General features: G+C 40.8%; 1 long non-coding RNA gene across 1 annotated transcript; it reads left to right on the forward strand.

Annotated features, from left to right (window-relative positions):
- The first annotated feature begins 6505 nt into the window (after window positions 1-6505).
- On the forward strand, window positions 6506-19770 carry LOC108896118 (uncharacterized). The gene is made up of 3 exons (XR_001963069.2): window positions 6506-6682; window positions 7019-7084; window positions 19391-19770. It is a non-coding gene; the product is annotated as an uncharacterized LOC108896118 (long non-coding RNA).
- Window positions 19771-72089: the final 52319 nt, after the last annotated feature.

The following is a 72089-nucleotide window of genomic DNA, read 5'->3' on the forward strand; positions in this document are numbered from 1 at the left end:
TCTGTGTGATTAAAACCCCCAGAATAGCCAACAGCGCTAAAGTGGAACGACCTGATCAAGCTGCACCGAATCTGTTATCTGTGCCTCTTACCTGCTCAATGCAAAACACAACGTGACAGCAACTTAACAGATACAAATAACAGGAAAAGAGGAAGCAAACAGGGCACTATAGAGATGGTAAAATCCCCTTGGAAGAGCCTGAATATCCTTCACTGTGGTAGCCTGCAGCCAGGTAAACAACTCACTGGGTCGACACAGTCAGCTGCTCTGGGCGCCAAGAGTTCAATACGCTTTGGTGTAGTTTATTTCTGCTTGGTTTCCTTGATGAACAACACTTTAAAAGGTTTTACATGACGCCATTCTCTCCCTGACATTTCTTATCTGCGTCTTTTCATATAAATTGTAACCACAATTCATTTACAAATTCTCAGAAGTCGAGAGGCCCAGTAGGCTGGATTGTGTCCACAGTTTGCCCAGGCAGGAATGCATGATGCCAGCAGGCACAACACATTGCTTAGCAGCAGACACCCATGTGGTGACATTGAGATGCTAAAGCTGTAGCTTGTTTACACAAGTTTCCCCCTTTTCTCTTCTCTGTAGCCACCATTTAGTCAGACAATAGGCACAATGTGGCCCTCATCTGTGAGTGGGCCAGGCTGACAAGGCGAGCAGTCAGCTGGGGCACTCTGGTTTGTTCTGGAGTGAATGTTTACATCAGTGGGAGGAAGCATTGTTTTAACCCAGAAGGCCATGATACACACACAACTTTCTGAGGCAATAAATATGGTAATACTGTTCGTGATTATAATGGACAAATGCTCCTTTAAATCTTTGATCATTTTGTTTGTTTGTTGCCATAAAATGCAGCTTTCCACAATGGGGATTTCATTTCCTGCCTTCTAATTGCTAGCCTTACTTTGTTATTCAATTACATGTTCATGGCAATTACTTAATGATTATGGCTATAATAATAACCCATCTGTAAGTTGCTATGGGTTAGGCAGCTAAAGAATTTGGTTAAAGTTAGGAAAAGATGGTCGTTACAACTTTTAAAAAAAGCAAACCTTAATAGCAGGGGCACAAACTTGAATGTTTCTGTTGATGTTTATTTAATTCAAGAGGGGACAATGTGTCATGTAAATGCACCAGATTTAACTATACAGGCTAATTTGCATCCACCACCTGACATTTCCTTCTGCCTCGCCGCATAAGGAGCAAGCATTACTTCCTGCATAGGTACTGAATGTTGGTATTGGATGTAAATCATGAGGTTTTCCAATATCAGTTTCTAAGGATGTTGGACTGGCAAAATTGCATTTAGCATTGTTTTATTTGCCACCATGACAGGATATACTGTGCATTTCTTCCACTTGACAAGAGAACAATAAACTGTTCTCATACTATTGTTCTATCATTGCCTGCCTCTTCACTGCACCTGTAAGACTCGTATCCTAAGCGTGCACATCTCCAAGCCAACTTCCCACAGATTGCAGGACCGACACGCAGCCCCAGAGCTCCCTCAGCGTATATTAAGTCCAGCTAATGAGCTGGTCAATGTGACGAGAGGCGGCTGTGATCGATGTCCCCTCTGAATTGATGTGCTCTGCCAACGAAGGACACTGACCCACCGAGAAATGTTGATGAAGTAACCGCCTGGAAACTCACACTTCCCCACAGGCTGTGAGGAGCCGCCTTTGAACACAACTTTGTAAGTTATCCCTATCATTTTACATCATTTACATTAAGATGAACACTGTGAATTTCTACAAGCTAATACCACTGGTCTTACTGTGACTCCCTTCCTAGAATAGCAGGACAGTTATCTAGAACACGTAAAATAGAGGATTTATTTGTTTTAAAATGGAAGCAATATGTTTTGCTACTCAAAATAACCAAAGTCAAAAAAATATTGTTTTGGTATAGGTACTCAAACCAATGCCAACTTTCTAGACTCCATCTTTAAGTCCCTTTACTTTTCTAAACTGTGTATGAAAAAATGGGATTGTATGACAACAAAGTCTGACTTGCACAGCATTGCACACTTGTATATCTTTAATGTTTGTTTTATTCACATTTTAATCAATAATTTGAGCAATACTGATCTGTAAATTTCATATTTAGTTAAAGTTTATGCTCAAAGTTGGCATTCATGCACATACACCACAGAGCAGATATATAGTTAGCCTTTAAAAGAAATGATGGCCACTAGTAAAACTGAAATTATGTTTTCTTACTGATGTAAAACTTGATATGCAGTTCAGCTTCCTTCATCTTTGTATAATCACAAACAATGTATGGATATCTCTGTTTTCTGCTCACTTCAGGCTCAGTGGAAGAGACTGGGCTGAATCTGCATATAGTAATCATCAAAAAATTTCCCCAGCAGAATATATTTGCATAAGATTATTACTCATTGGCAGTGACCCCGAATAAGGATGAGCCACATTACTAATAGGCCTCTCTTAATGCTAATATATAAATCCTGGGATAAAAATCCGCTTTGACATTAATGACTAAATGTTACTTCTCAGCCTTGTCGCAACGATGATCAAAAGTACTTCACTTCACTTTTTTTCCCCTTTCTCTTTAAAATTTCAGTTCTGTCTTCCTTTTCCAACTAATATTGTGGATAAAAGATTTCTGTATGTCAGGCTTAAGGAGGGGAAATTATTCAGTGACTCCGGGAGAGAAACTTTTAGAGGCACTACAAAAGGAACAGCTCTGAAGTTGTAGACGGACTTTGAACTTGGTGTAATTGTAATGTATCAAATAGTTTGGGGGAAATATAGAGGTTTCTCTTCACTGGATTTGAAATATTACATTTAAAGATAATACTGATATTACAGCTGTTTGCTGTGTCTCCTGAAAATGTAGTGATTGATATGTTGGACAGATAAGTATGCTGGGAAAGTCTGTGTCTGCTGTTCTCTTCTCTTCCCTCTTCCATCTGGCCTTTCTCTGTCTCAACCGCACATTAACCAATAAAGATGATAGGTCTTAAAAAAAAAAAATCCAGTGTCCCACCCGACTTGTCTGCCATCCTCAGGTCCTGTTCAGTATGCAGCACGGGCAACAACTCAATTAACCAGAAGCCCCTAGCCATCACACCAGCAGGCTGCCTCATAATATTTCCCATAATGTTTCATCCAATTTGGAGAGTTTGACGTTTACCCCCTGCAGGACTGCAGCGAGAGACAATGACTGAAGGCAAGGGGGCACTGAGGTGGTGGTGGTGGTGTATATGCGTATGTGTGTGTGTATGATGATGAGGTCTGGAAATCATCACCCAGGCCTGCAGGTGAGCATGTATCATAACCTTTTTTCCCCCAATAACTCTTCCAAAACTTTGCAAGTGCAGGTACATATTTTTTTCAAATTCTTGTACATAAACTTAACAGTCCACAAAAAAGTAGAAAGGGTATGTATATATGTGTGAGAGATGGAGAGTGTGTAAAAATTATTTCGTGAAATATTGCACACTCTGCAGAGAGGTAATAGACTGCTGAGATAGAGGATGTTTATAGCGCAGTACCGTTGGATAAAGATAATGTTTTAGCAGAGTTTCACAGGGCTAGCAGCCATAAGATCCTCCACTCTAGTGTAAGACTTTTCAAAAGAGCATTTTAAGGCCTCCTGTCATTGGCATGACCCTCCTTTTACCTCTCTACCTCCCCAACCCTCCCTTTTTCTCTCCATCTCCCCTGTTCTCTCGGACAGAAGAGGACTCTGCAGCTCCTAAGTGACAGCAGAGGACTCACCCCGCTGGAACTGATGCCCCCGATCAGCGATGGGCTGGAAAAGCATAAAGACAGAACAGGAAGGGGCGGAGGTGTGTGTGTGTGTGGGGGGGGATGCTGAGACAGCACTTTCCCCAACCCACAGAGGGAGAGAGAGGGCAGTGGGGTAGAGTGAGGGAGGTAGATAGCGAAAGGTAAAGGGGGGACGAGGGAGGGGTCTCATTTATGATTAAAAGATAGGCCAGATAACCCTGTGAGCCTGGCCCATCACTCTCCTCTAAAATGAGGTTCTAATGGCACCTGGGGAGGAAGGGGAGGTTGGGGCGTCATTAACCAGAATCTCTGAATCCTTAACCCGGGGTAGGGTACCTCTCGCCTGGGGAAAGAGACCACCTAAGCTGCCTCAGAGATGTGGATAATCGTGAGGAGTGTGCACAGTGTGAGAAATCTGTGGTCAGTGCATAACTGTTGAGTTTTCAGACTCTGTGTCTGCTCAGGACTACATAATCATGAAGTTGCCTCAGAGCTACAGAGATAAGAGGATGTTGTGTGTGTGTGTATGCCACTGCATAATTGTGTGTGTATCAGTATATGAGGCCCACTATGTGTCCGCCATGTCTCCAACATGTCACTCCTAATGAGTAGGTGATTAACGATAATGTTTCTCATTAGTTAAAACAGGCTTCATAATGACAGAGTGCTACAAGAACAACCATTCTTCAGTCCTGTTCAAACATGGTTTCTCACTCTAGCTGAAGCTTGATTTGCAGTTTTCATCTCCTTTACACTGAAAACACATTATTTTCATGTTTTCACCTGAAATGTTTTTATTTATCATTTCTCAAATCAGTTTTTTGTGTCACTGTAAACTATTCATAACTAATTCTGGATTTAAAGTTTGTACTATAATATCAGAGTTCACACTTCTATAGTTTATACAGGACAAGGATACAGGAAAGTTTGCCTTAACATTTTCCTATTTTCTCTCCACCTGCATTCCCTCTGTCCTTTCTCTACTCATCTTATATCTCCAGCATCAGTGTCTTCCCACTGGTCCCTCTTCTGTCTGTGTAAGGGCAAGGCATTGCAGTCCTTTGCCAGCCTGTCTTACAGTCTCGATCCAGAGGAATGCTAATAGTTTGCAACTTGACCCGGTGTCTCGCCAGTGCTACCCAAACAGGGCAGTCCAACCATCCTGAAACCAACACCATGAATGTTTCCATCACTCATATTGAGATATCAGTATCTTTATAGTTAGAAATCATCCATATTTTACCAGCCCTTCTCCAGCTGCCCCCATAACTCTTGCTTTGCCGGGTCTCAAGCAACATATCCATCTTATTTTGGGGCCCCGTATCTACACAGTGTTTCAGGCTGAAAGAAGATACACAGAAGCAGCAGACATGATGCCACTGGAGGAGGCACTCTGGGTAGGACATCAATCATGATGTACAACGCTTTCCATTTTTGACAACATTTCAGCAGCTTTGGCGACTTACTCCTGAGGTGCAAATCACTTCAAGCTTTCAACTCATTTTCCCCATCAGCAAAGTAGAATATATCCACATACCACATAAAACTGATCTTGAAATAGTTTCTGTCTGTAAGCTTTGTATGATTATGCTGTTGTTTTACATATTGTTTTACATATTATCAATTGTTTTATCTATCTGTGGCCAAACATTGTGGTTTCACTTACTTAATGCTGGTGTTATCATTGTACCCTCTGTCTATTATTACACTGTTCCTATGGAGAGAAAACATAGGTAAAGTGTATGTATAATTGAACGCTACTTCAACAATTGCACAATTAATGGCAATATCCAGATAAATGTTAATAATCGCCCCAATCTTTAATCATGTTTTCTACTGCATGCATGTGTTGCTGTGTGTGTCTCCATGTATGTGTTCATTTTATGGAACCAGTTCCAGTTAAATATAGCAACTTTTATAAAAGCAATGCACCATTCAAGACTGCAGTGATTTTAAAACAGCAAAATGCCTTACAGCGTCCCCTACCTCTTCTAAAATCACTGTAAACCATGGCCTCTTGGGGCTTATTGCTTTAATATCTATGTTCAGGAGTGAAGTAGTGAAGGGAATAGTGGGTCCCAGTAGCCAGGGTCCCAACATGAGGATAAACTTTTAAGATAAGAACTTTATTAATCCCGAAGGAAATTGTTGTGCCAGATATAGCTCCAATAAGCGGTAAGAAAAAAAAAACAAGCCATTAAATAAACATGAAATGATAAGAATAGAACAATTACACAATTAACGTTGGCTGAATAACATTTTAATGGCTATTTGTTTTATATAAAGCAGTACGTGAGCCTCTAAGTTTTAGGTTTGCATGTGTTTACTTGTTCATGCAGTTATTTGCACAGGCCAGTCCACAGTGGCTGCAGATGTACAGGGCCCTGATTTTTGTGCAACGCCATTATTAACATTATCTTAAAAGTTGCATCCTGAGAGTGAATAATACCTGCTCTGTGAATATCTCTCACTGAAACCATTTTTTGTATTGTTACAATGGTAATAGAGATAATAATTATGAGTACAAATACTTGAAATGTCAAAAGAAAGAAATGTCAGAGATTGATAATGCAACCAACATAAACATGACTAATTACCACCACAAATTTTAAACATATTAAACTAGATTTTTGTCATTTTAGATGAACTGACCCTTTAAGCACAGTGTACACGTGACGTCCCTGATAACAGGTGAGCAGGGGACATCTCATTACCATTACACCTTGCACCCGTGCATGTAGTGCTATGACAAGTCAAAATGCCATTTAAAACCTCTGTTCTGTTATAGGTAGTTTATACTATGGCCATGTCGGTTCATAGTCTGTGTTCGGTGCAGTGCAGTCTGGAGGTGGCAGAAACTTTTGTACAGTCAAGAAAGGTGACAGTGGAATCAATCTCCGTAGCTATCCCCGGTAACTTAAACGTGCTATATATACGTTTTTGCGATCGTTACATAGCCACCGTTAGCAATAGAAGGTATTTACATGCCAGTCTAAAAGAAGCGTGGCGAGTTCAGCTTCAAACTTCATTTCCTTTCTACGGGGATGCAAAGTAACGCCAATGTTAACTCTTGTTTTGGTACTATTTCTGTTATTTCTTCTACTGAAGTTAGCATGCTAGCTAGCTAGCGCCGTCACGTCACTGGGCGCAGCAGTGGCGAAAGCTCTTGGTGTGTAAACATCTGCTAATGCTAACATTAGCTATGTATCGTTAGCAGAAAGTTACATATTTCACTACTAAACTTGCAGAGAGTACGCCTGAGTTGGTGCTCGTGAATCTGGAAGTGACAGTATGATTCCACAGCCGCAGTGCTGGTGAGTAATGCCACTCTATCAATACAATTGTCCATCAGCTGTAGTTTTAGCATTTTGTGTTGAACCAATGTGTTGAGTGAATGTTTATGTGTATTGCTTGCTTTGTTTTTTTCTCTCTCTGGTGCCCTGGTTTTTATTTGGGACTGGGCTTACACATAATGTTGGATGGATGCTCTAACAGCGTAAACATAATGATAGGTCCATGACAATATCTATATTTATTAATCTGCTACAAAATGAACGATCACCTGGAAAATTAAAGGCAATAAAGTTGTTGAAAAGTTCCTACTATGTGGAGGTATTGAACCAAGTTGGTTGATGTACGTCAGCGTAACCCTGTTTAACCATTCACAGTGTGCGTCTGACTGGAAGTTACCTACCTATTCTGAGAAGCATTTTCATAGTGATATGAGATATACCAGTTTAGTGTTGGTGAAAGGCTGAAATGCAGAGGTGATGCATTTTTAGAGTCTTAATCAGTGTGGACAGGGAGGAAACAGTTGCACAGTTCTGAGGACTGTTTGTGTTTCAGTGTGTGTGTTGAGGAGGCCACACTGGACAGGCTGTTTGTGTGTGTGTGTGTGTGTGTGTGTGTGTGTGTGTGTGTGTGTGTGTGTGTTTGGGGGGTTGGTAACAGTGAAGGGGGAAAACCCTTTTAGCACGTTCATAAAAGCGGCATTTAGCATTGTCACAACAACTGCTTAGGAAAAGCCAAGCCTCCATTAAACAAGGGCAATGATGTACTACAAAGCCACACCTCACCCTCTGCGTAACTTACTGCCTGTGTTGTATACAATTCCTTGTACACAGCAGCATGAGAGAGTTTTTCTGAGTGATTTCCAGTGTGAAGTTATGGTGTTGATTAGCGCAGTGACAGGTGCCATGATTAAAATGGCCGATAGTAATAGTGCAGCATTCATGCATTGACAACTTTGCTCTGCATGGCTTTGTGAGTGGTGATGTATGACACCATTAGGGTAACCTCAGGGCCCTGGAGGACACTTATCTCCCTCGTCACGTCCTTCACACTTCCCATTCTCCCTCCAACAAAAGGACGCCTGCTCCCCAGTCTGCATGCTTATGAATTGTGCGTGTGTGTGTGTATGTGTGTGCAATATGTCTGTGTATCTGTTCAGTGTCCATGTCTGGTAGTGAACATGAATATAGGCTCATTTGTTGTATGTTTTATTACATTTGTGCATATTTTTGGATTTGTAAATCAGTGTTAGGTTTAGCCTTTTGGATATTGCAGAAGAGGTGATTATAGGCTTCATTCTGTGCCTTTAATGCACGGTAAGTTATACACTCTTCTAGCACTGAGCATAAGATTGTGAGCAATCCTCTCTTTGGTTTGCAAAGTGTTTGTTGTAAACTGGTTTTAAAATCCTTTCCCTTCCTTCTACATCCACTATCCCTGGTTGAATTAGCATTTTCATAAAAATGCTATTGTTAGCCAGCTAAAATGTTAATTCCTTTACCCTCCAGCATTGATTCATATGCTGTAATCAGACAGCATTTAACCTATATCAAGGCCATAAAAACTTTTCTAATTTCTGGAATATCAAGGGCTCTATGGGAGGCTCATTACATGAGGAAATAAAGACATGCCTGTATTTTCATTTTAGGAGCAGGTAACCCACACGTGCGTAGGCTTTGGGTTGGTGCAGTGAATTTGTAGATAGATGCAGATAGAAAGTACTGTTGATATAGCTGCGACATGGTTACAATATGCTCAAACACAAGATGTAAGTAAGTCTGTGTGGAAAAAACACAACCCCCCCATTCATATCAGTGAGGCTACTGCATTGGGAAATTGTTGGTGCTGCTGCAGGGGGAAAGTTAAACCTGGTTCAACTTTTGCGCAACTGCAACATCTGGCAAAGGGGCTGCAAGGGCTAATTAAATATGTGCAAGGGGTCATTTCTGGTGGATGACTTTGTAACTTGAATGCTGTGCTGCTGTTTACTATACCTTGTGATTGTTGTGACAGAGGATTAAATTATATTTACTGTGACATCTTCTTGAGTTGTAAGACCCTGTTTCAAACGTTATAAACAACTCTGCAGTAATAACTCTTGGATCTATAGCTCTAATCATCCTCTCAGGATTTTGTCTCACTGGTGCCTGAAATGTGTCTGCGTGCATTTTTGGTCTAAACAGCTAATAAGGGACAACAAGTTTCTGTTTGCTGTATTACATACAAAGACTTTTAAGAGCCCAGGTTAAGTCATATTATGTATTGAGACAGATTACAATTAATTACAGTACTCATTGCCAGTTTATACAATACTTCAAACTGCACCGTGTCTGTTTGTGCTCATGGTGACAAACAAAATTCAAGATAAGTGTAAACATGTCTTCATGCCCATGGGCCCGTCCGTCGTGCTGCGTTGGGCAAATGTTTGTGAGAACACCTCTGTAAACATGCACATCTTTGGGGGGGGTCAGCCAAGGGGTGGCTGACACCTAAACGCACACCCCTCCACCACTGATACTGCAGTCATGTCAACGGAAGTGTAAGGCAATACCCAGTTTTCCTAACAAGTTGAACCCAGCCGGAGGCACCCTGGCATCCCGAGACTCCAAACACGTCCCCTCCCCACTTCAAAAATACACACACCCTTATTTTTGGCGGCATGCAATCCCTTAATTATTTCAGTGGGCTGAATTTGAGACGATTGGGTTCTTAAAGTTTTGCGGAGGGCATGGAGTCAAGATACTGAGGAACAGCAAGAAAGAAACACCGAAGGCGACAGGATATTTCAGGGAGGGCGTGGGGTCGAGTTTTAGAGGATAGACACGTACACTCGCGCTCACACAAGCACACATGTACAAACTGCTGTCCCTGTCTCTCTTGAGCTCTTCTCTCCTGTCCTCTAGCTGCTCCCCACCACTGCTGATGAGAAAAACAGACATAAGTGTTAAGCTCGCTCTCTCCCTGGGATTGATAACATTTGTAATTGAGGTGCTTACTATGGAGTGCCAGCTTCCTCAGACTTGGACGTTGGTTTCCAGGTTGTCTCGGCGTGGAGATTGGATGCGGGGGGGTGGGGGGTGAATGGGGATTTGAATGTGTTAAGAGTGTGTGGTGTCCACACGGCCATTAGCAAACAAACTCGGGTGGGGAAAGCTAAGATCAAATTCAGTGCCCCCTAAAGGCCGTTTTAGTGATTTATGCCAAGACTTTTTATTTGTGAAGATCAAAGAATAGCAGGGAGGACATTTGATGAAGGCTGATTACAACATCGACATGGACAAATGCAAATCATGTCACAATTTGGGCCATTTTATTAGGTTATTATGTTTATCAACACCCAAGTACTGTTAGATACTTAGACAATCCGTGTGAACATCAAGTTATGAGTGCAGTACACTGTATAAATCCATGGTGAAACAGATTACACTTACTTTACATACATATTTTTTTTCACCATGTCTAACAGTGATTGTACAATATCCAGAAATACTGTGAGATCTAAAACAAAAGAAAAAAAAAACAGATCTGTCGCAAAACATGCTTAAATCATTAAGATTTTATTATATCTAAATATTTATAATCAAATGTAAGACCAGGATGATCTGCATTTAATTTGTCATTGGTATCACACTTGTTATTTGATTACAAACACCTGTTGTTTGCCTATGAGGATGGTTGTGTGGTGAGTGACGTAATGGAACAGCATGAATATAATTAGAGTAATGATGCATTGACATGTAGTTTGGTGCCAGAACATGTGCAATGAAGGTGAGGCGTGTTCGGGGTATCAGGCCAGTATTGCAAGTTTCTGTTACGAAATTTTGTCTAAATTTAGCCACACTTAGTTCTCAGGTGTGCAGTCATTTTAAAAAAAGATTTTCTCATATTATTATGTAATTTAAGTTATCTAAACCCTGTTTATAAACTTTTTTTCTAGGTTTTAGAATCATTGTTTTTGTGTAGACAGCCCGTACATCAGTACATGTAATAGTACACTGAACTGATGACACCTGATTTTCTGTTATTAAATGTTTATCAAAGAAAATAGGCATAATGTCTCAACAAGTCCCTTTCTATCTGATAAACATGTTGCAGAACTCATCAGTGCTAGAACTGCAGATCAATAGAGACTGAATGAGAGTAATAGCTTGCACCTTAAAACACACATATTCCAATTAAGCCCAGTTTTCACACAGACACTTGACATTTTGAGAGCAACTGTTGGGTGCATCAGCGGTTAAATATAAACATCCAAACTGAATCATTGATTATTTGAGACAATTTTTAGAGTGGAGAAAGAAATAAGAGCTTCAGATGGGGGGAAAAAAAGAAAGAACAGATAAATGATATCCAGCTGGTTTCATCTTCAGAAAGGCCAGGTTTCCTTCTCCCTGCATTTGTGCTTCGTGTAGTTTTAAAGTTTAAAAGTAAGTTGTACAAATGACCTACAGAGATCGTGGCTCCCAAATGGCAAGTCTAAAAGGAACAACTCCGATAAATCATGGAGCGAAACTTGAGTCCAGGGCTGTTGTCAGAGATTTATCGGCAGCTGTATTTTTCTAGTGTCAACTGATGTTCCATAAGACTTAGCCAGCGTCTTACATTGCTTCCACCCATGCTCACTCGCCACCAACACATATCCACACACACACACACACAGCTCTGTATCCATCACACACACACAGAAAAGAAACACGCACTACTACTCCATCAACAGTCGTCCAGCATTTAAATTTGAGAGCTATTCCTGTGAGACTATTAAACACGACAGATTGAGATGAGTGGCAAACCTCTAGTGCTAGCATTAGCCCACTTATCTTATTAGTGGGGCAGCTCTAACACATTTGATACCCCCCCGGCTACTGCTGCTGTTGGCCTCAGGGAACCCGCAGTGGCTTCAAAGACCAGATCTGGCGTCCTGGTGGCTCAGCATGCTGAGACGCATACCACAATGATGTCGGTTTGAATTCAGCCCGTGGCAGTTGCTGCACGTCTTCCTGTCACTCTATCTTTCCAATGACTAGTCAATGTAAACTATTTGATGAACAACAAGTTCCCAACTAGTTTTAATAGATGAGAGAGAGTGAAAACTAGAAGTACTTGAAATGCTAGATATGACTCTCATCACCACAGTTATTTCATATGACATTTAATTTGATGTGACCTCGTTTTTGGTGGCAGTCGGAGCTTGCTTCTTGATTTAAAATCTACCCTGAAAATAGAACTTAACAGGATATGTTGCCAGGTTGAATCTCAGTCATGCTTGAAATGCTAACAGTGATAAGAATGCGATTTTTATTTTTTATGTAACAGAAATAGCAGACCTAAGCTATCTCTTCTGCTCTCACTTGATTATTTAGTTCCTTATTTCTATGCACAGTCTGGAAAATTATAATTACCAGTTGAAACACTTATTTCTTAATTCCTCACACTTGCGTTGTTCTAGTGCACTAGGTTGTGCAATGCCCAGATAAGTGCATACTAGTATGTGTGCTTAATCAATACAGAGCTCACACAATGTTGTTACACTACAAAAGCAATTATCTGTGGCTGAGTACCACAATGAAGGACTTTCATTGTGTTCATGGTACAATAATTTCTAATAAGACAACAGACATATTAATACACAGGGATGATCTCATAATAAGTTTCCTTGACCGTCACTTCATTGTGAACATACAGGACTGCAGAGGCAGCTTCAACCTTTCACTTACATCTTTTTCACAGTGGAGCCTTCTGCTACATGAATGAGAGCTAAAAAGGTCTTAAACTCACTGACAGTCAGCATTTCTTAGCTGTTGACCCCAGGATCGCTCTCAGGCCTATTTCTGGTTGTAACAAACAAGACTACAAGTTGTTTTTCATGAGCATGGGTTTTAGGGTTAGAGCTCCTTTCTTCAAGTTGGGTGGTAAAATATTTACAACTTTATTTAAACAAGAAAGGGTCTCACTGTGATTAAATTAAAAAAAAAAAAGTCTATGGGACTGTTGTGGTCAAGATATCAGATAATGGATCAACAGTTTCATTGTTTATTTAATGTCAGTCATTTTCTCAATTAACCATTTTGCCTGTCAAAAAGTAGTGAATAAGGCCCCTTGTAAGGGCCCATGGCGACGTCAACAAACAGGCCAAAACTCAAATATATTTATTTATATTCTCATATAAGACAAGTATTTTATTTTGAAAATAGTTGCATTAATTGTTACAACTCTAAAAAATGTTTGTATTGAAAATAAATATTCAATTTTTTTTATTCTAATCAGAAGAGAATTTGAGTATAATTTGAGAGTAAGGACTAACAAATAGGGTATGACCAGGAAAATAATGTGAAATTGATCAATAATAGCAGTGAAAAATAAGAAACTGTCTTGATTTTTAAATATTAGATAAGCTATGTTGAAGGTAGAAAATTACCACGTTGAAATATATTAAGGTGCCAACTTCAAGTACATTCCACTGCACTATTTGGCATCATGTTTTCAAACAGTGTGCATCTCATTTTGAGATGACCTGCTTCACTTGATCGGTGTGACTGACAAGTGAGTTCTGTAGTGGTAATGATACGGTGTAAAGGAGTCTTGGTGTGTTACTGTAAGTAGCAACACATAAGTCTAACCTTTAGCTGCCTACTGAAAACTGAGCTGAGCAGAGCGGCTTTGATGATTTGAACCCGTGCTTATGCATCAAGAACACACTCAAACACACACAGCTGCAACCCGGCAGAGCCACACACAAAGCCAGGCAAATACTTATTTTGCAACCTGGTGTAAAATGTTCCGCACCTTGACTGCTGTTGTCCCTGCTAAGCCTCATGGGTAAGAGGAAACAGCCTGTGATCTTTCTTGAATCCCTTCCTGTTGGTACTTTGGGTGACAGGTGAGGGATAGTCAACTGTCTTCATTGCATTTCTTCTGTTCAGTTTCTCTAACACACATGTGCACACACACACACACATAGTCACACAATCCTCCCCATCAGCACCCTTGGTGTAGAAATCGCTTACCAAGACTCTTTGCTATTCTTAAAGGAGGCGTGTGAACATGTTGGGTGGGCAGACAGGCACTTCACTGATCACCTGCCTTTCTTTAGCACACTCTTCACTCTTTCTTTCTCACACTCCCCCCCACCCCCTTCTGTCACTCTCTCTCTCTACCACACATACACACACACAGACACTTGTCACCATAAAACAGGTTGTGTTGTCAAGTTGCCTGTCACCATGCTTGTTCCTCTTTGCCGTATATGAGCTCTCTCAGCTGTTCCTCACAGTTGAACCACAATTAACCCCGCACACATGCACGCTCACTCACTCACACTCATGTGCAGACACACATACACAGACATCTACACAAAGTTTGCACTCTCCGCCTAGCTCTTTCCCACTGCTGTTGCCCTTTCACTATCAGCTCACACACTGCAACCCAATCCGTGCAGCAGGAGGGTCATTCACTCCGTCTGTCAGTGTATGAGTGTCACTAAGTGAGTTTACAGCATTTCCTCTGTGTGTGTTGCAGTGCATGCATACACATAACCACATACTCTTAGTTTTCAACCTTACACTACTAATCTTTTTACTCTTGTAGTCCCCAGTAATTAACAATATGAATATATTCTTATTAGTTTCTTCACCAGATCAGTGCAATCCCCAGTTTAAATGCCAAACTCATAAACCAAGAATAAACTAAAGGAGAGGTCTGTCACCATAAACCAAAAGATGGGTTATGAGACTGGTGCTTGTGGTGTCCAAGGAATGTGACATCTGAATGGGGAAAAACAGTAAACATGTTTCAGGCTTATATGGAAACAAAGCTATATTTTTAGTGGACTTAATTAAAACATCCTTGCTTCTTGAAGCCAAACTTAATATAAATAATAGAAATATTTTATTAGAAATGCCTTTAAAATCTGAAGGGCCTCTGCCAGTAGGCGTGGATTTTACACTATAAGAAAATGACTGATTGAGTTTGAGATAAATTTCTAATCTCCTAATATATTTCCTTGATCCATGCATAGTTTGTAGCCTCGGTAAAGTCACCTCTCATCCTAAAATATTCTGGTAACGGACAACAAAGAAACAAAACAAAAAGAGAAAAAGAAAAACTGTGTTTGTGTCTCTGTCAGGACTCGTATCTCAGCTTTGGGACACATCTACTTATACAGTAATATCAACTCTCCTTTGACCTGACAGACAACTTCAAAATAACGTTTTAGTCTATTGATGTCTCTATAAGATACAGAATATAAGTTTGTCATAAATCCGGGATGTCAGATACCACTAATAGTCCGCAGGCTTTGATTATTTGATTGAAGACGTCTGTCAGTGCTTGAATTTCACATCTCAGCAGGGCGCAGCAGCTGACTGATGCAGTTACAGACAGCTATCATTTCATTAGAGGTCAAACATTTCATTTAATAATAAATCTTGTCAGCATTAATGCAAAGCTTGTTAGCATTGCACATCTAGCTTAAATCACTCCTATAGAATTATTTGAAATGTTTTCATGTCACTGGCAGTAACGATTTCTAAAACAAACAAAAAAGGATATACTGTATTATTATTTGAGTTTTATTTTAAAATTCATTTACATTTTAACAATGTACTCTGTACATTTATCTGACCAAATTGTTAATGTGACTATCATGGGCTCTGAATGGCCCAAGTAACTTCCAACTTAAATTCAAAATGTGAAAATACATGTATTTTGAATGAACATTTCACCAGGATTCGAATGCTATTGCCAATCCATGGCAATGTGAGTCAGGTATATTGGCATTTTGTGTATTCACTTAATGTAAATGATGATAGTATACAAGTTGCTGGTGCCAATGAAAGCTTTGTGCAGTTAAATGGGTCAGTGATGAGCGTATTTGTCAACACATGCAGTCTCCTACCGCTGTGAACAGCAGCACTTCATGGCACAGCCAGAGTTCCCTCCAACTAAGCACAATTCAGTCGTGGAAAGCATTAAAATCCCCCCAACTCACTCCATCACCATTTCCAAAGTGATCTGATGGAGATATTACCTAAATGGCTGGCAAGCTGTGGGCTGCTAACTAAATGCTAATATGTGTCAGAGCCTGGGTGAGGATTTATGGCTCACCATCTGCTCACCAGCATACAGTACAATGTTAGCTTACAATGTTAGCTTTGATCAAGACCTCCCTGTTCATTCCTCCCAATCACTCATCTGAGTAGGAATTAGCACCAAGTTCTTTCTCCTTCCACCTAATCATGTTCTCCTCTGCACGGTACTCATTTGAATAGTAATTAATTAGCATTCTGGGGGCTGAATATTTGTTTTTTAAAGCATACATGATAGCACAATTAAAAACAATGTTGTTTTCTGATTCATAACATGATTAGGAGGCGTGTAAATAAATAGTCATTAAAACAGTGAGGACCTACTTTCATTATGGGAACAAAAACAGCTTCCATGTTGCCTCTTTTTCTCCCCATGAACTCAGCTACTTTTCAGCAGTTTCTGTAAACACACTGAAATAAACTTATTCAGAATGTACTGTATCTGACAGCACACTTTGTCTTTGAAAACATTGTTGAAAATGTCATTTAGGGTGAGTGTGTCTGTGTACTTATTGCTCAAACACTGTGTGACATTTAATAGAAGCCACAAATGAACTAACCATTTGCTAGTGATCTATATGGATCTGTGAGGGAAAATAGTGAACTTTGTGAAGAGTTCCATCCAATCCATCTGTCCAAACAAGTTTATTCTAGCATTTGTCTTCCCAGAGAAACCTCCAGGCCTAGAGCGTGCCTAATGCCATTTGATGAAACAGTAAAGATTCTCCATATCTTCTCCACAGTAAAAGGCTAATTGCTGTGCTGTAGTCAGATTTACGTCCTCCCCATTCTCCTTTATGCGCCAGGCATCTGTAAGCCCTCACGCTGCCAGTCTCCAAAGGGGTGTATGTTATGATCCCGTGTCAGCGAAATCAATCCTTATCAATTTTAAAGTTCAGATTTTTATTTCATGGCTTTCAAGGGAGCGCCTCTCAAGCGAAAATGACTATTCCAGCTCTTTTTTTTTTTCTTCCCCCACCTCTCTTCCCATCTGCGTCCATATTGATTGTCTGTGTGTGCGGCTCCCCTGCGGTTTTTTGCCCCGTGGCGGCCCCTGGACTGTTGTCAGCAAGTGCCTGAAGACATAGCTGAGTTAAATAATGCTAACTAGAGCCAGTGATCTGTCTCAATGCAGCTTCCCGGCATTAACGAGCTCTGGTAATTGTCATGTCTCCACATTGTCTAGAAGGAGAACAGCAAAGGTCAAATATAGTACTATAGACGATCAGCTTTCCCTTTATGAAGGATGAATGAATTTCATCCTTTTTAAAATGTTTTTATCACTAATATATATATTTTTAAACAGTTAATTTTGATTTCTGAAACTCTTATTGTTGGGCAGGAATAGGTTTCGGCAATTTAAGGGTCGATCTACAAGGACTGAATGAATAGACATTACCTAAAAAAAAATGTGTGTGTGTGTGTGTGTGTGTGTGAGACAAAAAAAAAAAAAGTGTATTACAAATCCTTTAGTCGTCTTGTAGATGAGACCAGTTAGCCATCACCCTGTTAGGCAACAAAACATACAGTATACTCGCAATTTAGCATCAGTTCAAATTTGACATTGTTAATCCCAGCTCATTGTGTCTTATTTTCACCTGGATTGAGAAAATGTAAAATAAAGCTACTTTTTCTTTGCCCATATTGTCTTGACCTGCTTTCAGTACAACAACAGAGAAATGGTTCCTGATAGTGCCAAGTCTAAGCATTTACTGGCAGCCAACAAAGTTTACCTCCTCGGTTTCTTTGACTCTTTTCCTTTTACAACTTGTGTCAGGTAAACATTGAAGTGCTGAAGATTAGGCGGAGGGGCTGTTGTCCACATTGTGTGCGAGTCCGAGTGTGTATGTGTGCATATGTGTATGTGTGTGTGTGTACTGTGCAAGGGATAGCTGTGAGGCCTCCAAACAGTAAACTAATGGTTCAGCGCTAACTGCCCACTAAGTGGGTGGGACAAGGATGGCCTGACCCTGCTGGCCTTCCCACCAGTCCCCTCTAACAGCTTTGGCCTCGGGGTCAGCTCAATTTCCCCACTGCTGAGTGGTCATTACGGAGCACGGCTTTGATAAATGCTCACGGCTGCTGCTGCTCCTGCTGGCTAGAGGCACTGCACATCTTCCAGGTGCAGAAATCTCCGCTGTGCAGTGATACAGACAGAAAGGAGGGAAAAGAAATGGGGGTTAAAGAAAAGGGAGAGAAAATAAAAAGCACAAGATCAGGAAGATAAGAGGATGAATGACAACCAACAGGAAGGCGATAGAGAGAGGAAGACTGAAACCCAACCGAGACGGGACCTGGATCCCGATGTTACGTGCCTCCACATGGCCAATGTTGCCTAGCAACCTGATGATCTGAGTCTGCTCACATTTTCACTCAGACAGAAAAGGTACAATGAGAAAGATAAAAGAGGCAGTGAGGGTAGAGGAGGAAAAACAAATCAGATGGAGATTGTTACAGACCCCAGTGACTGCTTCAATCTCTCTCTCTGTGTCTCTCTCTGTCTCACTTCCACTGAGACAATGTTGATAAAAACCAAATGTGATCATCTCACATTCTTCAAATACACCGAACGCTCCAAGGTGATAGTTTTACAGTGCAGGGTGCTCAGGTAGATTTGCTCTGCTGATCCTCATGACCTCTGTTCTTAGTATGGCTTCATCTTAAAACTTTTGCTGTCAAGTTGACAACAGCAGTTAATTCAGAAGCATATACAATGCTATAAAGTAATTTAAAACGTAGCAAAATCTCATAGGGTGAACACCAACCAAAACAACTCAAAATCTGTTGCTTTCATTGGAACCTAAGCCAGCTTTATACCAAGACCCAGTTGTGTCCCCAGTTTGTAAGCAAAAAAATAAGTTATTCTGCTTTAAGGCGAAAGTTCAGAGGCAGAGGAAAGCACTGTGGTCACTGTGTTTAAAGTAGAAGGGGCCTTGCTCAGTCACCCAACCTTAACTTGCTCTGCAATTAGACATCAGGACAAGCCAAAAAAGCAGACTAGTGACAGTATCGACTCTTCCACTGCTGTGCCAGCAGAAAAATACTCCTCTTGTTCTTGTGTTATCAATATTCTGACCTCATATTAGAAATTTGCCTCAAGTAAGGTTCTTGAAATGTAATTGCCAAAAGAGAAAAAAGTGAACATTTAAGGTCAAAGCCAGATGTTTGACAGTACACTGCATACAGTAAAGAGTAGATTTTGAACATAACCCACTTTTTTGTATTTCTTTTTTAAAATTTCTTTAGGAATCGTTCTTTTGGGGAGCCCATGTTCCAGTCTGACTCAAACTCCACGACATCTGTGCCACCCCTATGAAAGGCAGTGCCATGCCCACTGCAAACATAAACCATGGAGATGCAAGGAAGGGTGAGTGTTTATAGTATTCTGTCTGTGTTTGCTAACCACACAATAAGATAGAGTTGATTGCACACTCATACAGAAACACACACACCAATCAAGATAATCCCTTTAGGGCCCAATACATGATGACAGTGAAGCAACCTAAAAGGAGAAACTGAAGATTGCTCATAAACAAATGATGGGAGGCAAACAAAAGTATAGAAGAATCTGTCCAGATACCTCTGTCTTTTTGTCCCATACAGTGAGGCCAATATCTTTCTCCAGAGCCTCAGTTTCTACCTCTTGTTGACGTTTTTTGTCTTGCCACTTTTTTGTGATTATTGGATAAGAACTGGTGTTTGGTCACTGGATACAAGACCTTTACAGAGCCTCTTTGAAATTTATAGTGCAGTACTATATCTTCATCTAGTACTTTGTTCTTGAAAATTGCAGTTTCCCTTCTTGACACTTGTTTCATTATTGCCTGCCCTCTAAGATCTTTAGTGATACTGATTGTAATTCCATGTACCTGTCAACAGATGCATAGTACTATGGCAGCTATTACTTCATTGTACATTAGTGTACCATTTATCTATCCATTTTGTACCACCTATCTGGAGTTGGTTCACGGTGGCAGCAGGTTAAGAAAGGGGGACCCTGAGGTGTTCCCAGGCCAGATGAGATATGTAGTCTATCCAGCATGTTCTGGGTCTACCCTGGGACTTCCTGTCAGTTGAACGTGCTCGGAAGACCTCCAGTGGGAGGCGCCCAGGAGGCATCCTGATGCACAAACCTCCTCAACTGGCTTCTTTCAATGTGGAGGAGCAGAGTCTCTACTGCAAGCTCCCTCCAATAAGGGTGAGCCTAGCCTTCTTACAGAGAAAACTCATTTTGGTCGCTTGTATCTGTGATCATATTCCTTCAGTGACTACGTAAAACTCAGGACCATAGGTGAGCGTTGGAACATAGATTAACTGTTAAATTGAAATGAACTGTTCAGTACAACACTTGCAGTACTGCTGAAGCTGCACCAGTCTGCCTGTCAGTCTCACTCTCCATTTTACACTCACTCAACATTAGTGTACCATGATGTGCCAGTACCATGGTTTGTTATTTGTTATTTGCACTATCGCCTGCACCTTTGTGTTCTATTTATACTATGGCCAGTGTGATTAAACTTAGACTATTAACCATTACATTATTATAACATTGTGCTTTTTATAGAACATGGCAGGCGCATGAATGAGATACATGCATGTGTGGGTGTACAAGTGTGTGAATGTCTTAGAGCCGCAAAGAGATTGATGTGGTGCAGCGAGCTAAAGTAGTCTCACACCTCCCCAGCTGCTCTGTCTGAGACCAAGGCCTGCTGGTTCACTTACTGTCTGAAACTGAGCAAAGCCATAGATAAGATTTAACTATTACAATATTAAAGCACTAAGCTTCATGCTAATGGCTGTTGGTACATGAAACTATTGGTTCCATAATAGATTTTCTACCAATTGTTCAACATCGAGGTAATGTGCTGCCATTCCTCACCATGCTGGACATAATATAACTATTAGCTTGATGACTCTGGAACTGTGCCACTGCTGCACTGCACCCTTTTTGGACATTTACACGTCTTATTTAGCCCAACTACAGTTTCAGCAGCAGATGTACAGTAGATAAAAGGATCAAAAGAGGATCTGATTTTCTATTCCTCAATTCCATTCTCATACATTTCACAAGTTGTCATAAAAATAAGCATTTTTTTCTTAGTAGTATCTGAGAGGAAAGCATTTGTAAACATAAATGCTAAGTCTTCAATAGCAAACAAGTTTCTTTTATCATGCTGAAAAAACACTGTACCAAATGAATCCACTTCTCACACAGGGTTTTCATGCTTATTTGTAATTATAGGTCTGCATTTATAATCTATTGTCCATCTTTTATCAAGACATTTCAACTGCCTATTATTTTTAAGAAAATATGCTTGAAGAACTGATTGAAGAACTCTTTGATAGCATCTTGAATATAAACAGTTTCTACATCTCTTGTCCTGTTTCCAAACTCCGTGGCATACGAGTAAATACAACCCAGATGTTGGATGCTGTTAACACACTTTTTTTGTACAGTATTTGCTATTGTGTGTAAATTTTACAGACTCACTCAAACACAAATTAACAACTGCACAGACTCTGAAAACAAACACTCTGAGACACGAAAACTAAACCAAACGTACCTAAGCACTAGATCATCATCTTTGAACTCAGAAAGTTAAAAGACTTTGAACCCGAGGAGTGGTATGTTTAGTACACATGTGACATCTGTTTGTTTTGTCAGAAATGAACGGGATGCCTTGGAGCATGCAGCCGTTGTTTTGACACCTTTTCTGCATGTTAACCAGCCCCTCAGATGTGGGTTTTCTTCTTCTCTCCTGTCTTTATTTGCTTATGACACTTTCTTTAGACTTTCCAAGGACACGAACCACCTGGTAGAAAGCTAACTTCACTAATTCAGCAATAAAGCTGATGAAATTGAGCTAGCTAGACAGTGTCTCACAATTCAGTGTTTATATTCTCTTGTGTAGAGTATAGTAAACCAGAATGTGCCACTGAATTCTCAAGTGCCAGTAGAATAACAAAGATAGGAGTCTGGTTGCAGGAATTTGCTCCCATTCAGCTGCAAAGTAATAAGTAAGGTTCAACACTGATGTTGGGTGATAAGGCCTGGCTCACAGTCAATGTTCCAATTCATCTCATTGATCAGGACTGTCTGTGCTGACCAGTCAAGGTTTTTCACACCAAATGTATTCATGGGCCTCACTTTGTGCACATGGATACTGTTATGTTGAAACAGGAAAGGGCCTTCCCCAGAGTGCTGTAACAAAGTAGGAAGCACAAGATGGTCTAAAATATCATGGCATGTTGTAGCATTAGGATCTAGCTCAAACCATGAAAAACAGACCTGGACTAAGGGCAGGGAAGTCCAGATACTGAGTGTATGTATGAATAGAGATGCTCCCTTAGATGACTGATGACTCTCCAGACATCTAGGTACGTTTGCTAAAATATTTGCAGAAATTTGGATGCAGGGTTTGTCTAAAATAAGGTGCTAATAACTGTTAAGGAAATTACACACTGAGCAAATAACAACTATTTTAAAAAACATTTTAATTATTGTTTTTATATTCATTGTAGTCCCCGTAGAATTCAAAATATTGTCTGGCTACCTACTGTACACTGTGGAGAAGGTGACTTATAGGTATTAAGTTAATCTTAGAACATCTTTACCCTTCTGCTCTCTGTTTCTATTTGTTGCGGTATTTAATAGATACAGTCAATGCCAAGTTGGATACATTGTAACACTCTTTATTAAAAAAAACAACAAGTGTTTTGGTAGCTTAAGCTCTAACAATATAAGATTAGGCTGGCATGCTAGTACATTGTCTGGAAGGTAAACTACGACAGCTGAGCGTTCATTTTCCTATTACCATACAACCTGTACACATAAACCTGTCTGAGAATGTCAGTATCTGTCAGTGTGTGTGTTAGGGTGTTTGTCAACAGGGATATGTGTGTTTGCATGTGTAGTTACTGTGTCTGAAATGAGAGAATCAGACAGAGTGAGAGGGAGGGGGAGGGAGGCGGGGCCGCAAAGGTAACAGATTGGCTGTGAAATATTGTGGAGTCTGCCAGTTGCACCATGATGTATTGGGAATCACTCGCTCGCTAATTACCTTAAATTAACAGTAGAGTTGGGTGTGACAGTTCACGTAACTGTTTTTTCTGCTGCTACAGATGAATGGGCTGGGGGAGTTGATGCCAGGACGCTGTTGACAATCGAATTCTCCTTCAAACTCCTTCCAATCAATTTCTCTCTCTCTCTACATACGAGCAGAGAAGAGATCTAAGACGGGCCAGTGAACATGTGACGAGGTTCAGAGATTTCTGTGCCGCTGATTCAGCTGTGAGATTAGTAGTTTGATGATGTCTTTGTTTATGGATTATCATCCTCATTGCTTTCATAAAGTGTGAACAGAAGATGGCTCTGTAATCATGTGTGATCCACCACTCAATAACATTTTGGACACACATAGACGGGACGAGCCTGACTCTCACTGTTGCTGTGGGCACTTCTGCTGTGTTGTACAGCATCAGCATGTGGGTACTTTTGTACATACGCATTCATGTATGTACATTTATGTTGCTGTGTGCATGTCCATTTATCCTGTGTATGAGACAGAAGTTGTTATCCTCCCCCAGCTCACATGTTCACAAACACACACCTAGCACACCCTCACACCCTCACACATACACACACACACACAGTACATTATCTCCAGCCCCAGCTAAAGAGAGCTCAGGGAGGATTTGTGAGTCTGTGGAAAGGACCAAGAAAAATGTTTTCTGATAAATTATTCACAATCCCTTTTGGGCAGAGTGTTGCATCGCGCTGCGTGACGCATTACACCTTCACTGTCTCTGTCTCTCTTTCCTCCAGTCTTGCCCTCCTCTTTCCTTTCCTTCATCACTCACTCACTCTTTCAATGTGCCCTTTCCTCTCTCTCTGTCTCTTTCTTTCTCCCTCTCTCTCCCTCACTTTTTTGTATTCTGCGACGCTGGGCCTCACGCCCCCAGAGAAGGGCCCAGTTCTCGGGCAAGCTGTCGCTGATAATGGTGGCAATTAATAACATGTCATAATCCTGCAGAGAGAGAGAATGTGTGTGTGTGTGTGTGTGTGTGTGTGTGTGTGTGTGTGTGTACAAGAAGCCAACTCCATGGACTGGGATTGTGTGTTTCAGCGTGAAAATACACTTAGGTTTTATGATTGGATGTGTAAGAGGTAGGAAGATGTATGTCTTTGTGTATGTGTATAAACTGTATATATAAAGCATACAGTATTAACATGTCATATGCATGCTTAGGTATGTTTATATTTATGGGATAAGCAACATGAGGATGTGTGTGTATGTGGAAGCATGTTGTGTGACCCAGTGAAAGAGGAAGAGAGAGAGAGAGAGATGGTTTTAGCAGCTGCGGGTCTTTAGTACATCTAATGCCTAGTGGACACAGGTGTTGTACACATCTGAGGTCACAGCTTCGTACACTCACATACACTCACAAATATACACAAACACACACATACACACACGGGGCTTCAGAGTGTCGGTCCACTGCCAAGCCACAGGCCAAGTCACACTATACTGGTACATAGCTGAACATAGAGTTAGACTGAACAGAATGAGTACTTCCTGCTTTTACCTTGACAGTCTCCTCTCAGTTTGCAGTGACTGCAGGATTTACAGATCCTGCATCAAGTAAAACACTAGAAAGTCATTTAATATGGTATTAGTGTGAAGACCTAAAAACACCACAGTCTCAAACCAATTGATGCACACCTTGATAACTGATATATTTTCTGAGTCACATTCATTTATTAATAGCAAAAGCACTACTGATTAGTATAGATATATATACTAGAGTACTACTGTATTGGATGTTGTTCTGATATCTCTTTTACAAAGGCAATGTGTATTGAAATTCTGAGAAAAGGGTAACTTTATTATAACACTGAATTAAAGCCTACTAACTAGTCTCCAGATGATTAATAGAGTTTAACATGTGGTTACCAGTGTAGTCAAACAGACCTGCTGCATATTTTTAATTATGGTCAGGAAACCCTCAAATCTTAATCCAGAAGGCCACTATATGAGTGAGTAAATACCATTAAATATAGCAAAAAGGATATGTAATTTATCTGGTGGTTTAAATGGTAATTTGTATTAGTTTGCATTTCCTTAATGCAAGTTACTGCCCTCTTTTAGAGATACGGAGTTAAAGTTACTGCAAAAATAGTGGTCTATAATTGATGAAAATTATATTAAACTTTAATGTTAAAAGACAATGTTATTAGGCAGCTGATTGCAGGGGAAAACAACACTGAGATTTTCCTTTCTATTTGTTGTTGCTCTATGTACGCGCAGCCATCAGGTCCTTCTCTCCAGGTGCACAGGCGAGTATAGACACTGCATGCCTGTTGTGCCTCCCCTCGCCTCAGTGCAAACTGCAGCAGACAGGTGTGACTCTGAATACCCTTCATAGCCCGTACATACTGGATTATACAGATAGACTAATCTATAGTCCTATGCACCTATGTAGGGGTTGCACGTATGCTTTGTTCTTCTTAAGACATAAAAATCCATAAACATAAACATAATTGTGTATGCATTGACTCACATGTTGTACAAGTCTTACCTCATCCTTTTTGATTTCATACACATAACTATTGGCATGCACGTTTTCTTTGCACAGACTAAACACATGAAATAGCTTTGTGGCTTTGATGACCCTCTGTTACTGAGGCGCAGTTGCGAGCCGGGCATGTTTGTGTTCTCTGGTGTTGTAGTGTGATAAAACAACAGGTCTGAGGAGGACAACTGAGTGATGTGGCGGGATCAGAGAGCAGGGTGTAACATTCCTTCCTCAGCCTCCACTTGTCTGTCTCGCATCATCCCTTCCTTAGCTGCCGCAGATACTTACATTAATTTCCCAATATTCAGGATTGTTATGACTGATCATAGCTTTTGAAAACTGCCAAAAAAGATCCTTTCAGAGAGCTGTTTTCCAACCTTTTTTACTGCCCAGAATGAGATCATCATCAGTTAATCAAAAGACTAGTTTTGTTCTACTGTGCTTATTATTTAGAAACATTCAACCAACCAACACAAAACAGTAACTTAGATGCCTCAATTTCCTCCAGCCTGTTGAGAAGACCCAGAGGTAAATGTGTATTGATTGAAATATTGATGTACTTGAGGTTTCATTTATTTATCATGACAGAAATTACTTTATTAGCTGTTTGCATTTACACACAGCCATATTTGCAGAACATTCTGTACATATGCAAAACAAATACCTTGATCAAGGTAGAGAAAGATCATGGCCATGCAACTAAAACATGGTTAATGTTGGGGACAAGGCGTAATGACATCAAATTTGTCTATTTATATGTATTACAAGTCTCGCTCCTCGATGATGATGCCCATTTCAGGTACATTCTCAAACAAGCCTCTACCGCCAAGTCTTCACCTACCTTCCATCTTATCTTCTCACTGTCTCAGCCCGTCTTACCTGTCTTGTGGGTAAGACTGATACTTATGGAAGGGACTCCCCTCCTCTTTGTTTGAATAGAGTCCAACCCCTTCATCCTGGTGCACCGCCTAAGTGTTGATTTAGTTACCTACCTGTATCACTGCTGCAAAGCTTCCTGCAAAACCCCAGCTGCCCCTGCCCCAAACAGGCAAAGTTTACAAACCTCTGGCAATTTGTACACTCCTATTAGTGGCCATAGGAGGTGCATTAGTAACTGTCAATGCGCCCTGCCCGATGCACTGCTCTCATTTGACCCAATTCATTCCAGTGGGTGTGTCCCTGTGGCAGTGATATATACCCCCTGTGATTTTACTGATGTATAATCACTCAGTGCTCTCACAACCCACAGTTATCTTTACCTCAATAGGCTGAGGAAACAATGAGAGCGCCATACATAAGCTTTCCAAGAGGTTGGGGCAAGAGGGGGGTTGTTGGGCTGTGTGGGCGTGTACGGTAGGGGATACTGTACCGTGGTTAGGAACAACAGAGGTGCCTGTACATGTAGCATTCCAGCCATTTGAGATCGAAAATGATGGAGCTGCTGTTGACTGGTGAGGAATCAGCTGTCCAGTGGCTATTGCTACTGACTGCGATGCCACTGTTGACGACTATGAAGTTTGATTTCTAGATCTTGGTTGATTTGAGGTCTGACAACTGGATCTAAATGGGCTGAAATTATATTGGTACAACAGGGTAATAGTCACTGTGCCCTGGGGATTGAGAGAAATTTTCTTTAATATTCTGAACTCTAAATAGTGTAACATGCACATCCCATAATCCTCTTCTTGGATTCATGTCATTCACCACAGATATGCTAAAGGACTGAATACAGTCTACTCGATGCAACATCACTGATTCAGGCGATGAAAGCAGAAATCTAGAGCAGTCAGGTTCTGGCCAAAAGCAGGAATAATGTGAAATTGAAAATGAGAACTTCAACATTTTCTTTTACAAGTTGTAGGGTAATGAACACGCTGCAAACCCTTTTCTCATGTTTGATTACTGTACAAGGTATTCCAACCTGGTGTCAGTAATCCTTTTCAATGACCTTTTTCTAGTTTTCCACTGCTTATCTGCTTATCAGGATCTAGGCTCTAGGTTTTCTCTGGGGGATCATGGGTCCATCCAGTAGGTTCTGGATGGTTTATGTATACTGACAGATATATCCTGCATTGAAGGACTTCATCACACTCCTTTGAGTTGATGACAAGGATAAGTTGAAGACATCTGAAACTGTTGAAGTTATGTACCTGTAAATCAGTGCTTTGGAATCATCTACTATAATGGCGTTGACACACCTGGTGTTGGTGTTTGGCATATTTGCTTGTTTTTCTCTCTTTTTCCAAACTGGACTCTGTCCTATGGGCAGGTGCGTGTCTGTTGCCACTTATTTTGACCTGATACTTTTGGACCCTGGATCCTGAATGCTCCTTACTTTGGTATTTGTTTGTTTGATATTTGGATTCCTGTCATGGCAGAAGTGTTGTTGTTCATCATCTTACCCCTGAAAGACTTCAAGGGGACAAGTTTGCCTGGTAGAGACTGGAGATCAGAGGGACTCTAGTGCAACTTTACTTCACCACTTCACAGAGGACTAGAGGAATTGTTGTTTGCATGCATGAAACTGTAGACGCAGAACATTGGACAAAATATACAACTGGGACTCAAAGCATTTCTCTTGATAATGGTGATGACTTTGCTGTATCTCAACTCTTGACAGCTGGATTTATTTTGCTGTGTTTTGTGGATCAATATGCTGTTTTGCCTCATCAGTAGGTGTCTTTTGTTTCTTAGAATTTCAGTGGTGATTTCTTAATTGCTCCTTGGTTTTAAGACTCCGACTGATAGTGCTACAGTGCCTCTAATTTTATGCTTTTGGATTCAACTCATTTTTATCATAGCTGTAACCCAAGGTTTTCTTTGCAAAGCTGTGGAGCAGAGCTGGTTTAGGTTGGCTGGATGGGAATGAGATGGAAGAGGCTGTCTGAACCAGAGCTGTCCCAGTGATTGTACCCGGCTGGAATTACTCTTCACCATAGATGTGGGAGCGCTGGGATAAATGTTCACCACCGTGCATCTCCGATTGGCTCCCTGTTGTTGTCGTGAAAGTACATTCTGTTTTCCCCTGTGTGCCTGAAATGCTGCTCTCATTCCTTTTGCTGAGTGTTTGTTATTCTTATGGCATGGCGGACAGCACCCAGTGAGAGAAATGCATGAGATTCATCCTAGCGCCCTTCCGACCCCAATGCAAAACCACAACCTCTGCTCCGCTTAGCTGTTTCATCCCAGACCCTTCATCTGTGCTGTCTCTCTATTGCTCTGCATAGCATAGCATAAATCAAACCATGCAGGACTCGCTCCCTCTCTTACTCAGCCCCCCGAGTCGTACCCCTTCTGCCCATGTTACATTGTATTCACAGATTTAGTGGCATTGTAAATAGATAAACACAAGCAACATCTATCAATGCAACTCGAAGAGAGGGTCTGTAATCAGAGTGCCGGGCCTGCGGCGGGTGAGGGCTATCTCCATTTACCTTGGGATAAATCCATCGGTGTGACCACCACAGGCGCGCCGGAGGGGCCTGACAAATCACCCCAGTCAGGCTGGGGGGCTGCTGGGCCTTATTGGCCTGGCCTCTAAGTGGTCTTCCCCTTCAGCGGAAAGGATGGACCCTGTCAAGCACAGCCAGATTAAAAAGCATACTCCAAAAGAAATGATTTGTTATTAGAGAATGCCCCATTGTGAATCTTTAAGAGGGGAAACAAGTATGTATGACAGTGGTGGTGGAGGGTGGGCTGAGGGTGTGCTAGAGGTGCTTGCATCCACCTGCTTGCTTTTGTCCATCTCTCTTGCTTTTCTCCTTCTCTCTTTCTCTGTGTGCACATTGTGGGTTTGTGTGAATGCATTTATGATTTAGGGATTTTAAGTGAAATCAGGCAGGCTGTTTGGACTATGGGGGTGGGTGGTGAGGGGTCGAATGGGTTGAGAAATTCTATTAGAGTGGTGAATAGGGTCGGTGGGGGCTTAAGCACAAGCAGACATAATCATTTAGAGAGCGGGAGAATAGTTTGTGTCCTCAGATGGAGGGAGTTGTTGTCATCAACGTGTGGGCATCAACACACAAATACAAACCTTAACACATGTGCAAGCATACTCACAAAATCTACACACACAAACACTGAGCAGCATGTAGACAGCAATCTAATGAAGTGTAGCTTGGTGCTTGCATTTAATGCCTTTACTAGAGACTTGACAGGAAATGAGAAAAGAGAGAGAAGGGGAATGAAATGCAGCAGAAGTCCCCGGCTAGACTTGTTGAATGTTGTGGTTCATGGTCAGCACGTTAAACCTCTAGGCCACCACAATAATAAGTGTTAGTATGTAATTTAAGCCAAAAAGTACTTTAATAGTCAGTATTTCAATTAGGAAACACTTCTGAATCCATTTTCAACTGTTTATCTCCTTTCATGGTTGCATTGGACCATCATGCGTACGGTACACGTTAATACAGGGGCTGGACTGGGACGGTCACTTTTTATCCGAAACTTGACCATTCGTTTGAACATGGGAAAATGTGCATATTTGGTCTGTAACGACCCATTCAAATTTAATATTTACAATCCATAAGCACATCAGAGCATTCGAAGTAGTCTCTTGGTCCGGTAGAGGGCGCTCTTAAAATCTTGACACATTGCATGCCTTGTTGACCTACCAATAAACTAAGCTAATAAATAAAAATGGAGGAGCCCACAGCCAGGATGTTTTTACTGTGAGGCGACAGTGCTACCTACTGAGGCTGTGAATGTATAGTCAGAATATTAACATGGTTATGGGGTGTATTATCTTTACATATTAAGCACAAAGGAGTAATATGTAAAATTGTAAAGTACAATGTTAACATTGTTAAATGAACTCAAAATTCCCCTACAGAGCTGATATTAAGTGCCCTTTAGATTTTTACAATCACAAGTGTTGCAGTCTTTTCTGTTTCTGTCCTTTGGAGACAGCTGAAGGTGAGTCCTGTTGTGGCTGTCAAGTTGAGGCTAGCAGTAAAAGAGGGGAATTTACAACAAAGCAGCGATAAATAAAAATACATCAATATTATTTTTCCAAGCTGCTAACAGAGAGAAATGAAAGGGTCTCGAAGGAACACCCAGATATTTTGTACATGTCCAGATAGCTAAGATGCTAGCCTGAGGAAAATGTTGCAATAATTATTCAAGCTAATCAAAAAGCTTATTCATATAAGTGACAATTGTTAGGACTTGTATAACTTCTGTGATACAGGGAAAAAGTTGTGTGTCATTGTTTCAGGACTTATAAGTAGTAAAGAATCAGCTGTAGTGTGTTTTCCAGTCACTTTTCAAAGGCTACTTGTACAGATCATGGGGGAATTTGTGAGATATACGAGCTCCTGGTGCACTGACAGCATGGTTAAGAACAGGGCCAGGGCTGAGAGAAAATAAACATTATTTCTCTGTGGTTTACCTGACGTTTGACTTTGAGGGCTGAGATTTAGTGACACTTTTGCGCCAAACACTCTGTAGACACACAGCAGTAAATTATTTGAAGGTTGGGGGTATGCACAATCTTGCTGACAGAAAATATTAGGTGCTTTTTTTTCCTTGTGTATGTGCATGTATGAGAGTGTGTGAGTGAGAGACAAAAAGACACAGAGAGCGAGGGAGAGAGAAACCATGTGAGTGTTATATTGCCTGTTGTAGCCATTTCACACCTCAATGGTGCCCTATTGAAACTCCTCCAATGGACAGGATGCCCATTAAATACATTTCATTTGTGTTTGCATCGTTTCATTGAGTTAATCCTAAATATTTATTAGATGTGAGCAGTAAAAAATCTGTTCATTGGAAAGCTAGCCAGCAAGTTTGACACAAGGGACGGAGAAGGAGCAAGCCTGTTTTTCCACAGAGAGTTACACCATCTGTGCTCTGTACTTGTATAAGAATCAACACAGAGAAGATACCAACTCCCCCTGCAAAGACTAAACTCTTAAAACAAATGAAATGGCTCCCATTTCATGATGACAATAAAATACTCTGAGAGGAAATAGTTTTTGATGAGTTTTTCTCTTTTTACCCAGAGGAAAGAGAACAAGACCAAAAGAGAGCTCGTCATAGAGAGAAATAAAACAGAGAAAGTAGAAACAACTGTGTAAATATTTGCTTAAAAAATATTCAGCCTGAACACCCTTTCGAAGCTGGACAAACATTTGCCCATCGAATCGAGCTGTTTGCAGATGAAATTCGCAGTTAGGGTCGAGGGCAGTGATGAGAGGAAGGGAGAGGGAAACTATTTGTCATCGCTGGGTTACTCTGGGGTCTAGAGAGCAAGGCCTTTTATCACCGTCTGAGACGCACACATAGACACACACACGGTATACGCGCGCACACAAACCTGTACTGTCTCCACTCATTCCTGACACTCATCCTGACACATACCTTCACATACCTACACACACTGGGACAACACAGCTGGAGGAAAGACTAAAGGTTACAGAATTCTCCAGAAATTCAAGTAAACGGAGAGTGTCTGACACAGGAGCTACAGAAGCTGATAAATACAGTATGTGGTGTTTATTTAAAGAGGTAAATGTATAATGAATAAACTATATATTGAAAAGTTCTTTTTAGTCACATTTTTAATGGATTTCTTTGGCTGGTTGCCAGGGTCTTTTTGGGTTCTCCAGATAGAGGAATCAACACACACTCAACGAAATTATGAAAAGGTCTTGAAACATTGAAAAAGTCAATGCTGACTTAAACCCTAACAGTCTATTCATCCATCCATTAGCTATACTGCTTATCCTGTGAGGGTTGTGGGGGGCTGGAGCCAATCCCAGCAGACACGGAGAGGTGGGGTACACCCTGAACAGGTTGGCAGTGTATCACAGAGCTGACATTAAGAAAGAAACAGCCATTCACGCTCACATTCACACCTATGGGCAATTTAGTGGCCATGTAAACTAATCTGCATGTCTTTGGACTAAAGGAGGAAGCTGTTAGCTTTTTCAGTGTTTAGCCAAAACCATAATTTTTCCCTGATCTCAACCTAAGTCTTGTAATAATATAAATCTAACCATATGGGACTCAGGATAGCTGCATTTTATCTTTTTTGCTGAAGGTCCAGTTTTATTTTTTTTCAATTCAGCTGTGAATTTAGCTTCTCATTTAGTTATATATTGAATGTACATTTTAGTCAATACCATTGGTATACACATTTTACTTTATTCATGTGAAAAACATACTTAAAAACAATTTACCTTTATTTTACACACACACACACACACACACACACACACACATATATATATATATATAATAAAATGTATTTTAAATTTACCTTTATTTTAAACTGTAGTCTTATTTAATTTACATATATGTGGAGCCATTGTAAGTAAAGTGAAAATGGTACACATTTTCTTTTTCTTATAGTAACTCATGTGAGAATATACCAAAAATCAAGACAGTGAAATAATCAAGGGAAAGTTTCTGAAGTAAAATGCCATTCACTTATTCAACGCTCTCTTCATAAACTTTGAGCAAATCACATTTAAGCTGAGCCTCTCTCACTCTGTTTCAATAACCTCAGGATGGACAAGTGTACAGTGTACCTACCTTCCATTGCAATGTAAAAAGGCCCATGGAGCATGATTGAAATTTGCTTTATTGCCTTATATGCAATTCCCATTTTGTGGCCAATCCAGTTTATTTATTGTTTGGCTGAGCTGAGGTATGTCTGCGTCAGTATGTAGCGGAGATTACCTTCTGCAAAAGTAGAAGAAAGAGAGAGAAATGGTAGGAGACGAAGGATGAGAGTGGCAGACAATCTTCAGGGACTATTACCCTAATACTCTCCTTCTCCCTCTCTCTGCCACACTGTTTTTGTTCTTTCACTTTCCTTCTCCCCCCTTGCTCAACATTTCATGCTTTAGTCCTGACAGAGAATGTGGTCCAGAGTCTGTCTGCTTTGTCGGTATCAATCTTTTCCTTCTGTTTGAATAGCCAATAAGTCATTTTTATGTGATATTCTCTGTTAATCACATCTTACTTTGAATTTAACCAGTTATGACATAGATTAAAATCCACATTGAAATATATCAGTACCATAAAAACATCAATTTTGTTGCCTGTATTTTTCTTTATGTCATGTCGACCATTGATGACCATTGTGAATGTGAACTATAATTTTCTTAAGTCATAGTGATGTTAACCTCTCGTGAGTTTTTTTGGTATTTTGGTGACTTGTTGTGTGAGAGTGAGAGATGCAGTGGGGGTGTGTCATTGGCAATGCAGCAATGTTGATATTTTTCATTTTAATGCATTCTTCAAATAGAATGCATGTAAATGGAAAAATCTGAATTTGATTGTGTTATCAATGGTAGTATATTAGAGCAGATTCATGATAATGATTCCCAACATCATCTGCCATCCATAGCTGCTTGGCTTTTGATGGCCTGTACTTTTAGCTGACTAAATCCCAGCAGTTAACTGAAGGCTAACGAGCAACTATAGTCGTCTGTAGGACAAAGGCTTTGTTCAGATTGCAGGCAAATCAGATTTGTTTTTTCAAATCAGACTGTCTGCACTGTTATTTACAAGATTTGTGTGTCCAGACATCACCAACCTATCTGCATGGGTTGCTGTAGTAATGACGTAGGCATCTGTGACTACAGAACTACTGTTACTCTGGATTTGTGTGTCACGTTGTGAGTGACCTAGAAGACACTTTGAAATCTGAATTGAGTGGTCAGAGCGTCCAGACTGAGATGCATATGTAACAATACGATTGGAATCACATTTCAAACCACCTCCAAATGTGATTGGGTCCAATTTGCAGAAATCACCTATCAAGTGACACAATCAGTCTGGATATGATATGATATAAAAGACAAGGCCAAAGAGGCACACAGTTACTGTACCTGTATGTGTCATCCAAGTTCAGGTCCTTTTGAACTGTCCATCCTCACAAATCCATACCCTCGTTCACAAAGACAGGGTTAACAAACTGCAACAGTTTCTAGTGTCTATTCTTTCTTTCTAATACGCATAGCAAAAAATGGCACTATATAATAAACTTGATCTGTAGATGTGATAAACAATTTGCAATATTTTTTGGGTACTGATTTTTTGCACAAGAGAAATTGATCTGAAATAGAAAAACAAATTCACAGTTCTTTGAGGATTGTAATGCAAACAGGATTATGTAGTAGTTTCTTGCTTTAACAGGTTATACATTCTCCACAGCTTGCTAACTGAATATAACTTCAATAATCACATATTCAAAACCAAACTAAAACATGCAGATATAAAATAAAACTGACAAATATAGGGAGTTACCACCTGACCTATTACATGAGTTAAACTGATAAAAAGTGATTAATTCAGACTGACATATTCTGATAAGAAACTTTTTTAAAACATGGCATAGATCCTAGTGGGAAATTCCAGTAGTGTAAAGCCTGTATAGACAAGAACAAACAGATGCACTGAAGCCTTAAGCACATTATCAAATACCACAGGGAACAAAGAGAGAAAGACTGTGACATCTCCCACTCGTCCTACCACACTTACCTTGGGCTTATTAGCCTATAAAATCATCATATTTGGTCCCTCTGTATTTGTTTGATTACATTTTCCTCCATGCCACTGAGAATATGTGAGATGTTATGTTACACCCTATTGATTACCGGTGTTAATTAAAATTTTAATTAAAGTTTTTTATGGTCTGCGTTTCACTTGTGATAATAGTACAGAGAGAGGATACCCTCGCCTTCATAAATCTTATCTTTATTTGCGGCGGCTGGCCATCAACAAATACAACTGTGTACATAAAATTTTACTAACATTGATTTTGAAAATATTAATATTACTTTAAACATTGGAGATGTATTATTCAATTTAGAACCGCAAAGCATAAAATCCCGGTGCTATAACTCAGTTAATGAACAGGAAAAGTCCATTACAAACCTATCAGTAGACGCATCATCTCATCCACATAAGCGCCTGTGATAGAAGCAGAATCATTTACTTTAAGCTGCACAGAAGACTCCTTTAATAACAGCAGACGATGTATTGTGAGCTCAGATGAATGGCTGGATTTCCCTGTGTCTTTCGGAATACAGAGGACATTATAAAAACTATCTAAATTTCATTTCTGCCTCGTGTATCTATCACGTAGATCACCGTGCATCTTTTCATGGGTATCATTTAACATGAAAAACACCCAGAGTCAGTTAATGTAAGCTTATGTGAAGGTTTAAGTGTGGCAGAGAAATCGATGTGCCGTCCTTTCTTTAAATACTCGCCTTTTGTACTCTAATGGAGCTAATTCTGTCGCAGTGTAATTGGTTGATATGATAAATGAATAAACATTTACCACATCCAATTTGTTGGACAAACTGTTTCTTCAGATTCTGATACAGCCATGTTTCCTTCTACTCTTATTAGCTATCACAAGACCGAAAAAGTGTGTCTGGAGTCTAATTATGTTTATTGAATATACTTGGAAAAATAGCGTTGAAGTATGTTTACTTTATATTTTTAGCAACGCAGTTACTTTTACTTTTATTATAAGATATCCAGTAAAGACGGAAATTGCCACAAAGCAGAAGAGAGAAGAAAAGAATTAAGAGCAGAAGAAATGTGATGACAGAGACACATAATTGAGTGAGTAGTAAAAGCAAGGGGCAGACAGACAAGGCTCTGTACTGGCTCATCTGTACCCAGCAGTGTGTGTTAATTAGAGGAATGTGAGTTTTAAATGAAGTGCTGAGTAGCGTGGAGTGGTAATGAACAGAGATTGGCCTGGCACTGGGTAATATGCTGGAGGCCTTATGGTATTTATGACCCAGGGGGTCTCTGCTTCATCCCTGTCCTCCTCAATTCTAACCAACCCCAAAAAATTACTCTGTTTCTTTACATCCTTTTTTACATCCAAGATGCCTAGATGTGACTGATCTGGGCTACCTTCTCTTTAGTTGTTTTTTCTTCTTCTGTTGTTACGTTGAACACTATGACACATGGGGTAGTATTTAAACTTCAGGAGCCCAAAGGATCAGTTGGTTTATTTTGGGGTAGGCTGGAGCTGTGATACAAAAAGAAAACAAGAGGACAGTTATTGAGAATTTATGTGTTTGTTCCCAGTGCAAATCTGCTAATTCTGACAAATTCTGAAATTTCCAGTTACTGTCAGATTTATTCATGTGTCTTGAAATAAGCAGATTCTGGCTTGAAAGAAAGTTGTTAAGATGGATGGTTTTGCCATTTATCCCCCTCTCAGTTTTACCACCCACCTCCCCCTTCACCATGCTGCTCTCTTCCAGGTCAGGCTGTGAAAAGAGCCGTCCTGTTGGGAACGTCTTCCCAACGGAACAGCACCATGGGGGCATCATTGTCCCCCCCGCTGCCAACCTCCCTCCCACACAGGCCTGACTGATGTGTCCCGGCATTGTTTTCCAGGAGGATCATTGGGATCATTGAGTGGCATGTTGTTTTAAGGGCTAAGCTCTAACCGAATGACTCCATTGTGTGAGCAATTCTGCCCTGGGCTGCTAACAGCCAAGGGGCAGAGCCAAACAAGATGGACTCATTTAGAGGCTCTGTGATGAGCTCAGTGGTGTTGTGCTAAAATGATGCCTTGAGTTACTCAGTTACAGAACAACTTCAGTTTAAAATTCTTCTCTTAAGTCTTGTAAGAGCCCAAGGCCAGTTTTCAAAGTGATTAATATTCTTAAAAATGATTTGTTTACTTTAGTGAAAGCTGGTGGTAACGTACTATATTTACCAGTAATCATGTCACAACAGTGCTGTTGTTGACTGTAATTTTGTGTGTTGACATAACACACCCCAAACAAACAGGGAAACATTGTTCTACATAGACTAATGAATCCAGTGAAAGTAATGTACCTGAATTGAGCCGTGTTTATGTAAGAGTAACAATATCTAGAAAGAAATATACCAAGTGTATAAAACATATTTTATAAAATAATGTGAAAGATGTTTAATCACGTTTTCTGTGATTACCATCAATATTTATAGGCAGTCAATCAGAAAAGACAGTGACTACTAGTAATGGAATTAGTCAAAGAAATGTAATACTTACATTTAAATAGGTGCAACTCAATTGAGCTTATGACCCACTATAAAATAAAGTAACCAACAGCTTTTTTCTGACCATGTTAACTAACACTGTTGTCCAAAAGTAGTAATAGAACTGAGATTTTTTGTTATGTTGGCTCTGTACTTCAGTACATTGAGCAAACATTTGTTTTCCTTTGTACACATACTTTCACAGTTTTAGCTTACCAAAATGTATTAAACAATTAAAAAGGAAAATTAACAAGCAGTCAATGCTTTACTGCATCCTTTAGAGTCTCCTTGTCTTCCTTGAGGATGCTCTGCAAGGCCTCTACTACGGCCATCTAGCTTCTTGCTTGTTTGGGGGTAGTCTTGCTTTCAGATGAAATACATGCTTAGTTGGATTTAGGTCAGATGATTTACTTGTCCAGCCAAGAATGAAATATTTTCTTTCTCTGAAGATGAGTACTGGGGCACTGTGTGTAAAAGGGCCCAAAATGTTCACCCACTACAGATGTGCACTCCCTCAAACACACTTAAAACTGAAAGTCAGCACCTTACACTGCATATATATATATATATACCCAACAGCTACAAATATGCATAATTAGACCCACATCTTTTAGTAAAATAGGAAACCTTAGTAAATTTGCATTGTCACAGAAGTCCCATAGTTAATTCCAGTAGATGGGAATTCAAATGGACACTTTGCTGCACACACTTTTTTTCATGCACACAAAAATGCACACACGTTCTCATATATAGGGACACATATCATAAATTCTCACTCACAGACATACACTTTACATGAACTGTGTCTGATCAGCAATTCTTCTAGAGGTGAGTATTGACAGGTTTTGTTATTCATAGCATATTCAAGCTATTATATTTTCTCCTCTGCTGCCATAATGTTGCCAGTGTTGCGGAACACATTGGTAGCTATCATTCGCCAGCTCTTTTTAGAAAACGTCTTGAGGCGTGACATTATTACCCATGAGCCATAAGAAGCCTATTCAATGACCAAACAGGGCTGGTTGTTCCTTTTATGGCTGCCATGCTCTCCGTGAGCGCCAGGGTTCAAAAGGGCATGGCCTTCCTGCCCTCGCAACACACAGACACCATCTTTTTATACCTCCTTTAATCGAAAACACCGTGTACTACATCACAGTTATGCTTTGGGCAAATTAAGGTCACTATATTGATTTCATATTTGTCATTATACGCCAGGCACTCGTATGCTCACAAATCGTCCTTTTCGCCTCGTCCCTGTAGACATGTATCCCCCGTCCTGCTGTATATCATCCTTCATAGAGCCATATTTGTGCAGGAAGTGCTCTGTATCTTCCTTTGTTTTGGTGTAGTAGAGCTTTCTTGGCTTGGGCTGGAGTCACTTTTCAAGGCTTTGTCCTTCCCAGGAGTCACTTAGTGCTATAAAGGAATCCAGTCAGGCAAGTGCTTTAAACATAGATTTGTTGTCTAACATTTGTCAAAGGTCAACAGCAAACAAGCCCTTCGGTGGCCATTTAACTCTGCCACTGAACTTGTTCTTTTTTTTTTTTTTTTGCAGCGATTCGTGATTAGGAAATATCTCCAACTGCTCTTGGCCACTCAGCTCAGCTCAAAAACAGGTGATTCATAATGGAGCTAAAAGGTCACGTCAAGTGGCATGTTAGTATTTCACTTAAACTTTGATTAAAGATTTTTGGAAAAGATGGGAAAACGACTTAATATCAGTGTGGTCCTCCCTCCTCTACCTCCGCGCCCAGGGTTCTATATTTCCTGCAGAAATCAATAAGGTGGGAACTGAAGAAACTATTGCTGCACTCTCTCTCTGGGTGCAGCCCTCATTCATTCATCCATCCTGAGCCTGTCTAATGGATCATGGGAGCTTGCAGGAGCGTACAAAAACAGACAGAGCTCTCTTTACCCTCCCGTCTCTCCTTCACAGGCTTTCCATAACAACACATATAATGAGAGCCAGTTTCACATAAAGCAAATACACATTTTTTGATTGGATGTTCAATTCCCAGTGGGACTATTTTAATTTTAAAAAATGCATTTTTAATAGTTTTTAAGAGAAAAGAAAAAACAGGAACATCAAATGGCATCACACCAATTTTCCTAGTTATAGATTACACTGCTGATATTTGTTTGATGCACACAGGTATCACATGCAGTTAAAGTTTTAAATTTGGGCTATAGGAACTTGGGTAAAGAGGTGCAGTGGTTAAAATCAGACTAGGAAAAGTAACAAGTTTATTTCGGGTTATGAAATATCCTGTTGCATGTTTTGGTTAAAATAATGTGGGAAACCCCTGGCAGAGAATCTAGCACAGATGATATAACCACTTAATTGTATCTATGCACGACCGAATAGGGCTTATTGTTTCACAGGATTTACAGCTGAGCAAGAACTCACTAAACCCCCCTTTTTTTCTGAATCTCCACATATCTTGGCCAAATCCTGCTACTCAGAAAGCTGTGTTAAGATTTTATGTAAAATACAGTGTACTACCAGTGTACCATGAAGCCTCACCTTCAGACCACTGTATCCTACAGTGCAGCCTGCCATCTTTAACAGTGTGATATATCTCACCGTTTAGAGGACTCATATAATAGCAGCAATAAGGAGGCACTTAAAGGTCCTTAAGAGCAGCTGCCTGTCAGCACAGACGGAAAAACACACACAGAACAAGCAGCACACACTCACGTTACACTGTTCTCACCTGGTAGCATACCGCACATCGTCTCATACCTCGCATACAGTGTTGTGAGAGCGAGACACACACACACACACACACATGCACAGAGGCTTGAATACATGCATCAAAATAACTGCTGCACTGTAAGCCTGCATGAAATACTGAATTATTCTGCATGTAGAGTGCATATTGCACACATGCAAGTTCTCACATGTATCATGTCGCATTCAACACACAAAGGTCCAACGCCTGAGGCCTGGATAGGCTAAGTAGACCCTGTGGCCCTCTCAGGAGTAATAGAGCGATAGAAAGAGAAGAAAGGGGGGTATTACCCAGATAGGGTCCCTTTCTTTCTCTACTACTTTCCCTCTCGCTGCAGCTACTGTAGCTGACTGCCGAGAACTAATGTCCATCCCATCATGGGTAGGGGGGAATGGGGGAGGGAGAGTGTTACAGGACAATTTGTTAGCCCCTTGTTGATTAACTGTAATATGAATGTAACTGTACGCACACTCAGGGGAGTTGTGCGCCAGCCACAATTACCACTGACCCCAGTGTAATGGGAAACAAATTTGTGGGAATATCGCTGGCCATCCGTCTTTATTTACACTCAGTAATGAGGTAGTGTGTTAAGTACTGTGAGCCTATTCAGGAGGGAGGCTTGGCTTGGCCTTCAGGCAGGCAGATATAGACAGGATGAAGACAGGGAGTCAGACAGCAAATCGGACAGACAGACAGGGCAGAATGGCAATTAGTCAGGCAGACAGACAAGACAGCAGAGAGAAAAACATAGGTAGGCCAACTGCAGATCTGAAGGTAAACATATAAGATAGGTAAACTGGTGGAAAACAGATATGTAGGAACACAAGAGAGCAGGAACAGAGGGAAGTGCAAGTCAAAAAAACAAAGTCAGAGCTAGTGGTGTGCACACAACAGTATAGTAAACTGCACACATTTCTTAACAATAAAAACACAGACTAATCTTTACATTTTTAAATGATAAACTATTCATTTGAATTAAAACCTGTTTAAATATGCAATACTGTTAAATTCGACATGCGCAGTGAATTATATTGAATTGTACATTGAGCTGATAGCATAGTCTAAAATGGATCAATCGTTCAGCAGCCCCACTGCCTCCTATTGATCTCACACCATGAGATGAATGTGTTCTCTATACCTCCCGCAAGCTTCCTCAGTCATGGAGCACTCTATTTTCAAGCCACATGTGCTTTTCCCTGTTATATTATGATTCTGTAATTCCACTGATCCTTGAAAAAAACTGAATTAAACTTATTTTTAGTCATCTGTGCATCATTTTTTGTCATCATTGGCCTAATTGGAAAAACTGCAGCCAATAAGATGACTACTTTTCTATCAGCCTGATTAGAGTAAGTTTGATTTGAATGTAAATATTCTTTTTAATGTAGATAATAATCAATGTACTTAGATGCATGTGAGCTAAAAAATCAGATGTAAAAGTTACACATTTAGGATATATATTCATGTTTTAGTAATTTACCTCCTTTAAACTACTTTCAGCACAAACATGTTATCATGAAAAACCCACAAACCACCAAGGAATAAAATCCTCCTTAGAAACATAAAGACCTTTTGTGAGTATGTCCCTGTAAATATATATCCTCCTCTCTCTGCACGCCCCACTGCTTTCTGAATAAGCGTCACTAAAGCAGCATTCAGGAGGACATGTTCCTGTCAAAGATGCTAAACCATGCAAGTCGGAGCTCAGGTTCCCTGCATGAGTCCCCCTAAATGAGATGTCCATGGGGATAATAGGACGGCCTGCTTGCAAGCTAGCGCTCTGTGTGGCTCTTTTCATGCCAATTAGACTCTGTGATATAGTCACAGCAGATGCACCGGCAGCTCCGGGATACCCATCTGATCATCGGCCTGGTCGCACAACATGGGGGTGGAGACAGAGACGGAGAGAGAGGGAAGCATTGTTTCCACCATACACAAATGTTTCTGGTTGTGAAGATTTGTAAAAAGGCTTAAAAAATTGATTGTTGAATAAAATCATAAATAACTATAGGAAACTAAATTACCATTGTTTTATATCATTGACATAATCTGTCAAAACAAGCAAGTTGTGAAATCAGAGATGAACAATCCTTGCCTATGTACACTACTCAAACTGGATCATTTCTAAGATGGTGAACACAATTAAAAAAAAACAAAAAACAAACAAAAATGTCCATAGGTTGACTGAGATGTTGACTTTTTTAGGATATTCAGAGTTTTTATCTCTGCCCTTAAATCTCTCTAGCTCCCTCTACTGTCTCCCCTACCTGCCCTCTAGGTGTTCAATGTGTCACTGAGAACATTAACCCGCAGACAAAAAAGAAAATAGCCTGTAATGGCCCTAATGAAGTGTGACAAGAGCACAGAGCCTACCCTGCTGACACACGGGGCCCCCAAAATTGGATTAGTGATTAACCATGTTGTCCCGCATTGAGTCAAATCACTGTGGCGACACAAAAGTGCTCGGTGCCTAGTCTTCTGGCCTGCCCTGCTGGGAGAGAGAGAGAGAGAAGGAGAGGGGGGCCCCAGGAAGAGAGAGAAAGGGGGGTGAAAGGAGATAGGAGGCAGAGAAAGAGGGTGAGATAGAGACTGAGAAACTCTGAGCGATATAGGGGAAAGGATTGAACGACAGAAGGGTGAGCAGCAAAGGTAGGGGGTGTCCCCGGGGCTCACTACAGTGCCATGTCTGGGGGCCCCCACTGGGCAGTGAAATGAGAAAGACTCCGTGCACCTGAGCAAGCCCAGGAGGGGCCTGGGGCGGTGGGAGAGCCTGAGCAGGATCCTCCCCTCCCTGGTCCCCTCCTCCATCCTCCTCCAAGCCGCTCCTGACATATATCTTGCCGTGAGACAAGAGCGCCAGTGCAAATCAAACCCACCACCTATAAATTACCTCTTTCATTCTCCCTTTAGCTCTCTCTCTCTCTATCTCTCCACCCCCTTCTGCCTGCCCCCCAATCCTCCTTTTAGCCTGTTACCCCTGCATCTCCCTTCCTCCTTTCCTCCCCCTCAACATGCGGCTTCCCATTGCAATATAAACTTGGCTGTCAGAGGGGCAGTTGCGATGTGGCAAACTTGCCATTGTAACGGACAGCTTGACAAATGCAGAGGGGTGGCAGAGCGTTGTGGTCCACATACTATACCTCCTCCCTGCTACCCTCGGTGCACTGAGGAGAGGAGAGCAGGTGATGCAAGGAGAAGAAAAGGAAAGGAAGAATGAGAGGAGAGGAGGTAGAGGGAATAGAGGAGGGGGTGGAGGGCTGGGCGGGGGGCAGAGATAGAGAGAGTGACTTTCAGAGGGATAATGAGCCTTTGAACGATGGCTGAAATGTTGCCGTCAACCTGCCCTTCTGCTGCTGGGTAATTAGGTAATCAGTAAAGGCCTAATTATGGGATCAAGGTGCAGGGAAACAATTAGCAGAAAGTATTGCCACATAAAACGGAAATTTACGTTCTGCCAAAGCATGTTTAATTCCTGGATGTGTGTGTGTCGTCCTTCCTAAATAACCACATAAAAAGGACATTTCCCCTGCCTCCTACCTGCCAAGTGAAAAGGTTAATTTTAATGACCCAGTCGGCATTTGTGAATAAATATGGGGATTTTGTGGGTATATGATTAAATTGAATTTTGAAAATAATTGTGGAATTTTCTGTTCTTCCATTTAAATGCATATCATTATTATGTTAAATATCTTTGAAAATCTTTTTGTGTATGTGTGAGCGTGTGCAGGACAATCACGGGTTTGTACTGTGCAAATAGATGTATTGTTAAGTAGCCTCATTGGTTTGGTAAGTGATTGCAATTAAATTGTGTTGCAGGGCCCCCCCCTGACACAGCAGCCCTGTGTGCTAGAATTTGGTTAAAGAATGGAGGCTTTGCAAAGACAGGAGGACAGGGAGAGAAAATGTGGAAAAAATGGATCACTCAATGCACTCAACAATGCACTGGCAGCCCATACAAACATAAAAAGGGAGAGGAAGAAAGAGAGAGCGCAAGAGAGAAAATTGAGCTTAACAGCCTGATTCTTAACTATTATTTATCCATTATGGGGGGAATGGAGCCGGAGCGCTGTGCGGGAGAGGATTAGAGAAGATTTGTGGGCTTTACAAGGCCCTGTCCTCCCATCCGCATCGCTCCAGCTCCCAGGGGCTCCGCAGCCAGCGCCGGCTCAGCTTGTCTGATCATTTATCCATAATTAGAAAATTAATATTTTAGATGGCGCTATGATGAACCCATTATGGTGATGGGCCCCGATATCAATTATAACTTCAATTTCAATTTCACTTACAGCCACAGCAGCAAAATGGCTCCGGGTGGCGGAGTCGAGTGATGGGCTCGGTGCCACGGAGCATGACGAATACAGATCACTGCACATTAGGATGAGCAATTATTTGAACATGTATAAAAACTATTTACAAGCAATGTAATTGACCAGGGTCAGGGGGAGATGCAGGAAAAATGGACAGGTTGACAAATTTTTGTTCCTACCAACAGAAAAAAAGGATTTATTAATTTCTTTGAGGCTGTAATTGAATTTTTGAGAGGGGTTTCTTGTTAAGTCTCTCCTGTGGTCCAGGGCTCATCTCCCACCATGACCTTACATACATCTAACGCCAAAGACTGTCTGCCACCCCCATCTTCACACACATACACATACATACACGCACAGATAGCCTTCACATGGGGGTGGGGGGTGGGTTGAAACACCTAAAAAAAAAAATAAAGGCAAGGTGAAAGGGAATTGTTGTACAGAGAGGAGGAAGGGAAAAAGAGAATAGAAGAGAAAGATGTGTAATCTTCCATGCTATCTTAAATATAATGTGAATCCACAGTGAGTCCTGTTAAAGTGAAGGTGCTATGGCTGACAGTTCTACTTCTAAATGGAAAATTAATATAAACTAAATTTTAGTTTTATGAATGAATAAATAATGAGATTTGAAAAACACATTTATCTGTTTATTTTTCTTTTGTGTTTGTTTTTTTTCCCCCCAGAAAACACAAAATAAAAGACAAATTAAATATAACCACATGTAACATTTGCATTGTATTAACAATCTTTGGCATATTAGTAAACATAGTATTGATTATTTCTGGTTAGGTATTTGTTTGAAATAGATAATTTCATTATTTTATGAATTAATGATTATCTTTTTTCTGGGTGCATTTATCTATCACCCCACAAAAGTCATCCTATATTATCGCAGGTACAATTATGTATTATACTTCTCATTTTATACATTTTATGTTTCTTATATATGAAAATATTTGTGTGTGTTTTTGCCAGCCAGAGCTTCTTCGGATGTTACAGTGTAAAGCAAGATTATAATCTATCATTCAGCCCCATCCAACCATAGCAGAGAGGGGATATTACTATCTCACCACTGCTTCAACAAGGTTAGATGAATCCCTGTAACAGCCCTAATCATACACACACTTTATCACTGAGGCTAAACCACTGCACGTTAATTATGTAGACATCACTCAAAATACACTGCTACACTGGGCTCTGCGCCTCGGAGAGCTCATTTGTCAGCTGTGTGTGTCTCTGGCACGGAAAACAAAAGGTCAAGCGGGTGGACGTGATTTCAGATAGCCTGCTTGTTCCCTTAGTGGTCCTTTGGGCAATTTGTTTTGTCTCCTGCCTCTGAAGAAAACACTGTTTTAAATAGGTAACAAACTCATGGGCATTTTTTTGACAGTGTATATTTACTCCCAACTATTTTATTTTATCCATTTTAATTTAATCTTTTTTCCATTTATAAAAATCTCCCTTTTCTGCTCACAGTAACATTACTTATATACATACAGTTGTTCCAATTCTCAGATTTTTTTTTCTCTCATGGAGGCCAAATTTTCTCCATTAAATGTTTATATTTTTATTTTTTATGTTTTGCATTTATTTCACACAAGACCCATAGAGCAGCAAATCCCTACCAACTGTTAACCTTAACTACTAAGTCAACCAACATACATGCAACAATCCAGGAATCAGATTATTTCCATGTCTTGCCTTTAGGTCCCGACCCACACTTTGAACCCCCCTCCCCTTCTCTGCCCTATAGGCTTGGCCCATGTATGCCTGCTCAACGCCTTGTTTTCCTCATGTCAGTTTAATTGTTCACTGTCAGGGGCAGAGCAGCGGATAACAAGCTTAGCAAATGATGTCTGCTGTTGCTACACATTGATTAATATTTTACATGTTATTATCCTCTGTCCATTACCACAGCAAATTAAACTATAAATCACCCCCTCTGCTGGTGTCACCGGATCATAAATTGTCTCTCCCCTAGCCGCACGCTGTGCCGTGCCATGCCGTGCAAGGTCTTCTCTTTGGTGAGACAACAAAGTGGGGAAAGTGCCTGTGTTCTTTAGCCTGAGTTATGGACTAGTCACGGTCACCATATACATCAGAGCCATGAAAAATGAGGAGTTTGTTCTGCTATAAAACAAAAAGAAAAGCAAGCACCCTAGTGTTAAAAGTTTGTACCTGCGAGAGTTGTAAGTAGTTCAACTAGTTAAAGTAGGAAACATAAATTCTTATTTAATATGTTATATATTGTGCAACATATTCTGAACACAAAGTAGTACTAGTTCTCATATCTATTTTTTAAATAAACAAATTAAAGGAATTGAGTATTCATAATTTAATGCAGTAATTTGAATCCCAATGCATACAGAAATGTATAGTAAAATATTATTCAAATGTGTTTCCAATATGTCACATCTTTATTTGCATTGGTTTGTAGTATCAGACTGCTAAAGCCGCTACAGATAAACGCCATTTTGGTTCAGACGGAGGTGCTGCTGCTGGTGTTAAATGGAAATTCAGATGGAGCTGTAGATAAATATTTTTTCCCTGACTGTTTAGACCCATTTTTCCCTGGATATCATCTAAGATATCAGATGACCTTTCCTGCCTTGTCATTTTTTTTCTCATTTTCCCCACGTCGGTGGGAGAGATGCAAAGGTGCTTTACCAGCAGCTGGAAATCAATTTATACAGTCTCGCATTGCATGTACGGAGAGATGGGACAGAGCGGGCCTGATATAATGACACGGCCAATTGCATTGTGTTGGGCTGCGGGGGTCAAGTGGGGTCTGAGTGTGCCACGGATACGGGCTTTGTTCATACGAGGGGCATTAGGCAGGAATTACACAGCGGGGTCAAATGACCCACACCCGAGGAGGGAGCCGGCACCTTGGGCCCCCCCTCAGCCCCCTCATCATCAGGCTGTGGAGATGAGAGTGACACAGGATGACACTCCAGGAGGAGGGGGGTGGAGAAACACTCCCACTAAACACTTCACCTACTGATAGGTGCCGTTGACCCTTCCTAAATCTCATCATCGTCGTCCCAACGCAGGGGGAGATGGCGTGGGATTTTCTCTGACATCCCCTTCTATCCCTATTTTACACCTTCCCATCCGGACTCCCAGCCGCCCTCTCGGTCTCTCTTTTACTGGCTCACTCATTTGTATACAGACGCATACACCTTGATTTATTTATCTATCTGTCTGGCGGATGTAGCAGATGTCCGCTGCTGAAGATGGCAATACTCACAGTCTGATCCCCTCTAAGCCTGCTTAGCGTCTCCCAGCAGATACAGTCCCTCTGCGTCTTTCAATGATTTATCAATTTACAATGTTTGTTAAGATAGCTTTGCTGTGGCGTCCCAGTGGCTCAGCGGGTGTAGACGCAGCACATGCTGCTGGCGCGTCTGGGATTCAAACACTGTTAACCTTGTACTTTTTGCTCTTTGTCTCTCACCTTTGTCTCCATCTCATATTTTGTCTGAAAATACTGAAATCTCATATATATATGATTAAAGTAACAAGATGTTTCACTTTATAAAATACAGTGTGGCTTTGATGCCAGTGAAGGCAGGGGATGTGAGAGTTGCCAGAGGGCCCTGACCCTCCGACAGTCCAATGGAGTGCATAGATCTGGGGTTAAGTCATCTGACCTGGCTCGCTGGTCAGTCGCCTGCTTTTCCCCATAATTACTGCTCAGACAACCCAACTTTTTCCCTTTCCTGCTCTTAAATCAACACCAATCCATCCCTCAGGCCCACTATAACCTTTCTGCCACCAGGCACCTGTATGTATTGGTCCTCCAGACTCCATCTGTCAGATTCAGTTTGAGTTATCGAACACATTTGTTTGGTTTTCTTGGAACTTAAACAAAATACAATGCAAGATGACATCTAAATTTTCCTGTCAGAGTAACAGTAACAGCTGCTTTATGTTTAAAACATCAAACACTCAATACTGTAGCAGTAAAATATTTAAACAACACAGAAAACATCTGAGAATAGCTGTCTTTGTCCTGTCATAGCAGTCTTCAAAATGGATGCTACACACAAATTTGTTTTGTTTTTGTCATGTTGGTTGTTTTCAGTACAAGAGAAAAAACAGGAAATATGAGAAATGGAGCAAAGTGAGTCAAATCTTAGCTTTTGATTTAATGAATGTGTTCAAACAGGACAGCACTGTCAGCTGCCAGTGTATTGACCTTATGCATTCAAGCCAGAGCAATCCAAATCCAAACAGCTTGTTCTCTCCCAGTGGTTTATTCCGACATCAGACATGCATATGTAACTACTGCTGCCTGCCTGGACTAAAGTGGATGCAAAGCAACCTGGGGAGAGAGGAGCAAGAAAGATAAAAAAGAAATAAACAGAGAAAAAGAAAATAAGGGCGCGCAGTAGAGGAGAAAGAGATAAAGATGAATAGAGAGAAAACAAGTAAAGAAGAGAGAAAACAAGTGAAAGAGAGAAAGAGCAGAATGGCTCCTGTCAGCCGAGGCCCAGCACGGTGAAACACTAACTGTAGCGACAGGCTGATGAGTCAGTGTCTGTTTAAATGGCAGCTTGTCAGGCCTCCAGCTCTGAGGTGGGCTGCCGACCTGTCAGGGCCCTCGCCACATTAACCAGCTGACCCTATCATCCTTAACATTGCTCCGCCACTGAGCTGCCTGTCACTAACTCTGCCATTTGGCTTTCCAGAGATCTGCCAGAGAGGGCAGGCACAGCCACCTCTTAGTGTTGTTTATTGATTTCTGACCTGCCGCTTAATAGTTTTCCCAGTCCCCCTGAATGGCTTTTGTAAGCAATAGGGTTTGTACATCTCGCAGATCAATACCTTTTATATTTACAATAAAATTGAAACGGCTTCTTGGTGGGGCTCACAGCACCTCGGCATTTGTCATCCTTCTGCAAGGGAAAACTATGTCATTATCTGAATTAAAACATTTATTTCTGATTAAGAGAGTGTCCTATCTCATTAATTTTCCCCTTTCCAATACAAGGGGAATGGAATCCTATTGATTTTTGTACTTTTTACACGTCTCCACTACTGGGAAGATAATTGAGAAGTTAGCCAGAATAAATGAAGTTTCTAGTCTTGCAGGGCAGCCAATACCTTGGAAATGTGAGGTGTTTTTGTGGGAGCAGGCCTTTAATTTTGTGCCAGCAGAAGACAGGGGGACTGAACAAATTGGATTAAGGCTGGGGATTGGGGGGCCTGGGGGGGGTCTGAGGAGGTGGTGGGTGGGTGGCTGGAGGTGTACCAACACTGTGTGTGTATGTGTGGAGGGGGTAAACTCGGTATTTTAGCAATAATAAGTCTGTACCCCCCCACACTCCAGTTTTTACACCAGGAAGATGCCATGGGAAGCGTAGATTAAAGCATTTTAAAGCCAATAATGATAAGTTGCCTCCTCCCCCAGCTTATTGTTGAGGAAGAATTGAAAGACAGTAATCAATGTTTGAACTAGACCTTTTAACACAGCGAGGCTCATTGATTAAGCATTATCAAATTAATGAGACTGAATTAAGTTGTGGCTGTTTTTTTGTTTCATGCTGCAGGAAACATCTTGGTGAGATAATATTTCAATTTTGCAAACATAAAGTTGTTTTCTGATTTTGCTAAACATTTACCATATCGATAATCTGGAAATAATTAGGTGAATTAACCAATGAATTATTTGATTGTTGGTAAAGTATGCATTTAACCTAATTGAATTGGTGATATTAATGATGATCTAGGAGTTTACATAATTTAAGAGGGTAATACAGAAAATACAAGTGTGCATATGATAAAAAGAATATTTAGAAAATCTTATTTTTTGACAGGTCTGGATGTCCTTATATGTAAGTTTTGCTTCTGTTTAAAATCTCATTTTTCTATTTTGCTCCTTGTGACAAAGAGAAAGAGAGAAAAGTCACAGAGTTGAAATGTGGTTAAATGTTGTCCGCTCGCTGTGACATGGCCAGTGTGCAGATTTTGAGAAGGCAGGGCCGTGTGGTCAGCTCCAGTTTGCACAAGCCCAGCGCAGCTGATATGGGGGTCGTGAGAGGGGTGACTGAACACAGCAATTGGACCTCACAAACACTGAAAGAGGCCAGCGCCGGCCTACCTCTGATGCTGCCCGATCTTGCTTCAGGGACTGAGAGAAAATGTTGTCGGACTCGGAGAGGGCATCGTCCATCATGGCCCCAGTCCGCCTGTCAGCTGGCTGATTGTGGGAGAAAAGACGGAGTGAGAAGAGCGAGAAGAAAGAGAGAGAGAGAGAGAGAGAAAGAAGCCCAGGAGGAGTCCACCAGGAAGGCAATTGTAAGAGAAACAGGAGGAGAGAGAGAAACAAGGAGGAGAGGAAGACAAGGAGAGTATAGCCTCTGCGCCCATCCACCCCAGACTCACTGCCTGGCTTTCGGCCACAGGGCCCCTGAACGGATGCACTCCTCTACTCCATCCATCCATTCCTCAGCCATACCTCTCCACTCCCTCTTCCCATCAAGAACCCATCCCTCTTTCTTCTCTATCACTACATCCCTACGTCCTTTGGCCCTCTGAAGCCTGATCTCTCTCTCTCTCTCTCTGTCCAATGATCCCTCCGCCCTTCCATCCCTCCTTCATGGACAGCTGAATGTGAGGCTGATAGGCCGTGGAGTGAGTGGGGCAGCTGCCAGCGCCCTGCAGCAGAACCATCTCTGACAGGCCACTAATTCAACCGACAGAAGAGAAACCGCAACCAAACGCACAGATTATAGGTCCAAAGAGGGGAAGAAAAGTTTAGAAAATGGGAAAATGAACTAAGAGAGATGGAGGTGGTGGGTTAAGGTCCGGAGAGAAATATTCTCTCTCTTTGAAGTGAAAGCAAGAAAGACGTGAAAATCCAAAGAGTGAGTTGTTAATGAGAGACTGAAAAAGAAAGGAAGGAGTAGGGATGGAGAGAGAAATTGTATTTTGGAAATCCACTGTTATTTGTTGTGAGTTTGGTTGAATGGCATGAACAAAATAACAGTAAATGAAATTAAATTCAATACAAGAACATTCCCAAGTAGTTGAGCAATTATCTTTGAAAGAGACTTGATGATGATGATGATGGTGATAGTTAATGGGGAGCATCTTGTATGGACTGTGGTACATTGTTGTGTTCTCATAAAATTGTGCATCTGAATCTTAAAAATTTCATCATTGCTGCTCTCCTTGGCAGCAGAAATACCATAAAATTACTCTAATTTTCTCAAACTTTGAGTTGATACAAAGACAAAAGATGCATATAACATGTAAAGCATTGCTCAAGAGAAGCCAAAATAATAAAATAAATGAGAGACAAAATACAATATACCTCCTCTGCCAGGCATTAAAAATCACCACACCACTTCTTTCCATTTGTTTATCTGTATAAACGTACTCATGGCCAGCCAGGAGCAGTGTTCAATGAACAGCTTAATTTGTGGATGCATTTCTATGCCTAGAGTAATCTAAGGAGGGATGCAGAAAGGTTGGGTACATTCATCACAAACACAAGCTTAACATAAGTGAAAAATTACAGGATTCTCAATGACCTTCCAACCAATCAGGCCTGGTAATTACACTCATTCATTACGAAGGAAGGGAGAGATGGAAGAATACAGAGATGACCCTTCAGGACAACAAAAATGTTTATAGATGGGAACAAAGAGGAAAATGCTAATGGCTGAGCTATCTGGCTGGATGGCCCTGGGACAATGCAGAATAATAATTTCCATCATGAGCCAACTATAACCTCTGTAGACTTTTACAGAGAATATTTCAACAGCGTGTGGCAGCCATTTTTACTGTTGGATAGGAGAATGTTATTATACACCAAATATTTTACATAACATACTGCTATCACAGTATTTCTCAAATAGTATATACAACGTAGAAATATGATGAGTTGTTCTTGGGTGAAGTATTAGAGAGGTACTGCAGCAGAGTCCACCCAACTGTCTGAACATTTTCATGTTTAATTTTCCTGTCACTTTCTCAAGAGATATCAAACAACAGCTCTTAATCCACTTGTGTTTCAGGTGTTTTAGTTTAGGACAATTATGCAACTGCCTATATTGTACGCAGAGAGAACGCATTATAGATATGAGTCACATATTATTCAGATGTCCAAATAATACAGATAATAGTATGAAAAGTAGTTTGTGTTAATAAGGGTGGGAGCAATATAGATTGTGTTAAATCTGGTCTGACAGACATTGAAGATCATGTCAGGTTTAGTGTTAGTATTGTGGGTAGGTTCGGTAAAAGTCCTGCTCTGGATTACATGAAGTTGCAGCAAAGGCAAAGTGACACTTTCCTGAGTATCTACTCTTTGCTACCTGACAGATAGCCGAGTGTCAGCACTTGAAAACTATAATGTAAAAATCTAGTAATTGCATTTGATGTGTAGTTTGCTTTATTGGTTGTGATTATGTGTCAGTTCCACTGTCTCTTCTCATACATAATTTCATGTAAGCTATTTTAGTATCAAGTGGTTGATTACTTTTTCTTAGCTAATAGCTAAAGTGCCGACATCCCGCATTTTTCCCATGCGCCAACAACACGGAGATTCTTTGCTGACTTTAAATCGAATCACTATCGCACATAAATAGCACAATGCTCTGGCGCTGAACTTTTCAAGTCATTCCATTTCCCAGACGATGGTGGTATCTGACTGCTTTCTCTGATTATGCAGATGATATTGCCTTTTTTTTCTTTGTCGATATGTGTTTAGATGTCATTTGCAGTGGATGATGTTCTCATTGCTCAGTTTACCGCGCCCATAATAAGATCACCTGTGGTATGAATACATTTTCCCACTCTGCTCGTGTATTTGGATTTGCAGGGTAAATGAGTTTCTCTCAGCCTCGGAGAGAGCGAGAGAGACAGAAAAGAGAGAGAACACATCAAGCACGTTCTTAGATTCACTTTAGAGCTTGACACCTTGGCGGTCGGTCAGTAAATGGCTTTTCTACAGGAAGAGGTGGGATATGGGTTTTTGTGTGTGTGCGCTTGCGTCAACATCTGTGGATATCTCTGTGTGAGTGTCTGTGCGGCTGCAGGACTGCTTCATGTGTTTTCTCATGTTTGCGTGTGTCTTTTGTAAGTGTGTTTGTGTCAATATGCGTGTGTGTGTGTGTGTGCGTGTGCGGCAGAGAGGCCGAATTTTGCAGCCACATCTACATCCATTCACCCTCTTTGTATTCCAGTCTGCTACCCCGGGCTCAGGCCTCAGCTGTCATTATTCCCTGTCCATCCACAGAGAAGTTATAGTTGGCAAAAAACCCATCAGGTGGGCAGGACAACGGATAATTGAGGTGATGATCGGAGCTGTTCAAAGACAATTGATAGTGATGGAGACAGGGGGAGCGGGGAGCTCAGCCGGCTGACCGAGCTCTCCGGGGGCTCGGGGAGCACCAGATCAGAATGTGGAATAACACATAACATAGACACACTGCTACTTCTGAAGTTCTATTTTTCACTTTTTTTAAGAAACTGAAAATTAATCAAAAAATATTCTGCTCTCAGCCAAATAAAAGGATTTTCTGTGCTTTGTTCAAAAAAAAAAAAAAAGTTATGGGGTTTTTTTCTTTGACAACAGCAGTACAACATGCACTGGCCCCGAGACCACCTCAGGCTTTATTAATAGCCCAAATCCCGTTCGCCAACCCAGCCTCAATCACACAGCAACATATTGAACTAGCAGAGAAAGCCATGACCTGAACATCATATTTCCACCAGCTCCAATCCAAGTGACAAGTTGCCAAACTTCAAAATCCCCCAGAAAACCCAGTTAAGGCAAAGCAAGTTGTAAAGGCGTTTTTCATAAGCCGAGGGACAAGGGGGAACAAATGGAGGTTATTACTTTCCTCCATTCCAAATAGCCCCCTACTGTCTGGCTGAAATAGGCCTGGCAAAAAAATGTCTTTATATCTCACATCCATACCTGACATCATACCTCTGGATTTTTCTATTACCCACTGGCAACTTTTTTTCCCCCCTTCTTTTTCTCCATTTTTCTTTGCCCACACACAAATGTTATCACCTAAATGTCATCAATTGTGTACATATAAAATCAGCCCATAATGTTAACACATCAGCTGATTGAGTGCTTTTTAGGAACATGTATCTTCAAAGTCCTTGGACGTCTTTGCTGAAAACTTTGGATTCTGCCAGCAAACCTATCCGTCGTGTTTCTGAAGCGTGCCGGTTTTACCTGACTTGCATGCAGGTGTCGTGTTTCTAGGAATCGATGGGTGGTTTGAGTCCAAGTGTTGCAGTATCAATAACTCCATCACACATACAGTGACACGTCACGCGCAAAAAAAGTCATAGACACGCACTTCAACACAGGCGCAGCGCTCTTAACGTTGAACAGGCATCGTATCAATAACTCTCTCATTCGTACGATGACGCACACACGCTGTCACACACACAGTGTCACATAGAGACACTGTATCGATAACTCAATATTTCAGGTGTCAGTCTTGTGTGGTGTGCCATGCCCTTTGACTAGCTCAGGGGGGAGCAGGTTGGCAGCAGAGGACAGGGAGGGACACTCCCTGACAAGGCCGTCACACCTTTCAATACCTCCACTCCACCACTCATTAGCTTGTACGTGTGTGTGTGTGTGTGTGTGTGTGTGTGTGTGTGTGTGTGTGTGTGAACTCCTGGCTTGAGCTGGCACCGTCAGCAACTATCACTCACAACCACCACCCCCAACACACACACACACACACACACACACACACACCTCGTCTTCTCAACATTCTTCAGACTTCAAGTTAAAGCTGGCTTATCTGTGAGGGCGATCTGCTCTAACTCCCCTTTGCGACTCCCCCCCGCCACCCCCAATACTTCCCTCCCCACAGCGCCATCCTCCACCAGCTCCTGAGTATTGACCCAAGCTGTCACCCGGCACCCCTGACCCCCCTTGGCGGCAGGGGATCCATGGCGGGGCTGAAGGTTCAAATGATTTTCCTCTACCTCTTGCAGTCCTGTTTTCCCAGTGAGCTGATTGCTAATGACAACATTAGAAAGGGGCATAATGGAGATTCCACAAACAATTTGCCCCTTGGATTTGCAAACCTAAATGTCTGCAGAAGTTGCAAAGTGATGATTATGTTGTTGCATTGTAAATTAAAACAGGACTAGAAAATGTCGGTGCTTTAAAACTGATCTGCAGTGTCAGCTGAGCAGTTGTCATAAAAATATGTAATAAAAAAAATGCAGTGACTGTGCATTATTTTCATTGTATTTTAAAAAGCAATTTGTTCTGTGTGAGTTTATCACACATGCTGTTATGTTACTGCATTTCTTTATCTTTTTCATTTCATGTATCTTTACTATTCACTATCAAAATAAAATGCTAAAAAAAAGGACTGCACAGATGTCAAAATGCTGTACCGAGAAACTGTAGCACTGAAAGGGTAAAAAAAAAAAATATACTCAACGCAGAAAAATTTGCTTTGAAACTTCATTTTAACAAAAGGAACACGCAGCAGCTAAAACAAAAGCCTGTCTGATGATAATAAAACAGTCCCTGCAGTCTTTTATCTTGCACCTCGAGGATTAATGCTAATGTAGGTTTTTCTCTCAGCGCAACCAATAACATCCTGCCAAATATCCTAAAAGGATCCCCAGAGCAGCCCTGATGCTCTTCCATTACGGGCCTTATAATACCTGCCTGAGATATATGTATTTATGTGGCAGGAAATAACATTAGAGTGAATTGCCATAACAACTTTATAAATCAGGCAGGCGCAGGGATGGCAGGTACAGGAGAGAGCGAGAGAGGCAGTGCCAAGGTGGCGTTAATGCTGATGAGAGGTATCTGAGGTGGCATCCATCACCTCTGTGCAGCCATACATTGTCAAGAAAATGGGTTAAACCCTTGTTCGCCATGTTTTGTATGACTCCTCCACCCCCTCCTCAAAACACACCTAAACAGAGGTTCAAAATCAGGGAACACCACCCTTGTTGAACCCTACTGGTCCTGCGGGTCGTCCCGCTTCCCCATCCACCCAGAAAAAACAGGGCAGATCTCCCCATTAATCAAAAGTTACAAACAGACTTTGCCGTGTCATAACTCTTGCGATGGGCTTTTCCGTTGATTGATTCCTATACACACATACTGTCTGATTACCATAATGTGTTCTTGTGGCAAAAATTCTGGCGGCAGGGAAGAGTGGGGGTGGAGGTGTTGGTAAGGGATTTGGGGAAGGGGGGGGTTGGAAGGGGGAGTTGTGGGGGCGAGGGGGTGGGGGTGGGGGGTGCTGTTGCGAAGCGAGCTGGAAGTAAATAACAAATGGCCCAGACCCCACCTCATCCGGAGTGATTTCAATCCAATGTTCCATCATAGCTAGTGGAGAGAGGCGAGTGTTTGGGGTTTGGGCTATCAATTACAGATATGTGTAGGCAGGCAGACACTATCATTTCGCTGATTGTCACCAGTCCACCGCAGTGACATCAGGAAGTGATTCATCAGTCTATTTCCTATGACACCCGGAGAAAGATGACATGCTAGGGCCCGTGGAATTATGAGGGATCCTGAAAGAAGGGCTCTTTAACATGCTTGGGGGACAAACACATTCTAATGCAGACATTTAACCTCTCTCCGCCAGCGATTGCTCTTGACTGACTCGGACCATTCATTCATTCCAGCTGGAGAGTCTGGCTGTTGATTAAACTATCTGCACTATTTGTTCAGCAGTGTGTCAAAAAACGTACAATACAGTGAATCTGCGGCGCTGGAAACACTGAAAAGTTGCTTTTCACATGTGACTCCATTTATTAGAATTATTATCATCACAATAACTGACAGTAGGTATTATTGTAACTCTTGTAGAATTTAAATAATGTTGTAATTACAAAAAAAAAATGCAATTTAAGCACAAGTAAACACTAAAACAGTGTTAAAGTTAACCAAGGTGCAATTAAAGGGTAATTTCAGTGTATTTATTCCTCATTAAGTTAAGGTAATTCCATTGTGAAGGCAGACACATTTTGTTTTTTATTATTCACATAAAACATATATTCTTTACAGGCAGAATGGATTCAATTGCAAGTTTCTGACATATGTATTTTGTCCTATTTTCCATATTTCGACTCATATACAGCATGCCTTTTAACAATCAGTAATTATAATATATAGCTTTGAAAAAGACAAACAAGCCATTGATTTCCATCTCACTATTCTTCAGACTCTCAGGATGCTTTATATGAAATAACAGAATATATGACTAACAATTATTTTCATTATCAAGCAATTTGGTGATTATTTTATCATATGTTATGTCAGTCTATGAAATGTGAGAAAAAGTAAGAAAAATGCCCACTACAATTTCCCAAAGCCCTGAATTACACCTTCAGACAACTTACATACAAACCTAAACACACATTAAGACAAAGACAGGCAAAAAATACTCACAGTTAAGAAGTTTGATCTAGGTAACATTTGACAATTTCATTGTACTTAACTGTACAGTGACAATAAAGCCTATTCTATTCTATGTTTGTTTGAAAAAGACAAATTGAATATGTGGTTGCCAATTTAGTTTTTGTTGATTGACTAATCACATGACTAATCATTCAGCTCCAAGAGAAAACAATACAAGAGGAACAACATTGTAGAGATATCATTAGAAGAATATCAGTGAATCTTTATATCCAGTAATTCTAATATGATAAAATAATAATCAGAAAATAAACATATTATCTCTTTTCTGGTAGACATGATGGTGTTCTGACTATGGTGGCACGTCACGGCTACACAGAACCAAAGGAAACAAACGTAAATGTCCCGTGCCTCATCTCTCTTGCAGGTCATCCTTCCTCAGAGATTCATACCAAGCTGGCAGTAAGCACAGATGATACCAGCAGGCCAAACTTTATTCCTCCCCGTTACAATTGCGTCTGTGAGGAGTGACTCTATCAATCTGCTGCGGGTTGGGAAGATTGCCTAATCCGGTAGCCAAGGGACTCTTATCATCAGTCTGCCTCTTCATTGTATGTGTGTGTTTGTGTGCGTGTGACCAGCCACAGCCTCATTGGTGGGAAATGCATGTACTGCTCCTCTGCTTAACATTATCACCCTCATTTGTAAACACAGTCATCCATCAGGCGCCGGCCTCCCACTTATCCAAACAGATGAAGAAGGTGTATGTTCTTATAATTTGCTCTCATCTCAGAGAGAGACGGAATAATAATAATCTCTCCCTGATGTACAGTTGCCCCCTCCTCCAGCTCTTTATTTCCCTCCTCCATTTTCATTCTCTCTTTCTCACTTGTGGATAGTGTATTAATGAAGCGGCCTAATTTGACACCCTGGCACAAAGTAATGGATTAAAACGCCACGCTGCCATCCGTCTGCCAGCCGCAAATAAAGCATGCAGGATAAATATTGTAATTCATACCTGTGATAAGAATCATGGTGCCACCTCTTGCCTGTGTGATAATAATCTTTTAAATCTGACTGCGTGCCTGTTTGACTGGGGTGTGCTTGACCACCATTTATGTAAAACTGTGCACTTGTTTTGTACTGTTCTAGTTTTTGTGAGGCTTTTAATGAATATATGAGCACATGTATGTAGGCTTGGCATTATACTGATACATTTATAACTTATCTAGTATTCTTACATATTCTCATGAAATGGTTTGTATGGAGTTATAGTGCTTTTATATTACTTTTCATGGGTAGATATATGAACAGCCTGAATATTCTTCTAATATTTTCCATCTATCTCTTAAATTCTAATATTTTTCATCATGATTATAAAGTTGAATGAAGTGAAATGAGACACTGGTTCTGGAAGTCCTTTTTTCCATTCTGTATTACCATTTCAAATTTGCCTTTAAACAGTATCCTTGGTAAGTGTCTTTCCATCCACCTATTTTTTTTTTATGTGGACTTTCAATATCTGCATGAAAAAATCTGAACGGAAAAGCTGGAAATTTAGAAAACATCTAAGTATTGCAAAAAAGTTTAAATATGCTTGTGTGAGTGGAAAAGTGATATTCAATAAAAAAAACAAAGCGCGACAAAGTGCAAAGAAAGTAGTAGTTCTACAGTAGTTCTACTACAACACCTATGAGCCTTGGAGGCTGTTGCCATGGAGACAAACACAGTCAAAGGTGCAAATCGGAGAGATAGTAAATTGAAAACACATTTTTGTTGGATTTATGAATAAAACACAGTGTCATATTAACCCAAACTTAAACCAGAATCGTAATGTGAATTGATTTCTCCTACAGACTGAATTATCAGTTCACAGCACTGTAAATGTTTAGCTTCCTTCTTTCGTCGCCTGTGCATAAAATAGCAATTTAAACTCAGAGATTGGATGTTTTATTGCTGAAATACATCTTGGGAGTTGTAGTTAACCTCTCACCTGAAATTAGAAATTTTAACAAAGAACCAGATATTTTTGTCACAGTTCATCTCTTGCACTCATGCAGAAGAGTTTCATGTTCATCCAAGCTGTGGAAGTGCTCCAACTGTCAGTCACATAATGTGAGAAATGAATGGGACTTTTACTTCTGGAGCCAAAGACGCCCAAAAAAACTCCTCCCACTTCACAATGATCATCATCTCCTCTCTTACCACTTTCACTGCAACCACACTTGTCATTCTCCTCCTTTTGTTCTGTTTTTAATCATCATCATGTTCATCATCATCATCCTCCAGCCTTCCTCTTTAGCAGCAGGTGTCTTGACTTTAACAACTCTTCTTCATAAGCCGCTCAGACTGTCAGCACTTTAGTCACGCTCTTGCAAGAAGCTTTAGTCCTCTCCTCTGATAAGAGCTGGAACCATTGTGCCCCTGGCTTTGTCTGTTGCTAAACATGGCTGACACGCTGAGATAGTCATCTGTAACAACTTTATGAATGGACATATGACACGTGGCAAGCTGCATGGGAAAAGATCAGCAAAGGCAGTTATGAGTGGAGATGTTGTTGCCATCTGTTCAGGCTTCTACGGACCCAAGACCCTCTACAGAGACTTAGACTCTTACATTGTTAGGGAGAATGTTTCTGAATGACAAATGTAACTTGTGTAGCAGCTCCAAATCCTTTATTGTAAGACCAACATATTAGTTTTATGTTACATTTAAAATAGATAATATAGCTGTTGATGATTCTGCCGAAGACGATATCATCGTATCTTGTGGGATGGGATCAATTACTGCTCTATTTCTGTTCTTGCAGTGTAGTTCGCTTATTTAAAAACCTGATTATATATCCAATATCTCATAACCCAGCTTCTCTTATCAGTAAATTACATGTTGTTTATTGCATTTGTTCAGTTGAGTTATTGAGTTTATCTGCTGAATTGAAATAACTTTCTAATGCCATGCACTATAGCCACAAAATCAACATATTCTCCTTAACAGCTTTATGGTAGACTATTGTATTCAGAAGTGGACCTCTTGTATAAGCACTCTTACAAAGACGGCCTCTCCCCAACTGATGCTTTCTGAATAGCAAACATCCCCAGCGCCTCCATTTGCAATGTAGATGTGCGTGTGTGCTCTCGCTCTCTATTGAATTGTTTTCTTAATCGTTTCCTTTGTGCCAAGAAGTAAAGAAAACAGATTGTGTCTGAAGAGCATTGGAAGTGCCAGTGACCCCCTGGTCACTGCAGCAACATTAGGACTGCCAGGACAGCAGATACAGAGCCAGACGGGTCAACCGCTCTGTCCTGCTGTGATTGCTAGCACCAACATTTTCTTAAAGAGAGACAGATTTGGACTTCTGCTTAGCGTCTTGCATTTTAAATAATACAAACTTTTAGAGAGAACTTACTCTCTCTGCCTCACATTTTTCCTGTCATTCTCTACTGAATACTCTTAGCATTAATATGCCTTCACTTCAGTCATATTTCACTCCCTAATACTTTTATTGAGCATCCCATCCTGTAAACATGAATTATTATTGAAACAGGAGCCAATATTCAACCAAAAAAAAAAAGGCAAATTCTCAACTTATAAATGCACCCAACACTGCAGCCATGATCAAAAGGCCAAAACATTGTATGATTAGAAAGAAACCTAATTGCCTTTCAAACCTCTGTGGCATGATCTATTTATTAATCTGAAAGTGGTTCCAAATCTTGTGGATAATGAAAATCTCTTTTATAAATATGTATGCAGTGAAGTCACAACATAATAGGGGCCTGGTGAAAAACAGGAGGCAGCAAGGCGGCTGAAGGATGAGGCGTAGGCCCTGCAGAAAAGAATGTTCCCCTAGCAGAAATTGGTTTAATTAATAGGACATTTTACATAATGATTACAGTGTAATTGCACCGACTAGCAGAGTGTCATTAAATATATCCTTGCTCCTTTACAACACCCTCCAGCTAAAAATAATGAGTTACATTGGAAATCACTATGCAACAGGTTCATAAATAACATTTAAGCCCATACAAGGCAAGTACTTATAAATAATAAATATTTGCCTTTTGTAATTGAAGAAAAAAATGACTGCCTCTTTTTTCCGACACCACACGCTGCTTTGTCCTGTTGTAGCCGTGGAAAGGAGATTTTTCCCATTCCCCCCTCCCTCCCTCTTGTAAGTGCTGAATAATTTATTTGCCGGCTAATAGTCAACACTGTCAACACCCGGTGGTTAAAATATACCTGTGTCCAGATAAATGCAGCAGCAGGCTACAAAGCGATTATTCCCTGCTTCCAGATATTTTGTTGGATGCAGTCCCTGTATACACTGCAGTAAATCACCAACTTCCAATTACCTCCCTCCATAAAACAAGGCTCGTATTCAAATCAGGCCGCAAAAGAGAGACAGAGACGGGGGACAACTGAACCCATGCCTGGAGGCTCTGACTGAATGTGCACATGCATGGATGTGTGTGTGTAACTGTGTGTGTGTGTTGGTGGGGGTGATGGGGGGGTGAAATTTGTTTCTTCGTATAATGCTTATTCCATTTTACTGCAAAGTGGCACTGTTCCACTATCCCTGCAATAGTGCTTCTCATGCTGGCTGGGTTTTCATTGGCTTAAAAAGTTGGCCACTGAAATATTTTCATTAGTCTTTCTTCAACAGAAGAGCCAAAAGTTTCTCTTGAATATCATCCAAACAGGATGAAAGAGTTAGATATGCCATGATCAAGTGCCATGATTGCAGAATTACCAAAGCGGTGGTAATTGTTCTCAGGGGACTGTTGTGCTGTAAGTGGATCTATCAATCATTTTTATGTATTGGAGCTCGGAGGCGGATATTGGAGGCCCCCTGCTTAAGTCCTTGCTACTGATGATTATCTTTCATCTTCAAAAAGTCAACCTTTCAGGAATTAAGAAGAATGAAAAATTGCTTTGAAATATTTTTTGGAATTATACTTAAAGTAAGAGTTTAGAGAAACAAAACATACTAAGTACCAAATTTTGAAAGTTTAAATTGATGTGGAAAAAAGCATTTAGTAGTTTTTTAGTATTCAGATAGCGCCATTCTAGTTTATTATTATAATATTATAGCTCACAAACATCGCAGGGATTTCTGCTCATATCTCTGCATCAGCTAATCAGTGGAGCTACAGGATTAGTGATGTGCCTCCAATTTAATGTCTGTGTGCCCTCTGGTAACACTCTGAGCACAGTTTTGTGTGTATGTGTGTGTGTAACGTGTTCATCAAGATACAAGGACAGAAATCTGTTCACATTATGATATGAGAGACATTCTCAACCAGGCTGATCATTCATTTTAGGGGTAGGTTTGAGGTTTTGTTTTAGAGTTACGGGTATAATTATGATTGTGTTGTAAAGTGTACAGTAAGTAATGACAGAGAATTCTTTACTCAAGTAAAACTGACAATAACAAATATAAACATACTCCTTTACAAGTAAATGTTCTGCATTAAAAATATTAAGTATGTAAGTATTATTGATAAAATGTACTTGAAGTATCTAAAGTGCAGAAAATGGTTCATGTGAGTGATACAGTCTTATTAGATTAGATTATAAATTAACACATAATTTGACTATTTAAGGCCTATATACTACTCTGTAGTCTAATCACATGGTTCCCAACCCAGGGGTCGGGCCCCCCACAAGGGGTCACAAAATAAATCTGTGGCCCCTGGAGATGATTAACAGAAGAAGACAGCAGAAAAACACAGTAATACTTATATTTCCAGACTTTCTTCCAGTGCTATTTTTTAAAATCGTAAATTACTGAGGAATTTTACTCCCTCAGGACTCAGGACTAAATTAATATAAAACAAGGGGGGAAAAAAGACTCTCTGGCTGAACTGGTTGCTACTTGCAGACATATCAAGCCAGTGACAAGGGGTCGCAAGTCGACATTAGCTCGTGGTCATACACCAAAAAAGTTATGAACCTTATGAACAAAATAAATCCATAAAATAGAATAATGATATTAATATTAATTTGTTGAATAATGAGAAAGCTGTGAGCTAAATGTAATGCAGTAAAAACCTTAACATTATCTTCTATGAAGTGGTATAATATGGAAATACTATGATATGATGTAAGAAACTCGAGCTTGTACTTAAGTGTAGTACCTGAGTAAATGTACTTAGTTACATTACAGCACTGACATAAAGCAGTCTGGTCTGTCCTCACAGTTATAACAGTACAACTTTGCACCTACATATGTGTGTCAAATCCATGTTGCTCTCTTTCACACACCTCCCTCCTTCAATGACCTCTTTCACATTCTCTCATTACTAGTCCCTCTGCTCGTTTTTGGCTCCTCTCCTCCTCATCCTGCTATCAGTTTTGTCCCCAGTGAACTAGCACAGAGGGTCTGATAAATGTCTACCCAGGTATCATCATCACACATGCAGATTCCCCTCCAACATGACTCACTTTGATCAGCTCCCTGTACGACGCGGATAAAAACATTCAGATGCTCTGCTCACTGCTCGCCTCCCTGCCTGAGTGTATTAAATACCCTGTTTCCACACACACACACACACACACACACATTTGCAACCACCCGTCTCCCCTTCATACCTATATTCCAGCAGGAGACACCATCAATGGATTGCATTTATGCAGAATGCATCAATAACCGGAAAAACTAAGAGGCCTTGTCAGGGACGGGGAGTTGTCACAGGCGCGGGCAAACGATTCTACACGGTGCTCATCTGAGCTGCAATCAGCCCATAATCTGAGTATACATCAGGCCTCTGTGACATGGAAATTTCCTGCTCCTCCGCTCTCATTTTCAGAGGCAGTAATCACAGGGAGAGGCGCTCAACCTCACCGAAATGTATAAATAATTTTCATTCAAACATATTAACAGTCAAAATACCAGAATCCATCATGGCGGTGCGGGGAGCTTCTTAAGAAGCAATCAGGGCCTCTGCATGTGTTCTTTGTCTTTGGCAGCTGAGAGACAGGGCGCAGATTACTTGTGCGAGCCCTGTTTTGCATAATGGCCTACCCCCTTGGTGCTTTTAAACTTTCCTGCCGATCCATTACGTTTACCAAGCCCAGTTCCCTGCCTGTCTTTAATATCATGCTTCCTTGGGAAGAAGATCTGGACGAGGGTTTAAAGACCTTTTTATTAAGGCAGGCATGTGGGCCTCCATCCATCTTCCCCAACTGGCAGACACGTTTATGTTCCATGGACGGGTTATGTACCGCCATCTTAAAGAGCGAAAACTTGCCCTTTTTACCTCATTGGGAAAGAAGGGGAATTTTGGAGACGAGTTGGTAGTTTTCAAGGTTGCCGGGCCAGAAATATCCTGAGCGGCGGTGGACTAAAATATCTTTCGGAATATTTTTTGTTTGCCATCAAGCTATGTCAGATAATTTTTAAAGAAATTTAGATGAAAGACCAGTGCAGACCTGAATAGAGACCCCTTGTGCCGCCATCGATAGCGTCATATGTTCAACACATTTATGTATGAAGATGTAAAATGGCATAAACCAGGCATAACACCATCTCATTAAGGCACAGCAAAATATCCCTTTTTTCATGCCAGAGGAGAAAGAGGATGTTAGTGCTATTCACAGGAGGTGAAAATTAAGGCAGTTTGAGCTCGGAAGCCATCCGAGCTTGACAGGACATGGGCTGCAGTTTTATGTCATGTCGTTTATCTGCAGTTTATATTTTCTATGACCGCATTGTCTCTTTCAAGAACCTTTGGAAAATACACAGGCTGTAAAAACAGCCACCTTTTGTCTGCGGTGTACCTCACAAATGCTAATGTTTTTGTAACAGTTGCAGCCTCTTAATGATCCACAAACACTTTTGGCAAGATATTTCTTTCTAATATCAGTTTAAATACCTTTTCCTAAGCAGCAGATGTGGGGTCAGTGAAGGTGGAAACCTTAGGAAAAATAGGAGAGTAATGAAACATTCTGAAAACGGTGTAAAGCTAGTGAGGGATGCCCTCATCGTTGACGATAAAGCACACTGAGGCAAGGCAAACACCCATGGATCACAACCCTTTTCATTACAACAGTAAGAGGATCCGTACTTTCCATTTCTCACCATCAGCTTTAAACGTTAAAACCAAAACTTTGATGTAAAGTTCCATAATAAAAAGAATAATAATGGCTCTCTGTGTGCTTACTGATTAATGGGTTGGATCCTAGCTGTGTGCAGACAGAGAGGAGAATATATTTTCAAAATTCTTTTCTAGCTTGAATGAAACTGAAAAAATAGACATGGTATCCATTGTCTGAACCTGTTGGTTTTAATCAAAAGATATGGTGCCTGCACCCTGACCTCTAACAGCGTAGCATCTTCTTTTAAACAATGCCACCCATTCTTTTCTTATTTCCTTTACTTGGCTACTTGTTCAGATGGAAACCTCTTCTTCAAGAGAGACCTGGTCAAAAGCATGTTGATACAGCAATGAATACAATACAGACAACATAAGATAACTGCATCTAAAGTACATCTAACATGCAACCAGAAGCTAAAACAATTTCAAGTTCATGTTCCTTCTACACATGACGCTACAGACCTTTTTAAAACATCTCAGTAAGTAGTAAGTGTTGTGTATGCACATTTTTTTTCTCCCCTTAAACTTTTAGCTCCTAGCCAATACGTTATTTACAAAAAATGGATGCCACACAGATAATTTTTAAGTGAAAATGGCTAGCTTTTCTGTGGATATCATGGCAGTGTTTATTAAATTGCAAATCAGCATGGCAAATTGAAAAATACTTTCTCGTGTCATATCCATTTTTTGTGCCTCTCTCCCCCTTTTCTCCTCTTCCTCCCCTCTCTCCGGCCCTCTAGACTGTAAGGGCAACAAGGAATTATAGCTCAGTGAAGTGCAGTGGCAAAGCCCCAGAGATTCATAGACAGTCTCAATGATAAAGTCCAGTCTGGGAGAATCGCTACTAGTGCAATAACAGCGAGAGAGGGTCACAATAAAGTTTAGTTTAATGACAAGAACAAATAACTTTAACATTTGGCTGGGGCGCTGAACCCCTTCCTGCGGATCGCATCTGATATATCAGCGGGCAACTGGCCGTGACTGCCGGGCGATTGTGTTCGCCGCTCTGGCACTAGTGATGCATGCGGGGTCTTGTGGCAGGTGTCCATTTTATAGAGTTATTCAGTTGGAAATGCTGGACACTGGCTGAGGCTCAGGATGGGGCGGAGAGGCCTGGCTAGATTATTGTTACTGCACAGCTGACATCTCCTAGGCTCTTCTCCGTGCTGCTATCTGGCCCTGGGACTAACTGTTAGCCTCTGAATAGCTAGTGACCAGTTCCTGAGGTGATATCAAGGCTACCGCTGCAGAGCTTGGACAGAGTCCTGAGGACAGGGCCTCTTAGCCACTAATCGCCACACAAACGAAACAGAGCAGAAGAGGAATTATAGGTGACCAGCTGTTGGTCAGTTTATTCTTTGGCTACTGCCAGCCACTTATATTATGCATTTTATGTTGCATATGAAGCAGATCTTCAACTAACAATGATTTTCATTATTGACTAATCTGGTGATCATTTTCTCAATTCATCGTTTGGTCCAGTGGCGTAAGGAGCCAGGACCAGGTCCCAGTGCTAGATGGTCAAAGGGGGCCCAGCCCAACCCTAACCTACCATAACAGTTTCACATTTTTGAACTTCAGGTCATCCACTAATCCTTATTTAAGAAAAGAAACTATATGCTTGTGTATGTATGTTATTGTATTACCATATACAGTATATATACTGTGTATATATATATGTATATATATGCATACCATTTAAATGTAGTTACCTTGTGTACTGTAGACACTGCGAGAGATGATTTAGCTTTTTTGACACATTAGTGGCAACATAGAATGAACTGATAAAGAAGGAACCGTTGCTGCTGCTTTACCTTCCTCTACTGTAGTTGTGCCCTTGGTTTGGCGTTAAACAATGTCAGAAGACAGTTAAGAAAATTGCTCAATATAATTTCCTAAACTGCAGCAGGGTGTATTCAAATGCCTTGCTAATAGCCCAGAATGCAAAAATATTTGGCTTTCAAGGTTTTTGTGTGTTTTTTTGCTTAAAAAATATTGAAGCAACTCCCAAAGTAGTTGCTGATAAAAATAAAATCAATTTTATATCAATTGACTAATTGACTGATAAACTAAGTAGAAGCCATTTTCCGTCACAACTATCAGCTAAAAGTGTGAGAGATGAAGACAAAAATTTCCACTGCTAAATGCTTGAAAAGTTTGTCGTCCAAGCTGCTCTGCCTTACGTCAACATGTTAACAACATGACCATGCACAGTGCATTGATGAGAAAAACCTAGGGGTCCGAACAATATTCAATTTGCAGCCACAGCTCCCTGTGACAGGCTACTTAGCCCCAGTGAGTAATGACCACGATGGCCCTGAGGTGTCGCTGATGGCTGCATGGGTCTGCTGGGCAGCTGCTGGTCTGTAGCTGGATCTGGGGGTTCAGGCTGGCAGCCATATTGTCAAAACCAGCAGGAGAGGAGGCCATGGGGAGACAGATAATGGAAGATAGATACTGCGCATGGGGTCATTTTCTCACACCTTATGTAGCTGGCATAGATACTAAATCACGTGTTTAATTAATTTGGTTTGAAAAATAAGAAAAGTTTTGGAGTATTTAGAATGGAAAAGCAGTACTGAGAAAGTTAAACCTTTTACCTGAGTTCATCCCAATTCTAAGCTCTCACCCATCCCAGCATCCCAGAAACCCCACTGTTGGTTATTTGTTGCCACATTTCTAGTTTACACGGCCTGAAAAGACCCATTCAGGACAGCCATTGTTGAATGCAGGCCTCATATGCAGATCCATTTGAAGGGCCATTATCCAAAAAGAATGTGGGAGACAAAGTGAAGACAGGCTAGTGACAAATGATCGACCTGATAATAGGCCGTAAGACACACTTACCATGCTAACAACACGGCGCACAGAACGGACGCACCCCCTGTCGAAAACAAACAATGTGCTTCCAATCTATCATCGTTGATCCATGTCATCATAACCCCTCGATGGCCATGCGGACATCAACATGACAATGCAACATGCAGGAGCCGCATTAGTGCAATAGATTATTATCATAGAGAATGTGGCACAAATCTCTTATGGAGCATTATAGCTGATGTGGAGAGTAACAAACAAACAGATTTATGTCGTGTTCTCTCTGAGGAGGCAACTTGGCTGAGCAGAGAGTGTGTCTGTGTGTGTGCGTGTGTGTGTGTGCATGTGTGAGAGCATTTGTGTGTGTGTGTTGGAAAGCTTTGCAGGTGAAATGTTGTGCTAATTCAGTACAGGTTGGGCTAATGTCGAGCCCCCGGGTCCTGTTCTGTTGGCAAGCTGATTGGTGATTAGAGATATAATTAAGAGCAGCTTTGACACAGACACTGTCCTCCACCTCCTCAAGCTCCTTTGTCAACCCCCCCTTCCACCCTTGTACACACACACACACACACACATACACACGTTCCAACTGCCCCAGCCACCCAACCTGCAACGCCCCCCAGGCCACTTCCCATCGCTGTTTATGGTGCTTCCCTCCATTATCCGACAACAAAAGGAGTCCTCAGCACACAAAAGCCCAGCCAGCTGTGTGCCTGGCATGGTGGGGAATACACAGCCCCTCTCCAGCGACAATAAAAAGAAACTTGAGTTTAAACAAAAAAAGTTACACCATATTTGCTCAGACTAACTATGATGAAAGGCAATGAAGACAAGGGCTCCTCATGTAGGTATCAATATAAATATTACTGGAAGGTCAATTAATATGTAAATTAACTCCTCCATTTAATTAGCTATTTAACTATTTTCCAAGGCATGGACATATTAAATCATGCTTAAAGACCCCTCTAACTAGCCTCCTGACAATAGTTCCAGGGAGCCGTGGGCTCATAAACTACCGGCTTGACCTATAAAGAGCCCCGAGTCTGCTAATTCCATCTCAGCCTAATTTTATGACTTGCATAAAATAACCATAGTGCAGCTTTGTAGTTGTAAAGAGGATATGGGTAATAAAATGGAGCCGGGGAAAGCATCAGAAATCTCCTCTTCACTAGTGTCCTCATTTATTATTCTATTATTCTTTGCAGGGTACCGGGCTCATGTGAAAGACAAATGACCTTATTATATTAAATAATTTGTGAGGATATTAACCGTTAATCACACATAAACAGCATTTAAAAGGTATTGATTTTCCAGCACTCTCAACAGCTTGTTAAATTTACGTCCAATAACATGATAATAGATAATCAGGTGAATGATACTCATTTGTAGGGGACAAAGGAAAGGTAATGGCCATCACTGACCTGGGCTGCACTGTGTCTCTCTCTGCCACTCTCTCATGACCTCCAAACAGGTATTTGACCTTGAACACTTCTGAGTACAGGTCTGCAATAATTGACAGACACATGTCAGCTATTATAACCAACCAGGGACCTCTGTTTCAGGTCATAGCTTGTGCTTTTTAACAAGGGCAAGTACAAAACTTGCTGAACTTTTACTTGGAGTTAAATGTGAAAGGACCCCTGATATTATTTTAAAGCTCTATTTAAAAAAAATAAAAATAGACTGACCACACTGCAAGCACTTGATTAATCAATTAATTGATGACTTGATTGACAGAAAATTAATCTTTTTGATAAGTGATTAAACACTGAATAATTTTTAAAGCAAAACAGCCTCATGTTGCAGCTTCTCCAGTGTGAGAATTTACTGCTTTTCTCTGTTTATCATAATAGAAAACTGAATATCTTTGGGTTTTGACAGAACATTATACAAAGAAACAGCAAAGGAATTTGTTGTGAGCTTTTTATCAATCAAACAATTGATTATTTAAAAAAAAAAAAAATCAGCAGATTAATTGGTAGTTGCAGCCATATATTAGTTATGACAGTGTATTGTAATACTGAGCCTAATGGCAGCCCACTATAGTAAAATTTCTACATTTTAATCGATTTTACTGACTCATTCGAACAGCACGCAGGGAGAGGAAGAACTGGTCGACGGGGGAGGATGAGATATGACACAGGTTGAGTTGAGGCACAGCTTTACAAATACTGTATATAACATGTCTTAGTCTGCTGAGCCACAATGATGACCCACACAGTGCAGCTTTATCAGAGCCAACAAACTTTGGGTGAAAAGTTGATAATCGTCTCTTTTGTTTCTGAAACAGTCCAACACTTCATCAGAGGCATCACTTTTTGTTTGGCACAGTTGACAGCTGTATTCTGATCTCCATGATTACTTTTTGATGCAGCTTTCCCCCTCGTCAGTGTGTGTGTGTGGGAGAAAGAGAGAGAGAAACAGGGTGTGTGTGTGTGTGTGATTTCTATGTGTCTCCTGACCGCCCGCAGATACCATTTAGGTTTGAAAAGTCCTCCAAGTTGCTGTTGGGGAAGCTGACTTGCCACAATAATAAATTTGAAGCAGGTAGCACAGAATAGCGAGTGGCATGCAAATCTGTCTTGGTGTCCCTCTGGGGCCCCGATGCTCACTGCGGGAGAAAATGAAGCCATGCTGCTCCAAACACTGTCTCTCTTTCTCTCCTGGGCCTAAAGTTAATTTCAGTGGAGAGAGCCAAATAGGGTGTCGACCGGTCTCTTTTCTCCAGCCATGTAGACACACCGGGGCTTGTTCCAGAGATGGATATGTGAGAGGATAGACTCACACTACCTACCTGACACTGGCCCTCTTGATTCATTATGACAGGCCAATCTTTTATTAGCCTGGGCTTCGTATTCAAACCCTATCAAGACAGAAAAAAAGTGAAGAAGCTGAATTTTCTCTGGGTGAATACAGCAGATTTATTATGCCGCGCCTCCTCCCCGACCCCCCATACAGAGGCAGGTAATTATTAGCCTCATGTTTTTGACAGATCTGGTTAGCAGGCTCTTATTTGATATCCAT

This window comes from Lates calcarifer, linkage group LG17, assembly GCF_001640805.2.
Source record: "Lates calcarifer isolate ASB-BC8 linkage group LG17, TLL_Latcal_v3, whole genome shotgun sequence".
In the NCBI taxonomy this organism is placed as follows: Eukaryota; Metazoa; Chordata; class Actinopteri; family Centropomidae; genus Lates; species Lates calcarifer.